Source organism: Indicator indicator, chromosome 11, assembly GCF_027791375.1.
Source record: "Indicator indicator isolate 239-I01 chromosome 11, UM_Iind_1.1, whole genome shotgun sequence".
In the NCBI taxonomy this organism is placed as follows: domain Eukaryota; kingdom Metazoa; phylum Chordata; class Aves; order Piciformes; family Indicatoridae; genus Indicator; species Indicator indicator.
The window spans coordinates 25,510,854-25,574,341 of NC_072020.1; the positions used below are offsets into that span (position 1 = coordinate 25,510,854).

Consider the following 63,488-nt stretch of genomic DNA (forward strand, 5'->3'; position numbering starts at 1 on the left):
AGGGACTTTTTAGGGTGTCAGGTAATGATAGGACTAGGGGGAATAGAAAAAAATAGAAATTCAGATTGGCTGTTAGGAAGAAATTCTTCCCCATGAGGGTGATGAGACACTGGAAGAGGTTGCCCAGGGAGGTGGTAGAAGCCTCATCCCTGGAGGTTTTCAAGGCCAGGCTGGATGAGGCTCTGAGCAACCTGATTCAGTGTGAGGTGTCCCTGCCCATGGCAGCGGGTTGGAACTAGATGATCCTTGAGGTCCCTTCCAACCCTAACAATTCTGTGATTCTATATATGTGCCCAGCTCTGGAAATGCTCTATTATATCCTAGGAAGAAAGTTATGTTAAAATCTCTGTAGAAAATACTTGTTTTGTTCATGCTGTGATGTGACTTTCATGATTGCATTTGCAGTGTTTTGTACCTATACAATTGCAGTCACTTTGAAGATTGATTTGACTTAAATGTCAATCCAAATTTTGTGAAAAGAGTTTGTGTCTGCTGATCTACCATTGACTAAATGTTCTACTGAGGTTGTTTGTTTTTTTTTTTTTTAACAGAATTTTGTTACTCTTGTTTGGATCTCCTTTCTTGGCAGAAAATATTCAAAGCCATTACTGTGTAGAAAATATTGTACTTGTGCTGGTGTGTGACAGGCGATGGCTGAAGGTTGGCATACTGCTCACTGTGCAAATAGATGACACAAGGTTGTGGCACCTGCTCACACCAGCCAGACACACAGCACCCTTTGTAATATATAAGCAGTCTTTGCATTTGTTTTTATTGATGCTGTGCCATAGAAGCAGGAAGATGAACTTTATATTGCTTCACTGCCAGGCTCCAAAATATTACTTCAGGAGCAGTAGTGTTGTTGTATGGGACAGTCCAGCACCTCTCCTTGATGACAAGAGGTCAGGAAATTATACCTGCTAGATAAGGGATCTTATTCAGTGAATGAGATCTGAACCTAATACTCTCACCCAGCAAGTAATAGATGTGTAACAAAACAATTAGTACGTTGCCTTAAAAAAATGATTCTTGCTATTTCAGTCACCAGACCTGCTCTCTCCTCTGGTCACAATCGGTTTGCTATAAATATGTGCATCAGCTTAGTTTGGTTTTTTTTAGGATTTACTGCTAAGCTATATGAAAATATGGAAAAGTGAGCTATATTTAAGAAAATGATTGCAAGAACTAACTGCTACTTCATTAAAGATTGTTCGAAACTAAGTTTATGGTATGTAATGAAGGCAGACATTTACCCCTAAGCCACAGACTCTTTGCTACAGCAGTGAATAGTCTGTTGGTGTCTGCTGTACATGCAAATGAAACTATGCTAATGAAGAAATGTTCTGTGCCTTCTTCATATAATTGTGGTATGTCCAGTCATCCTCATTTTGGTTTTGAGCTGGCTGCATCTGAAGTTTACTTTATATCCATTTCCTGTGCTGCCATATAATGCAGTGCCCATCTTGTGCAATTTAAGATATTTATGTTGGTTTGGTTTGGGTTTTAATTCATTGAGATCCATATTATGGTGCATTTAATTCCCTCTCAGATATATCAAGGTTGAAGACAAAGAATGTGAATCCAACAAGAATCTTCATCTCATCCTTCACACTAAATTGGCTAGCACTCACTACAAGCCAGAACTGCAGGCTCAGACCACCCACATTAATTTCATTGTCACCAAGGATGGTCTGGAAGCCCAGCTGCTGGCTGGGGTTGTTAGTGCCAAAAGGCCAGAGTGAGAAGAACATAAGGTAAAGACTATCTTTTGATCCGTCCATTGCCCCTTCTGAGATCTTAAGGCTAGCATTAATATGCCTGTTGAATCTGCTGTACAGTAATTGTTAGTAACTCACATATCAGAAAGATTTTGCGAAGTGTAGAAAGTGCAGCTACTGATTTGCTCAAATCCATACTCCCAGAGGGCTTGACCTAAAGCTCTGCTAGAAATTAAATTTATTGTGATTCTATTCCCACACCTCTCTAGTGCTTGGTTTACTCAAGGCATTGCATTTAATTTACAGTGCAGGATTAAAGCCCTCTGCAGTGCTTCATCCATCAGTGATCTTGAGCCAATAAGAGTGAATAAAATTTCATGCCAGTCCATAAGATGATATGATAGCACTGTTAGGTCTTGGGGCACTTGGTTAATAAATCATAATTTATTCCTGCAAAGATGCAGTTCTGTGGCTGCTGCAGTCATACCAATCTGTAGCAACTTACAAAAAGAAATAGTTTTATAGCTGGCTATGGAAGACTTAGAGCAGACTGTGATCTTTAAAAAAGGGAAAAAATACATAGGGGTGTGAAATGAATAATATGAACTTTTTTTTTTTTCCTCTAGTATGTCTTTCCCATTGCCTCAGGTAATTTATTAACCTCATCTGCAAAGATTTGCTACACTTATTTGAGGTACCTCAGCTTCATACAGGGGCAAGCTGGGTCAGAGGGCTTAATTACCTCTTAAGGAGTGAAAGCCATATACTTGGGAACATGCTCTGAAAACAGCTGGCCATTTTCCACTGCATCTGCATATTGTTCCATGTGGGGCTGTGTGCTTATGACCCCTGTGCCTAGGACCTTTTGGTGTGATGGTCAGATGCTGGTGGAGAGCTTCACACACTGCAAAACTACTAGCTTGCTTTACGGAGAGGTTTTTCCTGTTGAGACAGATAGAGAGGCAGAAGAGTACTGCTACTGGCAGCCCTCATCTTTGGTTTGTTGAAAGTTTCCTCAAAAGCCTCTTCGCTGAAGTACCTCGGATTTTTACACTGCTTAGGCCAGCTCTTCTTAGAATTCTTTTCTTAGAAGTCTACACATATCCAATCTTTCTTTTCACAAGACTTTTTAAAAAGGGTAAGCTCATTCTTTTGGCTTAAAACAGCTTTTCAGATGAGGAGAATTTTCAGGTCAGTGATGCTGTTGTGCACTGGTTTGCTGTTTCTTTGCTAGAAGGCAATGCCTCTGTCCAAACCTGGTGGCTGTGCAGTTTCTCACACAGTGTGACTGCTGCTTCAGTATCAATAATTGCAGAAATTCCAAAGGTGCTTTTATGTAATTCTTCTAGTTTAAAATTCTGCAATGACTTCATGTAGCTATGCTGAGGATAAATAACATGAGTTAACTGCTTGTGGTTGGATCATTAGGATTGAAATTAATGTTGCATCTAGAGTAAGAATTCAGTAAATAATCCATATCTCATTTAGACTGTTATTTTTTCCTTTTTAACTTCAGTATCTCTATGCCCTAGAAAATATCAGGGCTTAGTTGTACTGGGTGGCAGGTTTTGACCTGAAGAGCTTGCTCCAAAAGAGCTGGTCAGTAGCAGCTCATGGAGGTTGTCAGTAACAGAGCTGGGAATTAAACTAGAAAAAAGGAGAGAAAAAAGGAGGGAAGAAAAACTGGTGATGACTCTCTGCATCATGGTGCAGGCAGATTTATACACATGACCTAAGTTTGTAGCACTGTTGCTTAACTTTTGCCTTTTTTTTTGTAGTGGTGGTACTGGGATGGATCATCAACAATAGAAATGTGTACAGCAAGTGAAACATAAGCTCAATCACAATTACAGAGTAGACAGAACCAAAATAAAGGGCACAATAAACTGATTAATTAAATAGATTTTTAGATGGAAAGAGAAAGGACTTTTAACAGAGAGAGAGAGAGATGTATTTATATCAGAAAGGAGAGGTGATATATGGTGTAATGGCAAAGGTGTTTCTTTTTCCCATTATATATGGTTAAAGTCACTTAAAAAAAAAATAAGAAAACCTCTCATGGAACCTAAGGGATTTTCTTCAGTACACATGCAGCTCATGTGCCAGAATTGATTCAGTGTAAAACAACCTTCTCAAAACATCAAAAAAAACCAAACCAAAAAAACCCCCACCCCAATCTGCTCAGGATCTGTAAATCTCAAAAAGCTTTATGACAACTTGTGGTCTAAAGAGGTCTTGGAATGATGATGGAAACAGCTGTGCACTATTGTTGTTTTTTTTTTCTTCTCTCTGTCTTACAAGATATAAATTAGATGGAATTCAGAAATCTCCACCTTTGTGGTCAAGTTTATCTAAGGGTAATTTTTGCATGCAAGACATAATGTTATGTTTGTGTATGTTCCCACAAGCTAAAGAAGAGTAACTGCTCTTGTTGGTTAGGTCATCTTAAAATTTGGGTGAATTTGACCTTCAGTATGTAAATGTCTTTATGTATAAAATGCAGTTGTTTTATGTGAAAGGTTTTGACTAATGGGCTATGTTTGGTTTTCATGGTGTCTTTTTGAACAGATAAAGGAAAGTTCATCTCTTGTGTGTAGGAATGGTTTGGAAAACTGTCACATCCTCTAGTGAGTGATATCTAAGAATATCTTGCCATTTGCAATAGATTTCAAATAAGTATTTTAAGATAGCTTTAAAACAAGGTGTATTTTTGGAAATTTTGATAAAAGAATTTACAGCTGTAGGAATTCTTGGCAGTTTGAGCTTCCTACTCAGTAATACCTTGAGCAGTGAACACTGCAGAAGTAGCTCTACAGCAAGTGTGATGAGTTTTTTTCTATTTTGTATGCTACCAAGATTCTTCTGAGAAGTAAAGAGAGAGAACTCCTTGAATTGGATTTCCTTCATTGATTCAAAGTTGAACATACTTACAAGAGTCATGTTGACTTCTTAACTGCTCAGTTGTGGAGTGCCATTAGAGGAGGTTGGGAAAATTGCTTTTCAGTTCGAAGTCTATTTTGATGTTATTTCTGGAGGCATGCTACAACTAAACAATTTCAGATAAAGTCATGCATTCCACTGTAATTTTCAGGAGAAAAAGTGATGCTTTCAAAGAGGAGTTGCCTTTGCTTTTTGAGCGTATTTTTCTTTAGTCATTACGTGTTGTACTTTGTAAGGAAATTCTGTTTCACCATAGTTTGTCTTTTCCCTTAGAAATACATTTTTGTCTCCCTACTTGTATCTTGATGTTTAACAATAAGCAGACAGAATGACAATTCTGACCTGAGTGAACTCTTATCCGTACTATTATCTTCATATGTGTGTGTATATATACACACATATATATGTAGTTTAGTATTTTAAGGTAAATCTTGAATTCCTTGTATTTGGTGAAACTATGGGGTTTTTTTTCACATACCCCTCAAAGTCTTAGCATTTGTTTTCCTGTTTCAGCCTTCATGCAGAAGGTACATCATCCGTGTGTATGTCTTTGTCATGCTTCCATGCTATGGCAGTGTGTTCAGGGAGTTTGATAAAGATATTTAAATATCCATCGAGAGGTGAAAGAAGTAGATGGATTCAGTGGATGGAAAGAACAAAAGGCTTCCCCAGGAATGGATGAACAAAAGCTTTCTTCAGAAGCTAATCACACTAAATGTTCTGTCTGGACAGAATGAGGTATGCTCTTGGGTATGAAATCTGAAAGCAAGTCTTTCAGGGCAAGCGTGTCTGAGGGTGGTTTGTATGTGTCGGTGTGGAGAAAATTCAGACCTTAAGAGGAAAGCAAATAACTTATCAAACTGGCTGATCAACCAGAAACTGAAACCAGTGACTGTGGTCCTTCCCAGCCTCTTCTGCTGGTGAAAAGTTTCTGAAGAGGTAATGTGGTGAGACCTGAGTTCTGGCACACTTGGAGAGCTAAGCTATGACTGCATATAGGTATGCTGAGGAGCTGTTAATACTTGCAAGTATATTTCTCAGAATTGGTATTAGAGGTGGTAGCTAACCCAGAAGATGGCAATTTTTCAGGTCTACCTTCTTTATAGTTCTGTGATGTCAAGAAAGATTCTGTTGTGGACACTTACGATCTTGTCTCAGCTGTTTTCCTGTTGTACTGTGTCTGTCTTTTGATTCCAAATGATGGTCTCTTAGCCCTGATATTCTATGCCCCACCATAACATCTTTCACTTGTTTATGTGCCTTCTGAGAATGCAGGTTTTTCGGTCCAGCTGCCCTGGCTTTAAGTGACAGTATTGCCTGCATATAATGACTTCTTGAATTCAGTTATTGAAGAGGTTTTTTTATTCAGAATTTGCTGCTTTCTGTCATCTGCCTCCTATCCCACAGAGAAACAGAGATAATCATCTTCTGTCTTTCATTCCCACCTGCCTCCCTTTCTTCCCTTCAGCTCAATTCTCTGTCAATGACTGTCAGACCATCGCTGTCAACCACTCAATTCTGAGAATGGTGCAGACTTGAAGCTTGTATCAGGGAATATTTTGGGTATTTAGAGAATGGGGGGCGGGGGGGGGGGGTTATATGTAAAGAAACTTTGTGAAGAAAAATCTTGGTCCTAGATACGTGGAAAGCACAAGCATGGACTTACCAAAATTTTATGGAGAGAGCAGTCCAATCACTCCTCTGTTTTTATTCTGTCTCCAGGAGTAGATGCACTTGAAGATACTGAGACACTATGTAATCTATTATTTGCTTGAACTGTCTTCTCATTAAATAAAAAAAGAAACTGAGCTCAAGGTGCAACAGAGTATGCAGGGCTAGAAGGGTAGGTAAATAGGTAATATGGTTAGATGTTGGGGTGTATGTCCCCATACACACAAGTGTTTGGGTGTAGTTTTACTGAACAGAACAAAGCCTTCTAGAATTACCTGCCACTATGATGGAATATTCATTACTATGGGAAAGTTGGGCACAGGGTTTTTTTCAGCAGAAAATACAAGTTCTAAAGTTTCTTCCACCCCCACCATATTCATGGTAAATGGGGTGGATGAAAAGTGTAAGGCCATAAGCACTACAGTATGAAGAAATTTTTAGACTGAGCATTCCTCTGCTTGGCATAATGCAGGTTTCCTTTGTACTGTTTTCTACCTTTTGACTAGATGAGGGCCAGAGGGCAATTTTCTCCATGCTCATGTAATTTTGTGCCCCCTGTGACTAAATAATGGTCATTATACAAACTGTATTCAATTGTATAGGACTCTGTGGCTTTATACTTAGGATTACTATTCCCCACAGACAATAGTGGGAATACCAGGTTAATACAGCTGTGACCTCACGGTGCTCAATTTAAACTCAGGCTTCACAAGGTGAGAGGCTTGTGCATTTACCCACTGAACCAATCAGTTAAAAAACTGATGTGATATCTACCACATGTTGCTCCCTTTTTCAAAAGGGAATTGCTCTGTACCCCCCTATAAGAGTTTCTAAAGCTCAGTAACAATACTGAGCATCTATCAAAATGTCAAAAGGTTCATTATCTTAAAACCAAGGGAACAGATTTCTGCAGGCTTTCTCTAATACCAGCAATAAGGCTACTGTTGAGAGCTCGCAATTTTGCTTGTTGAAATTGTGAGGGTTTAGTGAAGTGCTTCAGAAGAAGTAATATGCATTGCACAAGTGATAGTGAAATTAATGGGGGCATTATCATTCTTTTTCCTTTCTACTCTGCTAATTTTCTTACCTCCTCCCCCCCCCTGTTGTTCACCCTTCCCCAGTTATTTCTTTTACAGGCAAAAAAAGCTTGGGTTCACTGTTGACTCTGGAAGACTTCATAGCATCTCTAGAACAAAAGCAGGAGATGGTTGCAGAAGAGGCACTCCAGACAGTTGCTAGATGTGGCCAGGGGGCTCTTTTCCCGCAAGAGCCCCTCTGATGGTGACTGTCTCCTCGGTTAGAAGGATAATCCCAGAACACAAGCAAAAATATGCAGGGGATTACAGCAGAAGTTTTAAACAGCTAATAATATTGTTCTTTTTTGCTTTTAATTTGAAAAGGATAAGTATTGTATTAACAGTGTATGTCATGTTTTGCTGAACACTGTCCTTAGCTTCTCAGGAGGAACTCTGGTGGGTAGGTAAGACTGCCCTCAACATGTGCTTCCCCTGCGTACTTAAGAGCTCCTGTTCTGTTCAGTGGACCATAATGGAGACTTTAATGAAATGGGTCTGATGAAATGGGTCTGACTGCCCCTGGGGAAGTTGTATAATTAGCCCTGGAGTGCTGCTCTTCTGAGATAGCAGCCACAGCTTTGGCCAGTGATGTAAGGCCTGAGAACCCCCTCTGCAGCAGACAGAAAGATCTGTGCAGTTGCCTGGCAAGCTGCAGTTCCCAGCACAATAAGGAAGCAGACAGGAGCAATCATTAATGCTACTGAAAGAAGGTCTTCTCCTCCCACTGTTTCATAATAAATAGCCAGTGGATTTCTGTAACAACCCTTTTGCCCTGAAGCCAAATGAGGAATGCATATTCCAGACCTTGATATTAAGAAGGCCACGGGGATGGGGTGATTCCCTCCTCTTTTAATTTTTATCCTTAGCAACGTTTTTCTGTCAACCAGGTTGCTTACAACAAATGAGGAGATGGGCTAGACCCAGTGCTGGCTGCTGGCTGAACTGAAATCACCATGGGATTAGCTGAAGGGCCTCGGTATGGTAGATGCTGTGCAAACACACACACGCTGAACCCTTCACCACAGTGAAACTGGAAGGAAGTCTTTAACCAAATTTCACAGAAGTGTGAAAATACCCGTCCTTTTCTGCTAGTGTGGTGGGATGAAATTCCCCCCAACATAAAAGTGCCAGACCAGCTCAGCTGAAAGCAAATGAAGCTGTATTTACAAGCAAAACTACAATCTAGAAATATGGAATGCAATTAATGTGTACAAAATATGCAATATTTACTGGTATTTGCAATTTATGAACAACACAAGAACCTACCTGGTCAAAACCAGGGGGTTACCAACAGCTTCCCCTCTGTACACAGGAGAAGAGGAGGAAAAAATAAAAGAGAGAAAAGCAGAGCTTAGGCTATTAGTACTTCACCACAACAAGAGTGCATCAAGGTCAGCAAACCAGCAGAAGCACCATCTAGAGCGAAGAAGCTGAAAAAAGAGAAAGTTAAATTTACATAACTAACTTTGTTAGCTACCAGGCCAATGGGATTATTTAGACTTTATTCTCATTCTCCCTTTTATATCCAGTGGTGATTTGTTTGCATTCTATCACTTTCTGTTCAAGATCTGTGGAAAATTTTCTGGGCACAATCTAAAATTACCACTGCTAGTCAGTATAGAAATGTTGTTGTGAAGGAAAAAGCTGAGTTGGTTTTCAGGGGAATTTCTGAGCTCTCAGCTGCTCTGGGGACAGGGTGAGATAATGGAGATGGCAGAGGCCCTGAATCTGCATTATTGTGTCTCTGAAGTGATGAGAATAAACAGAGAACATTCAGCAGGCTTTTGGTGTTACAGACGTGCTCCATTTTCACCCCATAATGCCTGGTTTCTGAGGGAGATGGTGATTTTGCTGTGATGATTTTTGATAGTGAAGGATTGAGGAAAGTTCAAAAGGAGACTTCACAGTTGGATGAAATCCAAACTGGTGCTAAACTATCTGGGGCTAGTGGGGTTTGGATGGGCTCAGCGGTTATCAAGCTTCAGTCTTCTGGGTTTCATCCTCAAAGCCCTTGTAGGTTTGTTTAAAAAAAAAAAAAAATCCTGCAGCAAAAAGGTTAAGTATTTTACCATGTAATTTTGTTGGAGGCTAGGGGATGTAAAAATAGATACTAAAAACTGATATTCTGACTGAATTGAGAAATACTTCAAAAATTGCTTTGACTTCAGATCAGCACGGCAATTAATAAACTGACAGAAGAAAAACTGACTTTAAACTCTTTGGTAACAAGTTTAACTTCTCTCTCAATCAATTCTCAAACCAGGCATCTGATATATCAAATGGTTATTTTGTTATTATTCTAAGGCTTGAATGTTTCCAGTGTGTGGATGTAACCTGTAAAAAGTGCAGGCGCTGTCAGGCTGCTATCATGTAATGTGATAAAGTCTCCCTCTCTTTCCATTCCCCTATTCCCTTTTTTCCCCATCAAGAGAAAATTTGGGAATATTCCCCTCAGCAGGTCACACGATAAAGTGATGCAGCAGCCAAAATGTGACTGACATGTTCTATTCCTTGGCTGGTACGTGGAGCTGAAAATCCTCTTGTGCTGCACAGAGGTGGAAGGCAATCAGTGCAATCAGCCACTTCTGGCACAACAGTGAAGAGCCAGTGGCTGGGCTGCAATCTGAATTGAAATCCTGATCCCGTAACAAAAAAAACCCAAATACAAGCAAACAAACAAACACAAAAACAACAAAAAAGTGGAATGTGGGCTAATGGAGGGGTGAAAACTGCTGCAGCCCAGCCACATTTTAAACCTTTCCATTGATGTTCCTGTATTTCACCAATAGGTGCTTTGGAGGCAGATACTTTTCCATTACAATTCATGTCTCTGACACATCTGTGAGTTTCCACTGCCTTCATATATTAAGAACCTTTAAAACTATAAGCTCTGAAGGGTTGTGAAACATATTTTTCAAGTAGCAGGATAGCTGTAAGCATTTTTTTTTTGTCTAGTATTACTTAAGTCTTGCTCCTGGTATGCATGGGACATGTTTTATATTAGGTCCTAGTTCTACAGAGAATTTAAGCAGTGTCCAGGCGCCTGCTGAGTTGTGCTTATCCTTACATGTGGTAACACCCACACCCCCAGATTAGTTAACCCTGTGTTTATAATATTTTTGCTAGCTTCAAAATCAAGGCCTGAAACTTTAGAAGCTAATGGTGTAACCTCTGCTATTTCAGCGCTTTATCAAGAAAGATAAAATAATCTTCAAGTTTATTCTTTGTCTTGTTGATTTATTTACTAATAAAAGGATGCTTGGATTCAACAACTGTCTTCTATTATCAAACCACAATAACAGTGTCTTAAGATAACAAATTTATTAATTTTATCACAATAACCATATTTGCTGTTTTTTAACAGATTATTCATCCAGTAGGCAAGTGGCTAGAATCCTTGGGAAAACTCCCTAAGCAATACTGTGAACAAAGTCATCCTGATTTCCATGTCTTTAGTGCTGAACCAGCCCCAACCCCAGAAGACATCATTCCTCAAGGGATGCAAGAAAACTCAATTAAAGTTACCAGAGAACCTCCTCCAGGGATGCTGGATAACTTGCATGCTGCTCTCTACAGTTTTGACCAGGTAAAAGCAGGACATGCTGCCTTCATTTTTTTTCTTTTTCTTCTTTTTTTTTTTTAAATGTATTTATTTAGTCCTTCCTCTGTGAGTAGAAGGAGTAGCATTGATGACCATTTTGTAGGAAGCCAGAATTTTGGGATGGTTGTGCTTCTAAATTAACCTGACAGCTGCCCTGTGCTGCCTCCATGTTTCCTGTCAGTGCTGGGCAGGAGGGAGTGACATTAATGCATGTGTTTCTATGATCAAATACAGACATGCATAGGTGTGCCTATACAGATATGAAGAAGTGCATTTATTGCACCAGTCTTACACAGCAGGGCAGTCTTATAAAAAAACCAACCAAACAAAAAACTCCAACCTGTCCATGCCCTAAAGTCAGAGTTCTTTCATTCACTGGTACTCATGAACTTCACTCATTTCTGAATTTGGTTTGACCATCTCCTGTGTAGGGAGGCTCTACAGAGGGACTTAGATAGATTGGATCCATGGGCTGACATTAATGGGATGAGCATCAACAAGGCCAAATGCCAGGTCCTGTGCTTGAGTCACAACAACCCCAAGCAATGCTACAGGCTTGGAGAAGTGTGGCTGGAAAGCTGTCTGGCAGGAAGGGACCTTGGGGGTTCTAATGGACAAGCAGCTGAATATGAGCAAGCAGTGTGCCCAGGTGGCCAAAAAAGCCAATAGCATCCTGGCTTGTATCAGAAATGCTGTGTCCAGCAGGAGCAGGAAGGGGATTTGTCCCCTTGTACTCAGCTCTGGTGAGGACACACCTCGAGTATCGTGTCCAGTTTTGGGCACCTCAGTGCGAGAGATGTGGAGGTGCTGGAGTGAGTGCAGAGGCAATGAAGCTGGGAAAGAGCCTGGAGAACAAATCTTGTGAAGAACAGCTGAAGGATCTGGGGATGTTCAGTTTGAAAAAGAGGAAGCTAAGGGGAGACCTCATTGTTGTCTAGAACTACCTGAAAGGACATTGTGGAGAGGCTGGTACTGGTCTCTTCTCACAGGTAATTAGTGATAGAACAAGAGGGAATGGCCTCAAGCTGCAGCAGGGTAGGTTTACACTACACATTAGGAAACATTTTTTTCATGGAAAGAGTGGTCAGGCATTGGAATGTGCTGCCCAGGGTGATGGTTGAGTCACCAGCCTTGGATGTGTTTAAAGGTTGTTTGGATGTGGTGCTTGGAAATATGGTTTATGTGTGAACCTTGTAGAGTAGGGTTATTGGTCGGACTTGGTGATCCTGAGGGTCTTTTCCAACCTGAACATTTCTGTGATTCTGCCACAGAGTGGATTTATGTACCCAGATGTTCAGTACCCTGTGTTTGAATCTGGTAGTTAGTCATAAAGGAAGGAATTCACGAGCAAGGGTTACGTGCTGTTTTGGTTTCGTGTCCTTCACCCTTTCCCTCTGCGAGGTTCTGTGGAGCTGCTTGGTGAGTGGAAAGAAGTAGCAGGAAAAAAACAGTGAGACTGTGGTGGATAGGGGTGTCACTGAATGTAGTAGTCTCCTTCCCTCCAGGTTCTTGGTTATCTCTCTTACCCTGAGGAACATGTAGACAGATCTTCAAGCTCAGTGCAAGTTGTTTTCCCCGCAGTGGTGAAAGCATTGGAGCTTATTTGTGTCAGCAAAGCAGACCATGATAAAGGCAACCATAACTGTACACCCCAGCCTTCCAGCAGTGTTTTAGCCTGTATTTGTTTGAGCACAGGAAACATGAAGGCAGAGCTTGGATGTGAAAAGGGCAAGAGTTACTTTTAAAAGGAACTCAGTTAACCAGTGCCTAGGAAAAAAATAGCCATGCACTGAAAAAGCCATGACAAAGCTATCTTGGCTACAAATGGATTGATTTTGATGGTATAAGGTGATTTGGAAAGATCCTTGTGACAATGGAAGAATGGTTGTGGGTTTGTAGCTAAACAGACAGGTATTAATGAAGCATATTTTTTTTATATAATGTTTATCTTGTAGCTCTTTATAATAGTATTTCTTGTGGTAAGCTGAAAAAACTTCAGGCAATTCATAGGTGACTTTACCATAGTGTTTTAAATTGAAAGCTGAACAAAACTAGACAAAGTTTTTAATAAAGGCAATTCATATGCATTGTTGTCTCACTTCAGGCTATGTTCAGTTAAAAAAATATGTATGTATGTGTTTTAATAAGCTAATTTCTAAGAGTGATACTTCAGAAAATTCTCTTTCCTCCACAGGTGCACACATTCTCATTAATATGTTTCTGGTTAAGGTATTGTAATTAAAAAAAAAAAAAAGAAAAAAAAGAAAATCAAACTATGCCTAATCCAGGAGGAACAAATCTCATGTGGTTTTCTTCAGGATAGAAGCTTGTGTTGTATTTTTTATGGTTAAACTCCCTGCTTACTGCAAAGGGGCTTGGACTACATGACCTTCAGAGGTCCCTCCCAACCTAGACTATTCTGTGATTCCAAGATGCTGACCTGAGGGAGTTTTGTCAGTCACAAAATCCTTTACCTTTGCTCGTACTTTGCTATCTATTGCTCAGTTTGGGACGACTTATTTCTGTTTTTGACAGCCAAGAGTTTACCCTTCTGAAGTTCATTCTCCATATCTACATTTCCATGAGTATCAAAAGTTTTTTTCTTTATATACCAGCTGCTTCTTCAACTACAAGGTAGAATATAGAGAACTAGAGAGAGAGAGAGAAAAGAGAGGAGGCTGAGGAGGAGACCTCATTGCTCTTTACAACTGCCTGAAAGGGAGGTTGGAGTGAGGAGGGGGCAGCCTCTTCTCCTTGGTGACAAGTAACAGGACTGGAGGAAATGGTTACAAGCTGTGCCAGGGGAGGTTCAAGCTGGATGTTAGGAAATGCTCCTTCACTGAAAGGGTTATCAAACACAGCAATGCTCTGCCCAGGGCAGTGGTGGAGTCACCGTCCCTGGGGGTGTTCAAGCAGTGTGTGGACCTGGCACTTAGGGACATGGTTTAGTGTTGACCCTTCAGTGCTGGGTTGAGGGTTGGACTGGATGATCTTTGAGCTCTCTTCCAACTGTGGATGTATTCTGTGATTCTCAGTAATTTATAAAACCAGCTGAAACCCTATGCAGAATCTCATCTTGCCAAGATTCTCTAATAAAACTATTTTTAAAAAGGTAAAAATATATTATTAACCTCCAGTTTCAAACATGACTCTTGAGTGATTATCTGAGTCATGTTTATAGAGTTCTAGTCTCTATTTTTATTAGTTTCAGTAGCACAACAGTTCCCCTTTCCTAAGGGATACGCTAGCATCTGGGAATTACTGCAAAACATACTGCCACTGATCAGTAAGAAACCTTCTTCTCGCTCTCTCTCCAGCTCCAAGCTTGTGAGTGCTCCCTTCCGGCAGCTGGGGCAGGCACAGCCATTGATAACGCTGCTGGTTTGTTAACTGAATGAATATATTCCTTTTTCCTTTGACAGGATATCCTTGAAGTCTGTACCAGAGAAGGGGGATTTAAAAGCATCCTTTTTTTCTCTGTGCTATTTTCACAGTTGTGTTGCTGGGAGACTGAAGTTTGGCCCTCGGGGCTGGAATGGAAGATACCCATTCAGTGCTAGAGATTTCACTGCCTGCACCACTGCCCTCTGCAACTATTTAGAGATCTATATGAAGGTGAGGAGTAGCGGTCAGGTAACCACACATCAAGGTCATTTCAACCCAATCAGCTGTTTCTACTGAATAGGGGGAACACCATTCTTTCTCTGAAGCTGTTATTTAAGTAGCTGGAATTATATGATGCTGTTGCTGAGCATGAAAATAAATGAGATCAAAGCTGAGGGGGTTGTGGGGTTTTTTCACAGGCAGTGGATGCTTGAACTTTGTAATATAGGTTAAACCAGTTCCACATCAGTAGCTAAGGGGGAAAAAAATGCCCTTCATTATGTTAACAAAAACAGTGGTTTACATGTGCATATATGCCAAATTCATTAGGCAGGTAATGAAGCATTTGCACAAATGTAATTACATACAGCAATTCTGACAGTTCATAACACTGCATTAATAATCACTACAATTAGTTCTGATGATGGAAGCAATTTACAGCACGTCACATGTATAAATAATGGTGCATTTCCTGCATGTGTCATTATTATGTATTAAAGATGCCACCTTGTTGTGACTTTCTCAGTAATGTTCCCCTTGAGTCAAAGTTAAGGGTAGATGAGTGATTTTATTTCAGAGCTACAGCATATTTCACACTTGTATAGTTTAAATACTCAGTTGAGGTCATTTGTGTAAGTTCTGTATATGAAAAGCCTAACTAAAAGTAGTAATTATTATTTACTGACCCATATAGGATATTACTGAATAGATCCTCCCCTTTTAGTAATCTAAAGAAATTTAAGAGATATTTATAAAGAGAAAGAAGGAAATGTCACCCCTTGAGACCACGATTTTCTCCATATCTTGTTCTTACTATTAGAAATTAATTTTCCCTTTTTATTTTTACCCATACTGACCTTTATTTAGCTCATAGGACATGAAACTGTTTTTCCTTTCTGTGGTACTTGGTGTCATAGTTGAAATAATTGCTTAATTTTATAGTGATGATTTAATAATGCTTCCCATTTAGAAAACAAGTCTATAAAATCAGCTTATTCCAACCCTTAGTTTTCTTTGCTAATAAATCTTGCCACGTTAAGCTCAGTTCTTTTCAAACCACAATTCATAAGCTGGATAATTAATTTTTCTAATTAATGAGAGGGAGGACTAGAAAGGTCTATAAGAGCAAGAATCATTCCTTCTCTCCTCTTGGTAATATTGCTTATTGGCCCTTCTCATTCTATTAGTGATTCATTACCCTGTGGCTTTATAAGTATTTTTTAAACATAGATACTGAAGAGAGACAAGAGATAATAGTTTTTAAAACAGGAGCTAGGTATATAAATTTCTATGTGAGTTTCTCTCTCTGTGTGTATATATATATACATATATACACATATATATATGTATACATACTTATATATATGTATGCATATACAAAAAAATCTCTCAGTTGACTATTTGGGGGACAACTTGAAGACAATCAAGGATTAATCAGAAAGCATGAACTGAGAAGCTTGAGCTGGCCCATCAGTTAGTGCAAATTGCCTTAACTCCATCATCACTTGCACCAGTATATGGTGCTTCCCTCTCGATATTTAATCTTCTTGCATTTCTGTTTGACTTAACCCAATTTTCCTGTTGCCAAGACAAACTCCACCATGCTAATCTCTGGTAATTAGCCTCCTTAGATGAAGTGCAGGATGCCTGATCCTATTTGATTGTCCTGTGCTTCCCGTCCATCTTCTTATGTGCATAGGCATGTTCATGGAATTGTTGTATGGAGTTCTGGGGAGATGTGGATTCCATCCTCACTATATCCATTCATTGAGCAGTGGTTCAGTCTTTTTTTTTTTAGTGCAAAAGACCAGTTTTCTATAGAGTACAATGGCAATTATGCAAACCTGACAGCTCAAAATATTTCTAATGCAAACCTCTCAGTTTTCTCACAGGAGCAAAAAAATGTCCCTTTTATATCCCAAGCTTTGATTATCCCAGTGCAATCGATGTCGTGGAAGTGTGCAGCTGAATGAGCTTGTACTGAGTTAGAATATTGATACACTCTTCTAAAAGACAAAGGGAAAAGCCCTTTCTTGAGATAAATATATATGAAATTAGAAAAACAGGAAAGTGCATTTCTGTTGCCAACAAAGAGAAAAGCAGGTTTATTCTAACTGCAAGAATGTTTCATTCTAAATCCAAGTTGTTGACATTTTTCACAGGGACTCTGTTCGGGATTCTCATCACCAGCATGCAGCATTGCATATTATGTTCCATTGGCCTTTTTCTCTCTCTTTTTTTTTTTTTTTTTTTTTTTGTGGTATTTTTTCCTCTCTTTTTTTCCTCCTTTTTTGTTTCTTGTTTTGTTTTGTTTTCATTCTCTTCAAACTAATTTGAGAGAGGTAGATTAGAATTTCACGTATTAAAATTGAAATAAACTGGTACCAAGCAGGCTGGCATAGCTGCAGCTGTTTCCCTTACTCTGTTCTATCACATCATGCAATATTTAAAGCTTATAATCAAGTTTTTGCTTGAACTGTTGGGAGGCAAATATCAGGTGACAGAAGTTCCCATCCGGAAAGGCTTCAACACAAACTGGCATATTTTGCAAACTAAAAGGTAGCAGAAAGAAGCTTCAAACTCTGTGAAAGCAAATAAAAGAGAGAGACAGTAGTTCCTTGAATAAAATGTGCTGCCACTGTAATTGCATGCTATAATAGTGGCATTTTGAGTAGAGATCTACAATAAACACAATGCTTACATGAGGTGGTGGTAATGGGATTAATATTAATTCAATTTTTACTGAAGTTCTTGAATACATCCCAAATTCAAATCATGTAGAATTTCAGTTATGGAATGCTTCCTAGTGAGGAGATATAAAAGACTGCAATCAGATACAAGTTTTTTTTATTTCTCCTTCATGAAAGGCACAGTAGGTTAGCTTTCTGTCACTCATGAGGATTATGTTTTTAAAGGCTGGTATGGGAAAATACGTGTGCTTGTTAATGAGTTATGTTCTCTTACATCATGCAGTGTTTTGAAAATGCACTTTTCTCTTAGAAGCATTTTATAAAGGATAAGGGATAACGCATGATGTAAGGCTCAGAGCATACACTGTAGACCGTTACTGAATTTTAGGCACAAACTCAATATTTTTACTCAGATATTTATAGATACCTCTCACTTGATTAAAAAAAAAATAAATTTGTGTTTCAATGTAATTATTTGCTAAACAAACAAAAACAGCAATGCAAATATATAACCAATATTTTCTGAAAGGAAGTGTTTGAATTTCTTTTGTTTCTCTTAATAGCATGTATTTTGAGGGGCATTGTTTTGCCCTTTAGAAAGTTGACTTGTTTTATTCAGTGATGCATTCTATTTCCCCCATGGTTCCATGGGAACACTTGCATTACCTCTTTGGTGAGATCATGCACAGGTGGCCACACCACTGATGTCTGGGACTGTAGGCTCTGCTGCATATATCTGCAAGAATTCATCAGCCCACTTGAGGTAAGAACTTCCATATATGCCTAAAACTCTTGAACATGTGTGTAGTATGTTCAAGCTAGGAGAAAGCCATCTTTCTGAACTGGGACCTTGTGGGGAACACACCAAGTATTCTCATCTATGCAGCCTCATCCATACCAAGGTCTTGTCTGGTTCTGGGAGAATATATTCTCTAAGTTCTAATGAGTGCAGTGATTCATGATGAGCAGATCTTTGTCTGCAAGGGTTTGTGGCTTGGAATATTGCTTGTTTAATTACTTTTGCAAGCACACTTACTTGGCAACTTGAATTCAGTGTTTTGTAATGCTGCTTGTAGAGCCAGCTTAATGACATTGGAGGATAGTACATTGAGGTTTCCATTGGTCTGATAAAACCATTCTCTTTTAAGGTGCCTCCACTTAGAAAGGTCTGGGTGGGCACAGCAAAGTGTCTTTTATGGAACTGCACTTTAACCAGCAGAAGTGATAGACTCTCCATTTGCAGCAGTCCACAATGGCACTGCCTTCAAAACATATTTTTACTGTTTTCATGTTTTCTTCTCTGGAAAAATAATAGAATGCAAATGTTATACACTTCCTTGTGTTTTCCTGTTTCTAAAATAGGGGAAACACTTTTTATGACTGTCATTTTCCACCACCCTCTCACACATCTGTTTCTGCAAGTTTATCAGATTATTAATAGTTGATATATACTGAATTATTCACATTCAATTGTTGGGTTTTGGTCCTGGACAGCAGTGATGCATCCAAGGTGCAAGCTTGCCTAAGTGGCTTCTAATCAGAAACAAATTTAGAATTTCTGAGGATAGAAAAAGAAAGGAAAGTAATGCTTTTAGTTCCAGAAAGCCTTGCATGGAAACTGCTTTCATCTATTTTCATGTACATATATATCTATTTTCATATACATATATTTGTACAAAATATTTAGGTATATATAGGGGGTGTGTGTGTGTGTATATATACACACACACATATTTAAAAAAAAACAAACCAAATGGAAGTTTCTCCTAAGCTGCTGTCCTAGTCACTTTAGAGAACTGATTGCATACAATTTGCTAAGAAGAGCCAAGAGAATTTTCAAGTGCCCTTTCCCAGACTTGTTATTTTTCATTGTCCAAATGAAATACAACATAAAATTGGGAGAAAAGGTAAAATACAATTAGCATGTTATGTGCAAGCAGGCTATTTGCCAAGCCTGGCTAACTTGTGGAAGGTGCACTTTTTCCCCTTGGCGATGCCTTTTGGTTGTGAGTGAGATGAGCTTGCTGGTGTCTCTGCAGTCCCTAAGGAGTGGGTTCTCATATGTCAAAGAGCCACAGTCAGATGAAGGCAATTGGAAGTAACTGCTCAGAAGAAGATGCCCAAGACTAAGTTGCCATGGAGATGGAAAGGCTAACCACCACTGTACTCCTGACCTCGGTGCAGGCTGATTTCTCCAAATGACAGCTGAGGTCACAGAGGCATGGTGGGAAGCTCATCCTGCCAGCTCCAGCTCTGCATCTAGCCTATAGGTAAGTAAAGAATTACTTCTTCCAGTTTAGGCAGTCCATTAACCTTCACACGCCTGAACTTTCATTCAAATAATTGTAAAATAAGTATAGGTGGTGAAACCTGAGCAGAATCACTGCTATTTGTCTGGCCTTTGCAAAGTTTAGGGACCCAACCCCGAGTGTGGATCCACTGCTATTTACTGTAAGCTTCTTGCCATAATTGGAAAATTCTAGAGCCCCAAATTACCCGCAGAAACAGAAAATCATTTGTTGACTGGCAGCCAAATGAAGACAAACAGAATGGCAATGCCTTTCCTCAGTGCTGGTGCTTTGTGTTTGATAGGGAGGTTACCTTCTTTGTTACCTATTGTCATTACTTATGGGATCTTCTAGCTGTAAACTTGTTCCATGAGGTGCATTAGAATAAAACACTACCCCTCAGCTTTGCTACACCTCACATGGGATCTGTCATAAGGACAGAGGGGCAGTGAGTTCCTGCTTTGAACCACGGTAACTCACAGCCTCCCCTGTGTGCATGACTCCCAGGAATACAGTAAAGCCCAATTTAATTGCCAGCAGGGAGAGACTGGTCAGCACAGATTGTCTGGCATAATTGATCTTCTGCTGGAGGTGAGCAACGAGGCTCTTCTCAACACCTCAGCACTGCTTCGAAGTGGCATCTTAAGACACAGCTTACTGGGGGTGAGGTTAATGGTGCAGGTTCAGGCACAGCTAAATGTCTGATTGCAGAACCAAGATTACTCCAGAAGTATGTGCTTACTACTGTTATTTTGAGCAGCAGCTTGTTATGGACTGTTCTAAATGCCAAAGGCCCCTAAATTTTTATTGTGATGTTTGTGGAGTGGGCCCTGCATTAGGAAGAAATAGCTCCTGTGAAAAGTACCACTTACAGCCTGGAATATTTTTCTGCAAAACCAACTTGCATGTCTGGTTTAAATCCCAAACACCTCCATGGCAGTGAGTTCAGAGAAACTTTGAGTCCAGATAAGTCTTTACAGTGCAGGAGCTCAGGGAGCCTGGAAAATATTTTTTTTTTAATTCTGTCAGCAGTAGCAGGCAGTCCACCAAGAATACATCTCACCAAAGTTCTTAGTCTCATCTTTAATAACCTGACAGATTCCATAGGAACAGCACAGTTAACAGTATCTGGTTCAATACTGAGCTCATTGAGAACTCAATTTTTTTTCTGGTGTGAAAATTATCTCCAGTGACTGTCTCAATGAGGCCAAAGCAGCAGTACAAAACCCTGGGCAAGACTTCTGCATTTGCTGATGTGTAGCCAAGTAGCTTGTTTTAATTTTCTGTTCCAGGAGTTCCAGCTCCCAGACAATAACAGCCAGGGAGAGGAGAAAGGGAGGAACATTACGTAGAGAAATGCCCTAACTGCAACTATTCCTGTGGAAAGTGGAGTGGGATCAGTGTTTCTGACAAGCTAGAATTGCTCATATACTGTTACTTGCTATCCCATTCCCACACTTCACTCACCTATCTTATCTGTCTCCCCCTGTGACCTTTAAGGTTATGAGTGCAGACTGTGCATACCTCCTAATTAACAATGCACTAAATAGAATGAATGTGGTGGCTTGTGTGTAAGGATAGAGAAGTTTAGATGAGTTGAGACTCTAGTCCTGCCTCTCCCATAGGTGTCCTGTGTGACTCTGTCCTGTGTCTCAGACTTCTACCTGCAGAATGGTATCATAATCCCTGCTTGTCTGCTGAGGGGATGCAGAAATGCAGTACTTCAAATACGCTTGCCTTGGCAGTGACAGTCCATAAAATAAACTCGGAGCACTCTCATGAAGGAAGCAGCAACAGTATTTCAATACTGCAGAAAATGGGAACCTCAGAGAAGTGTTCAGACATTAACTGTGCTAGAAGTAGTGTGGCCCCCACTGTATCAGAGAGATGTCATGGTCTTAGACTCCAGACACATTTCTGAAAATTTGCAAATGCAGAAGAACGTTTTGAGAAGGGGCCACAGCTTCATCAGTAACAATGATTCTTTTACTAAAGCTTGAAGGGCAACTGTCTGTGACACAAGGTTTCTTGGACCCACCAAATCTGGATTATACTGGCAACCATAAATACATAGATGAAATGCTTCCATTTGAAAGCCCAAGGCTGAGGTGGAATACTTGATGAGGTCAGAGCAGCTCTTCAAAACTCTTTAGGAAATGAAACCCACAAATTCATTCATAGGAGAGGGATTACACTAGTCTGCAGAGGAAAAAGGTCAAGTTCTTCCTCTGGTGCATTCTCAGTGCTCGTGAATGACAGTGAAACACATTAGTGTGCTATATCTGCAAAAGACTTCACTTCTAGGAAGAAAAAGATGCATCAAATTAGTAAAGATCAGCTGAGTGTTAATAGTAGTGAGGATAATGCACCATCCTGTGCAATGTACTGTACTAGGGACAAATTTGGACCAGAGGAATTTGCACCAGAGGAACACCTAACCTGTTTTGCAGATCATTTTGTTTTCATTTTGAATGTAACATGGATTAGAAAACAAGGTATGAATCTGTCTTGCTTTTTTTTGGTGTGGTTTTATAAACAAGTACCAGCAACACTGACTTACTAAGAAAAGCTATGGCTGGTTGAGTTGGTGAGTCATCTTTACCTCTGGGCTTTGTTCCCCCTCCTGCATAAATCTGCTTTGGGTAGCTTCCCTGCTCCTTCCTGCTTGTGTTGAGCGTAAGAAGTCCCTCCCAGCCCATAGCCCTGGCTTCTTTCTGCCACATTGACAGCACAGTCCAGCAGTGATGTGTAGAGTCCACAAGCGGAAGAGCAGCCCAACCACAGTGCTCGACCACTTCCCTTCCTTGGGCCCTTGATCTGAGCAGGAGCCTTGGGGCTGCACGAAGAGACTTCCCCTGCAAGCAGCAGTTGAGGAGGCTTTCAACTTTTTTAGTTTTCTGGTAGCCTGAAGAGGTGGTATCTGGGCAAGGAGGCTCTCTGACCATCTCAGCACCTTTCTTGTACCAAATCTGGAGTTTGGCAGAACAATAACATTAACACCTGTAAGACAGCAGATGCTGGGTTGAAGGGACCAATGCTAATACACGGTTGAGATTGTCACAATATGGAGTTAACCGGGGCACTGTAATTCTGCCCAAAGTACAGATTTATCTCAAACACTCAGATGTCTTAGTGCCACCAAACTAATTCCAGAAAAATGTAAAAGACTATACTTAACCATGAAGCAGCACTGCTGCTGTGCTTAATAGATTAAATGAATAAAGGATGAGCTGTAAAGGAAAATGTAATCAAGAAATCTCAGCGACTTATGAGTCTCTGTCTGTGCTGTCTTCTGCACATTCTCTTCTGTGTAGACCTGAGAAACTATGTCCAGATGCCCCCTAAACTGGCATATCATGAGACTGAGCCTTCAGCTTCTCATCTTTACCATGTGTGCCACTCCTGTTCTGGAGCTCCCCATCCTTTTCTTTGCTCCCTCCTTTTCCTCTGGACACTCTTTTGGTTTTGTGGGGTTTTTTTGTCAGTTTGGTTTGTTGTGATTTTTTTTTTTTTTTCTTATCACTGTCAGATGATGGAGGTTTTGCAGGAGGGAGTATGACAGCTCTGCACAAAAGTAGCCAAACATTTCACCTCCCAGGGTTAGGTTGCGCTTTTCACATTTCGTTCTGTCCGCTCCAGGGAGTGTGGATGACTTTATGTGGCATTCATCATTTAATTCTGCCCAAGCCAGGGCTGAAATGGAGACTGAGCTGCATTCATGTTGTGATTTCAGTTCCTGATCATCAATAGTTACAAACTGTTCTTCATTTTGCCACATCAGGCTTGCAGAGAGGCTCTTTTAGAGATGAGATGTGTGTGCGTGTGTGCCTGTGCTGTGTTTTGCCCAATGCCCGAAACAGTAAGGACTGTGTGTGGTCAAAGGGGTGATGGAAGCAGTTGGGTACAATACAAACTTCTAGCCATGCTCGATTAAAAGCTATCAGTCTCAGGGTACATCCTTTAACAGCAATTATCCCAAGCCCAGGGCCAAGGTGCTGATTGATGGGCTTTGGGGGGGTCAATGTTACTTGAAAATGTAAAGTTAAATAGAAGCTGCTAAGTGTTAACTGGTTTGTAGTCATTTCTCTCAGTACTGTCACCAAAGAGACAGCAACAGTGGGGGGGGGTTTATTTTCCTAAGAAACTGGGATGCTTATGTTCTACTTTCAAGTCTGATTTCTTCTCCAGGAGAAGACTTCTAATCACTCTGTATTGGCCTGCATAGGTTAAGAATGGCATGGATGATATTCTGAAGATGCCTCTTCTGCATGACAGAAATCATGCAGAAGACTACCACTACCTGGAGTCCCTGTGCCCTTGTTTGCCTTCAAGAATGTGAGTGGATGAACTTTCTCCTGTCAGGAGGACCTCAGCCTGAAGGCAAGTGACTTAAAGAATCACAGAATCCAACCATTGTCTAACTCTACTAAGTCTGGTACTAAACTATGTCCCTCAACACCACATCTCTGCCTCTTTGAAACACCTCCAGGGATAGGGATTCAAACACCTCCCCAGGAAGCCTATTCCAGTGTTTGAGAACCCTATCAGTGAAGAAGTTTAATACACAGTCTAAACCTCCTCTGGTGCAACTTAAGGCTGTTTCCTCTTGTCCTATCATTTGTTAGGGAGAAGAGACTGACACCCACCTTGCTACAACCTCCTTTCAAGGAGTTGTAGAACCTATTAACAGTACTGTTGCTCTTTTATATATTTTGGGGCATTTTGTTGCCCTTTTTTTATTTTTTGAAAGAATAATATGTTCTTCATGATGCCAGTATGCTTTTTATTGTTCTCCATACAATGAGGGTGTTGATGTTTTCTCCTCAGATGGAAGTGCTGCAGTCTGTGCTCTTCTATGATGTTGTGCCAGACACATGGACTAAACTTGCATACCCATCCACACAGCCTTCCCTGCTGGTAAGTACCCTGAAGTGACAGAATTTAGCTACTAGGCACAGAGCTGTCCCAGTGATCTAAACCCAAGGGCTTTGTTCTATTTATTTTTTTTTGTCCAGAATTTGTCATAAAGTCAATTTCACTTTGAAGTGAGCATTGCAGAAATGCTAACCAGTTTGCTAAAGCAAAGGCTCCATCACCTCCTTTTGTCACTAGCACTAAGGGTGCTCAGCATCTTGCAGGATTCCTTTTCCCCTACCCTGCCAGCAGCCATATCCACTTGGAAGTGGTTAGATGGATAAAACAGTCTGAGTTTTTGGAAATTCCTCTGATACTCCATGGTAGCATATGCTGTAGTAAAGCCATTATTGATCTCTGTCAGTGCTCCTGATTTGTACTTTGTTCCAGCACATTGGAAGTTTAAATGCATCACTCAAGCTAGTATGAGACAATCTGCATTTAAGAACTACTACAGTTACCACCTTTTGGCAATTTCTGAACATGGCTAATGGTGATGCTCAGGTTTCTCCCCAAGCCAAAAGGGTTTTACAGGATTGAGCGTAATCACATTCTTTGCTGCCAGCAGCCTGTGTAATGCTGATTGCCTCCTTCAACTGATTACAGACATACCTACTTAAGTCCACTAAAACTCTAGCCTCGTGCTTACATAAGCATATGCTTTCTGGTTACTTCAGCTACCAACTTCCGCTGTAAACAAAATGATTGTTGAAGTCTGCAATTTGTTTTGTGTAAATTTTTTTTTTATATATACAGGTTAAGGCAAAACCTACTGCTGCTTCTCTTGTCAGGTTACTGATCTTCTCAGCAGGAAGATCAGTGGTGCAGGAAACTTGTATCTGGATACAGGACCTTATACTGCCAGCAGTAGTGTGCTTTTCTGGCTTGTTCAGTCTTATCTGAGGATTGACAAGCAGTCAATTATTGCAGTAGTTGTAATATGGTTGTAGGACATCCCTAAATGGACTGTATTCATCTTTTGAGCCTCAACTCCTCTTTCAACCACTTTCAGAGGACAAACAATGTACCTTGCTCTTTTGGGATTGTTATTTGCCTGAAACTGAAGCAGCTAGTTTAGGAATGACAGTTCAGGCCCACAGTCAAAACGAGACTTTAGTTTTAACTTAGAAAGGATGACAACTAAGTTACAACTAATTAGAGGAAAGGTGAGTGACTCCAACAGGCAATTAGAGAAACATGCTGAGCAAGTCCTTTGACTGATGTTTTTTCAAATGGCAACCTGAACTTTTCAGAGGATTTTTTTTTTTTAATGTCAGTCATTTTTGCAAGGGCTCTTCCTGTGGATCAAAGGGAAGCTAAGAACATTTATGAATGTCCAGTATATAAACCCAAAAGCCAGAGGGCAAACACCTTTGGATTTCAATCTGAAAAGCAATGAGAATCCAGCAAAATGGAGTCTGGCAAGAGTAGCTTTACTTGTGGCAGTTCAGTACTAAGTTTTCAGTGGTATGTGCTGCTTTCTTAATCTGTTTTGTAGTTAAAGCAGAAGGTGATAAATACTTTTCACAGTCAGATCTGCTCACAAAACCAGACTCCTTTAGTACTCATGTGCTCTATGTTTATATTTCCTCATCCATCAGTGTTGTGTCCATGTGCTTCTCCACACAGTGATTAGTGATCTGCAAGCATTCCTTCATAACACAAGCTACAGGAAAGTAAATGGGAACCATAAGCATCTGGGTATAGTTTGACTCACAAGATATTCCTTGATTATTCTTTATTCTCTCTACATTAAAATGAAATGTGTATCTTACAAGAATTTTAACAAACATACTGGCATCCAAGCACTGCATTTAAACAAAGTTGTTTGAAAGCTTTGCTGTACATATGAAAAAAAAATCTAAATAGGAACCGTATGTAAAAAAAACTAAAACCTGAACTTTGTGATTGAAACCATTTAACCAGTCAAGATAGCCAACTTAAGAGAGTTGGGTCAGGCAGCAAGTGCATCACAATCTGCTATAGTGAGCAATTCTTTTTCTTCACTGGGATGATATTTAATATTTTATTTTTATAAAACACTCTTCCACTTCCATGTTTCAGTGACTAATTGCACTTTGAAATAAACAATCATTCTCCCACTAGTAGGTTGCATCAGCTTTGGCTGGAACATAATGACATTCAGAGGAACATGCCCCTCCCTTTTTTGCATAAACCAGAGATGAAGGTATAGATTCAGAAAGCAAGGGCTGGGAAACTGAATCTTTGTGGTCCAGTGGTTACACATGGAAGTTTGTGGTCCTTTAAAGGCAGGGTATGCTTTACAGGTAGTTGCCAAGCACTCTTTCTGCAAGCTTGCATAATTAAACACAAATATTACTCAAACTGACTGAGTTCTCAATCATGTGGCTGTGTAGCTCCATTAAAATTAGCCACTGAAGGTTCAAGAGTGCCATTTCAACTTAACATATCGGTCTGTGCACGTAGATTTCTCTACCAAAACATTTTCCTGAGAGATCTTTTGCATAAGACCACAGCAGAACGCATATACTATATTCTACAACTCTCTCTTACATAAAAAACATGGTAAATAACCTTTTGAAGTCAACCTTTATCAACACACAAACCAGTTGCAGGCACAGCTGGAGTTCTGTGTTCTCAATTGTCATCCACCAGTTGTTTTTGTAAACTAGAAGATAGGTGAGAAAACAGCATTAGTGCTTTTTAGGACACAGCTTTCCTAGAAACAGACAGTTTGGTCAACTTCCAAATCCAGCACTGACCTATGCTTCAAGCAATCAATATGGATTCCAAAATAGGCAAAACCATTTCAGCTTCTTAAACAAAGGAATTTTGGGGTTTTTTTGTTAGTTTTTGGGGGGGGTTGTTTTTTTTTTGTGGTTTTTTTTGTTTTTTGTTTTTTTACACAGACAGTATGATTCAGCAGGTCCAACCGATAACCCTACTATACAAGGTTCACCCCTAACCCATATGCCCAAACCATATCCTGGACTTTTGCATAGTCCAGGATGTACCCCAGGCCACAGAAGTACTACATAAAGGGCTACAAGTCTAAAAAGGAATGAGCACAGGGCACAGCCCTTACCTTTCCAGGTACTCCTTAACATTGTCATAGCCGTAGAACTTGGCCAAGTGGATGAGCATGCCTGTGGCACAGCGCCCGTCCCGCCGGCGGCAGTAGCTGCAGTTGCACACCCCACGGCAAGGAGGACAGATCCAGGCCTGCAAAGATAAAACATTGCAGGGGGGAAGGGATGGGGAATGTAAAGGCAAACCATGAGTAAGATGGTATTTACCTTCCCCTTGCTCAGACACACACAAGTGTGAACACACGCCAACAGTGTGCTCAGGTGGCCAAGAAGGCCAATGGCATCCTGGCCTGCACCAGAAATAGTGTGGGCAGCAGGAGCAGGGAAGTCATTCTGCCTCTGTACTCAGCTCTGGTTAGGCCACACCTTGAGTACTGTGTCCAGTTCTGGGCTCCTCAATTTAAGAAAGATACTGATACACTTGAACGTGTCCATAGAAAGGCAACAAGGCTGGTGAGAGGTCTGGAGCACAAGCCCTGTGAGGGGAGGCTGAGGGAGCTGGGGTTGTTTAGAAGAGGAGAGGAGGCTCAGAGGTGACTTTATTGCTGTCTACAACTCCCTGCAAGGACGTTGTAGACAGGTGGGGGTTGGTCTCTTCTCCCAGGCAACCAGCACCAGAACAAGAGGACACAGTCTCAAGCAGCACCACGGTAAGTTTAGGCTCGAGGTGAGGAGAAAGTTCTTCACAGAAAGAGTGATCTGCCATTGGAATGTGGTGCCCAGGGAGGCGGTGGAGTCACCATCCCTGGAGGTGTTCAAAAAAGGATTGGACGTGGCACTTGAAGCCATGGTTTAGTCAGGCATGAGGTGCTGGGTGAGAGGTTGGACTTGATGATCTCTGAGGTCTTTTCCAACTTTGTGGTTGATTCCAAGTAATAGCTTCTCTACTGCCCGATTGTTCACCACTGCAAGGTTTGAAAATCTTGTATCAGCTAGCCAACCAACCTTGTAAACACCTTCATTTAGCACAAAGGTGGATGGATTGTAACCCAAACCCAGCATTTTCCCCTCGAATTCCAACAAAATCAGTGTCTGACATAAGAATACTACAGAGCTTCTCATGGCAAGAAGCTTTTTACACCACACTACCACTACTCATCACAGCTTACTAACAAAACCATTTTCTTTCCATACACTTTCTTTCCAAGCCCATGCAATCATACTCACCGGATCAAGCAGTGCTGATTTCACATCTTCTCCGTATCGATTTCGAAGACATGGGCCACAGAACTGCCCCCTTACTCCTCCACAGCCCTGCTTGCGACAGATTGTCTTTGTATCGATTGTCTTTTGTCGGCACTGGTGGCAAGTACTACCCTAAAGTTGGAAAGAGGAGAAACAGGTACATAGGAAGAACCTCTTAAAGGTTCATTGATGAACTTTCCTAACGAAGCTGCTGATGATAGCAAAGCACAAACTTCAAACCAAAGTCAAATGAAAAGCAATGAAGATCTCAGTGAGAATTGTAATTTCTGTTATTATGATGCATCATGTAGTCAGCTAGAGATGCTAGGGATTTTAAAGACAGTGCCCAGCCTCAGTTGCACTGGGAGTCTCAAACTGCATGAATCTCATGCTGCAGTTCTGCTCCTTTCCTCTGTCTAAAGAAAAAGCTAAAACTATTGAGAGAATGACCTTATGACTCATCCTTGCAAATAAAATGAAGCATGAAATATATAGTAAAGATCATATAAGATCATAATATATAGTAAAGATCATATAAGATCTTTATGACAATTAGTAACAGCCAAATCCAGCAAAGGAAAAAATGGAGGAGCTCCATCAAGAGCTCATGAAAACTACCCACCCCTTACAGACATGTCATTTCCAGGGCTTACAAGGAGCAGCAGGCATCACTTATTTAATGGTACAACCAATACATTTATATTAAGTGAGGATGAACGATTAAAGGGATGTCAGCTCTTTGCAGTGATGAGTCATAGCTACAGCAAATTCCACCTACTATCTCTATGGCAAGAAAGCACTTCTCTGTAAAGACAAAAGGTGGTGAGGCCTTCCAACCAGCACAGGCAAGCCTACAGAAGCCTGGCAATACTTTCAAAGTCATGCTTGAGTAATATAATATAGCTGAGCTCCAGCCCCTCAGGAAAGCAATAGCTTCTAGCAAACACCAGTGAACTACTAAGAGACTTTCAATTTCACATCCTAAAGAATGCAGCAGTCACTTACCAGAACTTTGTCGTAGATTTTGTCTTTAACAGTGATTGCAATGTTGTCCAAGTCCTCCTCAGTAATATCCTCTACTGGACGCTGAGTTGAATACTTTGATGATCTCCTTTTGCGCACTCCACAATTCTCCTGCTAAAAAACTCATCTCAACATGTTTTGTCTGGTGTCATCAAGACTCTGTCACCACACTTACTGACAACTTATTTCACTTATAATATGTATGCAGTCCAGAGGGGGCAGACTATAGGCTCACGAACCACTGAAAGAACAATAGTTTCCCCATCATCATTGTCCTCTTTCTCTCCCTCTCCTCCTTAATCTTTTGGTTATGCCATTGATTCTCTTTAGATGTTCTTCCTTCCCATCATTGTTCTTCATTCCCACGCTCTTCTGCTACCTGCTCTTTGCACTCCCTGCCCACCTCCACTGCAACTCTTCAAACTCCTTTCTTTCTCTCAAAATAAGGAACTATGACCATCTGCCTTCCCATACTTTGCTCCCTTTATCTCCCAACATACTCTCCAATTCCTTTCCCCTGTAACAATCTCTAATGTCCTGCAAAAAACTTTTGCTGAAGTTTTAGGTTATCCCTACTTATCCCTTTCTTATTATCCTGTTTGTTATTTGGAACAGTCCTAAACTCACTACTAAGTGCTCTTTCGTTCCATGACCCCTAGTCATGTACAGGTCTCATCTCATCCTTAGCCTTCCCCCAACCCCACTCTTAGCACCTGATTTGTCCTTCAGCTCTATTCTCTTGAAAATATCAGGTTCTCATTCAGTGCTGCTCCACTTTTTTAACAGCCATGTTCTCTCTGTAAGACTTCAACTATGCCCAGCACTCATTACTACAAGCAGAACTGGGATCCAGCCTGTGCAGAGTCTTAAAAGAGTCTTTGTATTGAAGGCCACACAGTAAATATAACCAAGGCAAGTGACCACTGTAAGCTTAGGGAAAAAAAAGAAAAAAATTTTTAAAAAAAGGGGGGGAAAAATAAAACCTGCAGCTTTTGAATGGCTACCCAATATGCCAGCAGTTCATTGGTGTGGATTCCTTTCACTCATTCTCAGTTCAGCTGCATAACTCCCATCTTATCTCTGCTATTTCCAGAAGGCATTTTGCTAATCTCTTCTGAGTTCAAAAGATAGAGATCTGCTTTGTCACAACCACCAGCCCCACTGCCTTGCTGCTTGAAAGCTTTCTACATTGTAGGCTCTAATCATTTTCAGATAATGAATACATAATAGACCTTCAGTAAACTGCCTAATGTTTGGACAACACAGGTCACAAATAGAGCCTACTTAATGAGTCAAAGATGAGGCAGGAAGGCATAAAAAGATAACTTTTTCTGTAGCTAATCCCAGCCAAAGGCTGCCATTAACTTTCTGTGGGATGCGATGTCTGCTCTAAGTGGTGGCCAGAAATTTAAATGTTTCCTAAACCCTGACTAACTGGAGATAGCAAAGTCTGGCAAATACCACACTGAGTCTCTTCAAGAGGTTTTGTTGTCTATAGCTCTGCAGGTGCTCTGCAAATTTGGCAGCTGACACAGTAAATTTTTCCAAGGCAAAGTTTTCTGGTGGGCGAGCATTTCTGGTTGGGTTCATGCGACGTGTTATCTGGCCTTCAGAAAACGTCCTCCTTGGGATTTTCTTCTGTTTCTGAAAGAGAAGATTACAGAAACCATCCTTTCAGTTATGTTTGCATATTGAACACCAGCAATGATCTCAAAACGTCTGTACCACACTTGTACTATCATAAACTACTGTTCTTCTCTCACTCCGTATCTGTTAAGCAAAATCTTACCAATTTTTGCCATAAGCGTTCTCCCCACCCTTTGTTTCTTTTAAAACACCACACCTTCAATCAGGTTTTATTCCAAGGAACATTACAGAACTATAACAAAATTGTACATGTGGCATATTAAAGCAGAAGGTAGCTCTCATGTTTCTTTAGTAGCTAAATGTACAGATTTTCCCCCAGTTTGAATACACTCTCAAAGAATAATCCAAATTCTAAGTTAATTTATTTTATATTTTTTAAACTGAAAGGATAGTCAAGCTGCACCAGGGAAAGTTTAGGCTGGATGTTAGGATTATCAAACATTGCAATTCTCTGCCCAGGGCAGTGGTAGACACTGTCCCTGGAGGTGGCGCTTGGAGACATGGTTTAGTGCTGACCCTTCAGTGCTGGGTTGAGGGTTGGACTGGATGATCTTTGAGATCTCTTCCAACCAGATGTATTCTGTGTGATTAATAAGCTGCTTCTCCCTATTTCCAGATTCCTAAAACCTGGAAATTACTAGGAGATTGAAGACACCCTCTTCATATTGTCACACCTGTCAATTACTGTGTGACAGAATTCTTGCAGAAGAAGTCCTGCATGGACACCTACCATAAAGGCAGTCACTAAATCTGACAATACAGGCAAGATGTAGGAAGCAAGTCTGCTTGCTACCATACACTTGAGCTATTCCCTCTGAAAGAAGCTAAAGGCACATTACAAGGAGGCAGAAGTCAAAACCCAAGCAGATAATGTCTAGAGTACTCCTAATTTCCTCCCCCCTTCCTCAAGTACAGATACTAAACATAAGTAGCAGGCTTACGCAGGTACTCAAAGGATGTTTAAGCTTCTGTAGCACTTAACTAGAACTACTTTCAAATAGTGTATAATTTGGCTTCACCTTTTCACCTCACAACCACCACACCAGCATTTCTACCTGGGCCTTCCAAAGGCTGCCCTTAAATTTTCCCTCAAATCTCTTCAGTTTATAATACATGTGGAAAAACATCACCCTACAGAGAACCTGGAGGGGTTGACAGTTCTTTGCTTGCAGACAAGAAAAGTCAGTTGAAATAACTACAGTTCATGTTGAAGTGGCTGAATTTCACCAGCAGAGCTCTACTGGGAAAGTATGGATGTTAAAAGAAAAGCCTGCAAGAGGAAAGCAACTCCTCTGCCTTACTCCCACATACACAGACCTTTGTTGATCATCTCAACTATTTTCTGAGGTAAAAAGAGCAATAAAAAGGCTCACATAACCCCCTCAGTACTTATTGACCAATAGCAAATCTATACAAATAAAGTGACCAAAACCAAAGAAAACCAGAATAAACTTGGTGAAAGCATTTCATCAGGGAACACATTCAATCCCAAGTCTAGCAAAAACCACTGTCACCTCTAGCCAGTATCAGAGACTTACCGAAGGAGTTGCGGTTGGCGTTTTCACTGGGAATAGGTCAGGTATGGAATTCAGTTCTGCCAGCAGCTGGGCAAGCTGAAATCAACAGTGATGCCACAATGAAAACTCACTGCAGATTTGCAAACAAGTAACAGCTATCACTCACTCTTCACAGGCACTCCAAATTATATCTAAACGCATGACTTTCAGTGCATGAAACCTGTCTGGAGGCACTTTACTGAAGTGGGGCCCATAAAAGGGGTTTGTTTACCAGTGAATGAGCAAAGCTTGCAGGCAGTACTAACTTCACAGATCCCATTAATTCTTACTGGGAAATGAAATTAGCTAGATCTAGTCTTGTCAAAACAGCACCAAAGGAGTGCATTATAGCATGGGTAGGTATCTGTGTCCAACAATGAGAAATTCACTGAGAAAAAAAAGAGGACAGGGTGCCCTTGCCACGGTAAGATATTCCCTGTGAGCTCTTCTATTGAATGACTGCTGATACACCTGTGCTTTTCGCCAGGGAACTCAAAATGTCCCCTTTAAGCAGTGACACTGCAGCAGGTACACTTTGCTCAAACATTTTTCAGTAACCAAAAAAAATTCCCAAACAACTGACCTGCTCTAGAAGGTCAGGAAGAAGCTATCTTCTGAAAAGCCAGCAATAGTGAAGACAAGTCAGGATGCCAGCTGTCCCTGAGACTGCCATAGCAATCAGGAGATGAGAGGCTTGAGACAACATTTCTCAGTGAATACTTCAGTGTGGCATTTATTAAGAACTATTTAATGCCACTGTAGTACCACTACTAGGATGTTGATGAGTTTTGCAATTATTGAACTAGAAGGAAGAGTGGAAGGTTGAGAAAGGTGGATGAGCAGCAAGACCAGCACAAAGAGCAGTGAGGATACAGCAGATTAGAAACAGATCCAAAACTAAAGCAAGTCTTTATGTGGAAGCTGCAGGCCCACACACCCAAGCACTTGAGCCCCAAGACTGCTTGGAAGCTGCAACAGGAGGAATCACTGAAGAGCCAGCATCAACTCAGATTTGCATGGCAGTATGATAATTAAAAGTTTGATGGCATTTTGGACAATAGAGGGGAAAAGTGTTAGAGGACAATCAGTGCCTCTTTTCCACACCTACATACACACACTCTTTCAGCAGTTACACAGCAAAGTGTAACTGTAAACATCACAGCCCACACAACCAAAAAACCTGTATCTATCATTCTCAGTAGTTTTCAGGTGGCTTAGCAATCAGTAACTGCAGCAGATCTATCAGAGACAAATGAAAAACAGAAACCCTATCGGGCAAATGACAAGAACCACCTGAAGAGATCAGCTGGTTTTCTGACATGTTCTGAATACAAGACAGCAAGCTGGGCATCTCTAACTCTGTTCACAACCACATACAAAATGCTTGGTTCAACTCTGGTTTAAATGTGACCAGGATAGTCCTACTTGAGGCTATTTTAGAGTGCGGATGGTCCCCTAGAGTTTTTCACCAGTAGAAAATAAAAACAATCACAAACCACCACGTGATTTTTCCAAAGTCCTAGCAGGGCACCAGCACAGACCCCCCAATTCAGGTGTGCTGAAGACAGCTATTCAGATGTAAATGTCAGAGAACAAAGCTTGCTCTTAAGTCTTACCATGGCTTTGTTTTCTTGAATGTTCATAGCTCTCTTAAGCAGAGCACTGGAGTTTTCATCCTGTGTTTCGTTAATGTCTTCTTCAGACTCTGAAGCAGAGCCCTCTAATTTGTCCCACGGCTTGCAGCTTACTTCTTTTGAACAAGGTGTGAGAGGTTCACTGTCCTTTAAAGGTAAGTCAGAAAAAGCCTTTTCAGGCACTTTTTTTTCAGACGACTTTCTGGTAGGAAACTGCAACGCAACACGAAGGCCAAAGCTTCTTCTCTTAGGGGAAACTTTCATCTTTGCCTCTTCCTCCTCTTCTTCCTCACTACCCAATAAGTTACTGTGTTCTTCATCATTCAAGTCTGACTCCACCACCTAGGGGCAGAAGAATCCAATCTTATATTATTGGCTGTGATACAAGGAAGGTCATTTTTAAATCACTAATTCTAGGCAGCAGTCTCACCGCAGGAAGGCACTGTCTTAAATTCACCTGAAGATTCTTAACAGTTCACAGTACAACTTCTTGTGCAGAGACCAACACAAAACCTACATACTAATATTGTCTGGGGTATAGACATGACTGTCTTCACACGAGCAACCCTGCACAGCACAGTCAGTCTACAAGAGAGGAAGTTCTCATTTCTAGTATGTGATGTTAGGTTACATAAAACATATTTTTCCTCTTTGAAGATAAAACACATTTTTATTCAGCATGAAGAAAATACATCAAAATGTACCAGAAAACGTCCTACTAGAACATGAGGTTTACACAGAAGAGACAGCAAAAAAGAAGTCAACATATACATGCATGCATAGGTGACTGCCTTTACCAGAACTCCTTTCTTGCTCACATCCACCTCACTTGAAGTGAAGCCTTCAAACACTTCTGTTTCAGAGTCAGTGTCTTCAGTGAAAATCTTCTGCAGTTCTTCAGTGAAGTATCTGGGTTGCAATCGAACCCCCTGTAAAAATACCAGCCAGTAGCTGTAAAACATTCTGATACAGAGGAGCCAGAGTGTCAGCTTCTGTGGTTCAAGCAGCTACCAACTCAATGGCATACCCTGTGAAAGCATTCTGCAGGCAAAGCCTGACCAAAGGAGAAAGCAGAAGGCATTCAGAGTTTTGCATTGACTGATTTTAACTTAGCAGGATATTTTTTCCCCTCATTTTGAGCACAGGACTTTAACTGGGTTGCTTCTTGTGGGGGAAAGCTTTCTTCTTTGCCTCTTCCTCCTCTTTTTTACTATTACCCAATAAAAATAAACTATCACTTTTGTTATATATAAATTATCATGTTTCGTGTGTTTTCCTCTGGATGTAAAAATCCAGGCCTTGAGCAGAAGAAAATACAAACCCCATCTCCAGTAAGAAAAAATCTCCTTTCTTCACTTGTCAGTAGAAGCAGCACTCCCCTCTGGGACGGCTGCTGCAAGTACTCAAGGCTCCTAGAGATGGAGCCTGCTCCTCCTCTCACTGTTACACCATCACTGAAGTGACAGATACCAACACAAAACCACAGAGCTCTGAAAAGCCTAACATCCCTCCACCTTCCAACTGCTCAACTCTCTCTGTTATAATGGTGCAGTTCATCACTCAAATATGTTCTACGGTCAGGTCCTAAGCTTCTGCCTGCAGACTAGGAAGTAAAAAGCCTATGAAAAGGTCTCATTAAAGCACTCTTCACAATGTGCACACTACATACCAATTAAACACAATGCATTTACTAAATTAGAAATACAGTCCCATGCTTTCAGACACAATTAGTAGAAGATCAGTCAATTTGTTCATGGCAGCCCATGTTCACATTACATTCGCCTCTTGAACGTCAGCCATGATCCCTTAAGTTTATTTTTCCAGTTTTCCTCTGCTATTTCTTCCCCACATACCCACACAAGATACAAAAAATGACCTTTTATATGATGTACTTGCTAAGCATCTTTATTCTTCCTTTCAAGTCCCTCCTTTCCCTGACTTTAATTACACACTTCCTTACATTAATACCTGGTAAAAACCAGATACAATAGAGGAGTGCAAAAACTTAGAGGGGAATGAGGGGGGAGCCACTGCATATGCTATTTCTTTATACTTAAACATCTCCTACAAATTATTATGGGTAATTGGAATGAGTTTTCTCCGAGCAAAATTACTTTATTCTTTTGTTGATAGCTGCAGCGCAGCTGCTTGAGAAAGGAACAAGCACAATAGGGAAGTTACTTTAAAATTAAATTGCACTTCTTGGAGGAAAACTGAAGTTTTTATGCATTCTGTGTTTTCACGAAATTCTACAATGAAGGTTAGGGGAGGAAAAATAAGCTGTTTGTTAGCTGAAGTGACCAAAAATAACAGCCTTAGAGTTATGCTGTTATGCCTCTGAAGAATGGTCTACACAAGGTAAAAAATACACATCAGAGAAACCCACAGGAGAAAGGCCTGAAACTCAGCAGGAGCGCAGATTGTGGCAGTGGGAGTGCTGAAAGACCCAAGGAGCAGACGACACACAGAGGTCACTACTTGTTAATATATTTGCATATCAGCGTCCAAGGGAACACCTGATGCACCAACATCCCATTCACCACCCTGGGGAGCTACCTTGCCTCCTCTCCCAAGAGCTGCACAATGTTTCTGAACTTCCCATTGTTTTGCTCTTCACACCAAAACCTTTTTGTTTCCTGCAGAACAAGTACCTATGGTCTTTCTCAGAGACCATGGTGTTTGGCATCATAAATGGATGGAAGTCAGGATTAAAAAAAATTGAGGGTTATTGTATCATTTAGTGGTAAGGGAGTTAATACGGATGAAGATTTAAAATAAATTTCAGGGAATAATTAAAATAATTTCAGGGAAACAGGAACGGTGAGGATGGCTGCAGTGCCAGATATAAATTTGGAACAAGATCCACTGGGATTCCCACTGATGTGTATATTTTGTTATATTTTAGTCACTCTCTTTCTTCATAGCACAGACTGTGGCTCTAACCCCAAACAGCTTCTGCACTCTCCTGAGGCCATTTTGCCTTCAAAGGCTCAGAAATGTATGATATTAATAGACGCAAACAGACATTCTGTCAGTTTCCTTCCTTAACACTTGTCATCCTTCCCATAACAGAATCATAGAATTGTTTTGGTTGGAAAAGACCTCTAAGAACATCAAGTCCAATCACTGTGATGTCATTGTGTTTTCAGCACCTTTAAACCAGGTATTGACCTGGTTTGACTAGGAAGAGAAAAATAAAATGAAAAAAAGGGGGCATTTCCAGTTTTGTTATTAATGAAACAGAGGGACCTTTGTGAGAACAGAGCTGGCAAAGGTGTCATTTAGTACATGCTAGTCCATATCTAAGACTAAACCATAAATTTTCTAGCAGCCAATACAGCACACCAGTTCTCTTCCTTTCTTGTGAATTCAGCTGGCACTTTCAGCTACCAAATCAGAGAACGAAAAATATCAAATTATGCCGATCCCAGATACTTCAGAATAAGAAAGCAGAAAATCAGCAAATCTCAGAATTGCAGCAGGTTTGCAGATGTTTTCTGTGGGTCAGCACCACTAAAACATGATTTCAGTGCAGAAAGAGCATTGAGATAAATACCTTGAAGGCTGCATCCTCATAAACGCCCAACTATTATCATGTACTTCCACTGTCTTATGTATCCAGAGTACACCAGCCCAAGATGGCTAATTCCTTCCTGTTTGCTGCACTTATTTACTTAAACCCACCATGTAAGGAAATCCATTTTCCTTTTCGTATTATAAAAGTTTTTAGAAGCAATCATCAAACCCTGAAAAAACAGTAAATTTCTTTACATTTATTTTTAATAGGAAGTCTGCAGATTATGAGTTTTGCTGCAAGTTATGGCTCACACAGCCCTGACACAGGCTCAGAGTACTACTGCACCACCTAAAGTGTGCAACTGGGCCATAGCAATCCATTCCTACCTTTTTTTCTGACTCCAAGGAATCAAAATTAGCACAGCTGTCCTCTGGCAATAACCTTTGTTTGGAAGCATCATCTTGGAAGCCCAGAAAATCTTCATTGTCACTGGGAGCATTAAAAACATCAGCCACATCCTTGGAAATCTGTTTCTGATTCAAAAGAAGACAGAAGATAGAAATCAGACACACCAACTTAATAGGAAAATTCAAACTGGGAACAGAACAACCAGCACCAGAACAAGAGGACACAGTCTCAAGCTGCGCCAGGGGAGGGTTAGGCTGGAGGTGAGGAGAAAGTTCTTCACAGAGAGAGTGGTTGGCCATTGGAATGGGCTGCCCAGGGAGGTGGTGGAGTCACCATCCCTGGAGGTGTTCAAGAGGGGACTGGACGTGGCACTTGGTGCCATGGTTTAGATAGTCATGAGGTTTAGGGTGACAGGTTGGACTCGATCTTTGAGGTCTCTTCCAGCCTTCTTGATTCTATTCTATTAAAACTTATTTTTATACTCCTGTGCAAGTACAAAACACACTACGTGCAAAGTGTACCTCATTCAGCTGAACTCCAGGAAAATTCAGTACAGACTGTTTTAATCCCCAAATACAGACTCCAGGTTTGGGGCCAGGGAGGGAACGTGACATGCAGGATGTTTAACTTCACAGAACAGTACTTTTCAGACACAAAAATATGCATGTGCCTCATCTTCGCAAGCACACGCTCAAGGCGCCCTTTATCCACAGTGAAACCAACCCACCACCACTCCTCCTCTTACAGAGCAACCACAGCTCGGAGGTGAGGAACACGCCTTCACATGTAACACAGTGCTACACAATGACAAAGAAACCTTACCACTCGTTGTAGGTTAAGGGAAATTAAGAGTTAATTGGTATAACCATAAAGAAAAGTCCTCCAACAGACAGAAAGCCTCATGGGGATGGGCAGTTCGTCCCAGGAGATGATAATCTGTTATTCTATTCCGTTTCCCTGTATCTCACTATTTAAGGGAGGTGTACAGCCAGTCTCTTTTCCCCCCTTCTCATGAAGGGCACAGGCCTGACCTCACAGTCTGTGGGGGAGAGCTCTTCTCTTGGCCTACACTGGCACCGAATTTCCAGCTACACCACAGGGCCCATAGAAGCCTGCGGTAGGCCTGAGTCTGGAGGGGTGGGGGGGGAGTTTGGCCTGCTCTTGGGCCTGCTGAGGCTGAGGGGGGTAGAGGTTTCTGGTGAAGAACTGAGCCTAATTTGTGCATGTATTCCTTCTACCTCAATGCCTTTTGTATGTATTTGTAAATGGAATTTCCATTTAAACATCCCATCGGTGGGGAGCATTTCTATCTTACTCCATGGGAAGGAGTGAAGTATCTTTTCTGTCCTTTTGCCCTGGGCAGCTGGTGGCTCAAAACTTGGACACCACTATATGTTAACAGCACTATGTCACCTATGTTAGCAGGCACTTAGCTAACTCCAGAAATAAACCAATGCAACTCACTCTCCATCAGTACTGCAACAGTTTTTTTCCATGGCATTTGGCAAGAAAGCGAAAGCCCACTTTAACAGAGAACATTTCTTGTTTGCTAGAAGCCCACAATGTACCTCTCACCAGGTGCTGCCAAAAGCAGGCAGCAGCACTTTGTGGTGACCAAAGTCACAACTTGAGAGTTCATTAAGGCCAGTTTCAGCATGGAAGGAGACTCATACCACCACATCCAACCATTTCTCCTAGATATGAACTTCATCAATCCCTTCAGATAAGCCTCTCCATGTGAACAGGCCAATAAGGAAGCCTTCAGACAGTTCCTACCGAGGCTGTTTCAGGATTGATGTGTCGAAGGATGAGATGAACAGACATAGCCTTGAAGACCAAGGCAGAAGGCATTTGACAAGTTTCAGAAGAGGGTTTTATGAATCTCAGAATCATCTGTAAAGCCATTCTGCCATTCACAGAAATGCTTGAGAAGTGTCCATAACACTCACCAGCACTTGGACATTCATTGTCTACTTCCCAAGGACCACAGGTGCACCTTGGATATGCTGCTCCTCCTTGAAGCAAGCTTCTCTGCTGTTTGCTGTGTGCTAAAGCCACTCCTCTATTTATCTCTCACTCCCCTAACTCTCAGGAACCTGAGATCAACAGCTCTCTGGTGATGGGTAAACCCAGTTCCTCATCTAAAGGTCTCACTAGCCCTGAATATTCAAGAGAACATCTCCAAGACGAACTCTAGAACCGAGAACGGCCTGCCCTTGCCCACTATCATAGACAACCAAGACTGCTCAGAGTGTGCCTTATACAATGACTTTGTAGATATATCTTTTTGCATTTGTTTATTTGCACCAAGGCAAGTAGTCCAAAGGAGACTCATTCTCCAAAAATAATGTTGCTGACAAAATTCAACTTCCACTAAAAGAGCATGCAGCACCTTGACCTTCACTCTCTGAAATAAGCTACAGTGACTGACAAACATGGGCTTCATTTTATTCTTGCTCTGCTTTTTAAAGCTGACATAGATTGATGCAAAACTGATTTACAGTTGCTTGAGCAAGAGCACAATTCACTTCTGAACTAAGCCTCGCAGGCACATAATGGTGTGTCCCAATGCACTGCTGCATAAGTCCTGCAGTCCACACTTGAACCCCTCGGAGTATTTCCTCACCTCTTACAACAGTCAGAACCCGCCTCTGCTGCTGTGACAGCATTCACTCAGCACAGAGCACTGTTAAAAATGAAGGAGCATTATGCATTTTAATGGGGAAACACACAAGGAGCTGTGAAGCCTTGCTGCTGTGAATAAACTGCTTCCAGGAGCCGCTGCATTAGTTCTTGTGCTATTGTACAGCTGAGTTAGCCACTGCTGTGATTACTGTAGGCCTAACTAGCTTCTTCATCTATTACTTCTGCATCTGCACCAGAAAAGCCATTATGGGAGCGTAATTACTGATTTTGAACAAAATTAAAAAATACAAATGCTTTCCCAGTAGATCTTTTTGGATCTTTATGCATTCCCAAATACTAATGCACTGGTTTAATTAATTTACTGAAGAACTCCTAAGATTTTTAGTCTGTGACTTGCTCCACACAGCCTGACTATGATGAAGCCTATTTGGTTATTGACAAGCCCTCATTTCACTGAAAGGGCTTAGATGGGAACAGACAACACCTGACATGCACAAGGTGGGCATACTCCATGAGTTTAAAAAAAAAAAAAGCAACCTCACAACTAAGCTTGCTTATCACCAGGATTTCTGCACCTGAAATCCCAAATTTGTACACCTGAAATCACAAGGAAGGTTTATTCCCCACAGAAGTCCATTGCCATAATTCAGATATATCAAAGATGAGCTTGCTCCAAACACCTCTGCCATGGTGGGTTGGTTTGCTGTTATTTATTGTGCTGTCCTGGAAGCCATAGACATTTCCAATTTTAACTTTCAATTAAAAAGCATTCAGACACTGATTATACAAATCAGCATCAGAGCTTTGCATTTTAGCTGTCAACAACATAGCATATGGCAAGAAAAACAATACACAGTGGTCCTAACACAAATATCAAAGGATTAATCTATTCTAAACACTTGAAAGATGCAGGCACTTCAAAATAGGAGTTTTCTGACACTAGACCCGACCCTAAAAAAGGCACTAAGGCACAGAGGTGATGTGATGAACGTTCCAAATTTGCTCAGAGGATATATTTCAGCATGTAAAACCACAGGTTCAAACACAACGGTCTGTTGAGATGCTGCAGATGTGAGACACTGTCTTTTAAAGATACCAAAATATAAAGATACAAAAACCTAAGTACCAAAAATCTAGTAGAAGCTAGAAATAATTCACAACTGCTAAAAAGCCAACAGTCTTATTTCTAGTAGGAAATTTTATACCTATTGAGCTCAGTTATTTTTGCACAGAAAATACACTTTTTTAGAACACCCACAAGGTAATTTTCAAAAGCAGCAGAAAACATTCCCCAGCACGAACAGCACACAATTCAATAAATGCCAGAATAACCAACCCTAACCAGTTTTCGAGCAAAAGGTCAAAGTTCAAGGCATCCCCACCTCTAAATTTGAGAAAATACCACCAGTATACCCAGGACTGCTCCTGGACTTGTAGGGCTGCATGGAGAAGAGCTACCCTTCCCCCAGAAATGAGAACAGGTATCTCGTGTGTGCCTGTGGGGTCTGACAGATCTGTCACCAAGGGCACCTGTGACAGGCAGAAAAGGAGGCCAGGAGGCATGTCAGATCTGTTTTGGCAATGCTCCAGCACTCATCACACAAGCAATGGAATAAGTAAGGTACCTGAGGTCCCCACCAGTCAAAACATCATTTTTCCAGGCACTATCCCCTAGAATTCCACCTGCCAAATTAGGCAAGCAGAAAAAGAAAAGCCTGGGGTAAGATGTTTTACTTTATACAGCAACAGGAAAAATTCTCATGTCTCAAGTGAAAAAGAGCAGCTTTTTCCTGGTACCAAAGCTAAACCTGATGCAGCTTACCTTTCTGCAAGGCAGTTCCCTGGCAGGCTGTAAGGACAGAATGCTTGCTCGTTGCATCAGTGGGGCACATCGTTATTTTCATGCCACTGTCAGCCATATTTAGTTTTTTGGAGAATTGTACCAATCACTTCCACTGCCAGTTGTGACACTAGTGCATTCTTCTCTGACAACAATATATCAAGAGAACATACTGTGTGAGAAAACAGAGCTAGATGCAATTCTCTACTTATGCTCCTACCACAACAAAAAAAGATGTGTTGGGCTGTGTTCCCCTCATTCAAGAACATCCCTGCTTGGAAGCAGAGGACAGATAATTTTGGTAACATTCAAACTCGTTGCTTATTCGTTTCAGTCAAACAGTTTAATCTCCAATGCATAGTCACACAAACCAAAATCATGCAAAGTCACATCTTCAACTCATGCTGGAAAATCTCTTGGCTTCTCCTGGATTCATTATACAAGGCAAGCCCAAGGCACACCAGCCAGGGACTAAAGGCACTTCATCTGGCTCACAGCCACAAAATAACCCAACAAGGAAGTGCTCCAAGGCTGACAATTATGGGCAGCGCTACAAGAATAGAGGCACCCAACCAGAAAACAATAGGTGCCAAACCAAAAACCCAAAGCTATTTACAAATCGAGGTCCTGGTCTTTCCACTGGAATCATGGCAAAAAGCATTGCAGGAAAGCTAAATTTTTAACATCATACAAAATGTGTGAAAGACATGGAAGGCAGAGAGAGACAAAGCTATGTATGACAGTGTGAAATAATCACACAAGGAGACAGACTATCATCAGGATAGTCAACACCACCCAACCAGCTTGAAGCTCAAGGGTAACAATGAAATCTACAAAAGCAAGGAAGACCCCAGAAAAATCGCTGCAATTTTTCAACAGCAAGACAGTACAAAACCCCAAGACCTTCTGGATGGCACAAGTGGCAGCAATGTGAAAGGCAAATGAGAGTTTGGAGAAAAGAAGGAACAAGTGATAAAATGAGCAGTCAACACAGTTTTAACAATCTGTGCAGAGACACTGATTCCACCAAAGGTGAATATGAATTGAGCCTGTAAATCTGTCACAACAACAACTCCTGGGACTTTTAGGGTGGTTCCTCCAGGCCCCGGAGAAGAGTTACGGTAATTTTCACCCCAGTCAACCTACTGCCAAAACCAAGTACCTCGTGAAATTTTAGTAAATTCAGCTACTTTCAGAAGAGTGCGGTTGTTACACTGCTTTATTTAAACTGATAATTAAATAAGCCAAACCCCATCAAGCTATTTTATCCTAAAATAAAAAATGTCCAACTGTCATAATTATATGGCAAATAATTTAAAATGATACCTTCCATAGGCAACATCTACCTAGAAACTATCCTCTAATTGTCAAAAACACTAATAATGTGAGTATCAGCACATTGGCATAGGAATGCAGTCCAAACGTGCTGTACACTGTTACTATCTCTTCTTTTGTCATCTCACTGATCCAAACAGTAGGAATAGCTATTTCTGAACTAATTCTGCATAAGTCAAGAGCACCCCTTTCATCTCTGCTGGTGTCTAGTAACTTTCCAGGCCTTGATGTTCCAAGGAAAACATTTTTGTACAACACCTCAGGCATGCAACGTGACACCTCTTCACGTCTGGACTGCCAGCATCCAGGCTTTTGGGTGCTAAAGCTTGGTCAGCCAGCACCCTTCTAACAAGCTCTGTGTATTGAAACTGCTGTGCAAGGACTTGTTAAATTAGAGCCTGGGCTGGGAAATGGAACTGCAGGTCTTGCTGACTTGCCTGTCAACTGCATTCAATGGGAGCAAATATTCACAAGCTCATTTGCCAGTGAACCCACTGCTCACTAGAATGTCACAAAGATGACCACGAACCAGCAGAAGGCCTTGCTCTGCCAAAACCAAGCTCTCATGAGAACAGGAGAACACTGAGAACAGACTGTATATCCCCCTCCCCTTTGCTAAGCCTTTAAAAAACCACAACGGGCAACCTTTCAGCTGTGCAATAGAAAGGTGATTAGCAGATAGTTAAGAGCTTCTCCTTATAGCACTAGAGGTGAGAAGTGCCACTCACTTCTACTGAACTGTGTCAATCAGGTTTCTCTTAAATTGTTTTACAGTGGCCTTATCCCTTCCTGGAGGGCCTGAGGCCATGTAGAAGTGGAAGGCTTACCGAGTCTCCTGCTGTAGCAGGAGGGTTAGACTAGCTGATCTTCAGAGGTCTAGAGGTGCTTTCCAAACCCTACCATTCTGTGACTCCTGAGGACAGAGGCTCCAGCAAACATTGTGATGTTCCTCCTGTTCCATAACAACCCATGTAACTTTCTAACGTTCCACTGGCAACAGCTGACCGAGATACCGACTTTCTCCAACCTATTACCACCTAGAAGACTCGCCATACCACCTCTCAAGCCTTGACTCACACAAGCAGACCCATGCATCCAAGCAAATGTCCGTCTTGGACGTGCGCCGACCAAAGCACACCTGTGTTTGTCCCTAAACCTCCAGCCTTATAAATACCCACATACATTCGGGCGTCTCAAGTACCTGTTAGTGAAATTTCAAGAGAAGACAGAACCGAAAAGAAATAAATGAGCTGTTTCAAAAGTGACATCCCCAAACCTACAAAGACCAATTCATTAACAAAGCTCCTCCCCAGTAAGATCCACGCAGCCCCGTCAGCCTTTACTGGAGACGCCGCAGGACCCAGCACCGCTGAAGTTTCCCCGAGTTCCTCAGGGCAGCCCCAAAAGCTGTTTCCAATCCTCCCCCGGTGCACTGAAACCCCGGAGCCGCCGCGCCACGTGGAGGGCGCCCGGTAGGGCCACGGGCCGCCGCGCTGGGACCGTTTGTACCGGAGGTGGGGGCGACGGGGTTTCGGGAGAGTTGCCTGCCGCTGTTGGCGGCGCCGGGATCGGCAGGCAGCTCTTCCGACCCCAGTCATGTTGCTGCGGTCCCCGCGGGGAGCGGACAAAGGCCACTGGGAAGGCGGAAAGCAGGCGAGTCGGTGCCTTTCCCTCACCGCCCGGCCTGCCTTGCGTGCCCGCCCGCTCCGCGCAGCCAGGGAGCTGCCTCACCTTGACTCGGCTCGCCGCCGCCACCGGGCCTGCCGCTGGTGGTGGTGGTGCTGCTGCTGCTGCCGCCGCTGCTGCCACCCCCCGTCGTCGTCGCCGCCGCCGCCGGCCGCGCCACACCATGGCGCAAGTTGCCGCCCGCGTTTCTGAGGGAGGAGGAGGACGTAGGAGGAGCCGGGGGCGGTGACGGGGTGGAGCCTGCGACGGCGGGAAAGGCGGGATAGGGCGCGGACACCCTGCGTGTGGCCTGCGTGGGGATGGGTAACGACGATTCGGGAACGTCGGCAGAGTTCTGGGTCCTCGGGCGGGTGAAACGGGTGCTCCCCCTTAGGCGCTTCTCACACAGCAGCGGCTATTAGTTTGGGTGGAGCTGGCCCGCCTGGGGAGTCATGGAATCATAGACTCGTTTCCTTGGAAAGGATTTCTACGATCATCGAGCCCAACCATTACCTAACTCTTCCAAGTCTGCTGCTAAACCATGCACCTTAGATCCAGTTTAAACTTGCTGTCCCTCAGCTTAAAATGATTCCCATTTGTCCTGTTTATAGATACCCTTATTAAAAGTCCCTCTCCAGCCTTCCTGTAGGATCCTTTTGGGTATTGAAAGGCAGCTCTAAGGTCTCCCCAGAGTCTTCTGTAGGCTGAACAACCCCAGCTCCCTCAGCGTATCCCCAGAGCAGAGGTGTTCCGATCACCTTTGTGGCACTCCTCTGGACTCACTACAGCAGCTCTGTGTCCTTCTTGTGATGGAGACACCAGAACTGGGCACAGTATTTGAAGTGAGATCTCACAAGAGCAGAGTAAATGGGAAGAATCACCGCTCTTGACCTACTGGCTACACTCTTCTTGATGCAGCCCAGGATACAACTTGCCTTCTGGGCTGCATGAGCACACTGCTGGCTCATGTTGAGCCTCTCATCAATCAATACACCTAGGACTCTTTCTTTAGGGCTACTCTCAACCCACTCTGCACCCAGACTTTATTTGTGCCTGGGATTGGCTGAACCCAGATGCAGGACCTTGCACTTTTAACTTGTTGAACCTCATGCAGTCGGCACTGGCCCATTTCTCAAGCCTGTCAAGATCCTTCTGGATGGTATCCCTTCCCTCAAGCGAGTACACCACACCACACATCTTGGTGTCACCAGCAAATTTGCTGAGGGTGCGCTCAGTGCCACTGCCCATGACGCTGACGAAGAGGTCAAACACGTGTCCTTTTATTAATCAAGCAGGGTGGTGCTAATTTTAGCAATTACTGAGTAATTCAGTGAGAAAAGCAGACACCCTCATGTCAGGTAGACTGGAGGTCCTTGTACAACCTCTGGTCCCACTGACACTGTGATTCTTCACTTGTCCAATGCAGTGTGAAGCAGGTCTGGCAGAAATATGTTGAGATGGTATTTTCCTCCTGCAGCTTTGGTAAGGGAAGGGTGCACTTTCCACTTTGGCTGTAATTAAGTTAATTCTTGTAATTAAAGCATGTTTTATAAAGTTCCCTTCCCTTTTCTTATTTTTGCATCTGAGCATTTCTCCCTGGATGGACCTGAGAAGCATCCTTGGTTGTGGCAGTATTGCAGGCATGTACCTCCTCTGATGGGGCTGTTGCCAACTGTTCATCACCCATCTCAGCAGGATGGCCTCTGTAGATGGCTCCCAGGTAAAAAGTCCTCTCTGGTTTGGCAGATACTAGGAAGAAATTCTTTACTGTGAAGGTGACGAGGCACTGGAACTGGTTTCCCAAAGAGGTTGCAGATGCCCAGTCTATAGAAGAAGCATTCAAGGCTGAGTTAGATGGGGCTCTGAGCAATCTGATCTAGCACAAGGTGTCCCTGCCTGTAATAAGTGCCTTGCAGCTTTTATATTGATAAAAGCAAATCATATGAACCAGCTATGTTCTTCTGTACCTTGCCTTCAAACCCAGCTGTGAATTACCATGCTAAAAATAAACTCAGATTGTTTTGACTATTTTAATACTTTCTGGATGCCATCAAGTTAAATGTTTTATGTACATTTTAATGCAGGGGAGAAGTCCAAAATGCAGTCTGCCTACTGCAATGAGTTGCCAAGCTTGAGTGGGTATTTTAAATCCTGTACTGTAAGTATTGACTTAAAAACAAAGTTAAAAGCAACATTTCTGTAGGAACATGAAGGGCAGATGAGAAATGGGCATCTTCTGCCCCCCTCTGAACAGCCACCCTAAAACATGGAAAAGCCTCTCTGTGCACCATGGTATCTGATCCTCAGTGTAGCACGTAGTGAACTACCCATTTAAGTACTTCCAAGCCTCTATATTCCAGCCATATGGAGAGTATTTGTAAGGGAGGAATGTGAGGAAAGTAGTTGCACACAAACAAAGAACCATTTAGCCAAAGCAAGCCATTTAAACACCGGTTTGCATTGCAACATCCACTGTAGAGGCACCTGCGGTTGTCAGTCAGGATGCAGAAACAAGAAGCTTTGTGGATGAGGTGGGGAGGAGGCAATTCAGAAGACAAAATGCTGGAATTATGTATAATATCAGCAAAATTGAAATGCTGGCTTCTGAAAACATGAAAGAATAAAGATCTCTTGTGCAGTAAGTTCCTGAAAGAACATTTTTGTGGTCCACTGCTGACCCTGCATTTGGTTCTTTCACTTGTTGCCAACAGTTTACATTATGAAACACTTGTTTTGTTAAAAGCTGTTAAGATGCTATCTTGGACTGTGGACAAAGATTTGAAATAACTGTGCTGATTCTCCTGTACTAAATTAGACTGAATAAAATTGCCTACTGTTACAGCAGAGATGTGCAGCTATTATGCTGTTACAAATACATTATGAACCACCTGATGATATCTTTTGCTATTTTATGCAATTTGTTGCTTTGTTTCTCTTTTTTTCTATTAACTCTCACTTCATTTTGTACTTTCACATTCTCCTTCTGAGTGCTTTCACACCCTTCATGTCAACTATTGCTCTTTATGTTGCTCTATTTGAAGTGGGTGTTTGCAATTTCTTTAGTTTAATTTGCCAGCAGCTGTGCCTCAGATACTTCTCAGTGTGGATTTTCCATCACTGAATTCCTGCCCATTTTCTTTACCTCTTTTCATATTGCATCAAAGTTTGTTCTACTAACCCCCAATAGCCTTCATGTTACTGACTTGTCAGTAGGATCTCACCAGCTGCTCAGATGAGGTTCAGCTGAATTTCAAGTACTCTTCAACTTCCACTTTCTGTATTAAGCCTGAATTATTTTGCAACAGCTGCATACAGAATAGTTTCTGACCTTGCCCATCATCCAATGAGAGCATTGCTGATAGTGTCTGAGTTCAGGACTTCTGACTTCTAAACTATATGATGAAATTCATAACAATAAGTTCTGTCTCAGGCTCAGCATGACCATTTTAATCAGACTATAACTTTCTGAACAGAAAAATGTGTACTGAAGGAATTATGAGCTGCTCAGAATATGCATCAAGTATAGAAGATCCATCAGTTTATGGGGACCACCTTGTTGATGCACAGTGAAATCACTGGACAGGATCATCATCTCTCTAAAGCAGTCTTGTAAATGCAAAGTTTATTTGACATTAGTTTTGAGTGAACAAATGGCACTGTAGATTGTAATTCTGGATTCTAATGCTGTGAATTTATGGAGCTGGATAAACATTAAAATCAGTCCTGAGCTATTTCACTGCTCCTTCCAACAGTCTCTAATTTGGGGGCCATTGTAATCACGACCAGGGGCTTTGCTCCCATCTTCCTGCCACCACGTTTCTGAGACCTGTCAAGCATTTTAAGTAGCACGCACTTTCCCACACTTCTCAATGAATGCTGACATACCTAACGTAAAAGGATTACTTTCTGCTGAGAGGAATTGTAATCCTCTTTTCCTGCTCTGCAAATCCTCTAGTAAGTGAAAAAGAAAGGCCAAGATCTGTTCTGCTGCGCAGGGCAAATCACCATCTCAGAAGGTATAGAAGAAAACAACGAAGCTGAGATTTACTTGTGGTCACGCTTGTCCAGAAGCTGTGTCCCTGACTATTAACTCATTGGCATCTTCCATCACTATTTTTGGTGCTTTGATATTTTCTGTTTTAGTTTCTAATAGATGTGCGAACACAACACACAATTGCTACGTGAATGGCGTTCAGGACAAAACACTTCTCTCGAAGGTAGCTGCAAAGAGCTATAGATTCCAAATTGCCTTAACTTCCACCCAGTTTTCAATATTACCTATTCTGTTAACAGGAATAACAGAAACATACTTTTAATTTACAGGCAAAAACTAGTGGTTTTTCAAACCACCTAAGGTCAGTTTGGACTGTTTTCAAAAGCCAGCACCAGAGACGCTGGTTGTGGTGGTGAAGGTTTGCACTCTGAGGGTGGAGTGTCAGTGGTACCCAGCACAATATCAAAAGAACAAATGTTCCTGCTACCTTGATTTCTACCCACCCATCTCAGACACGGTGGTTGTTCCATTACACTTAGACAGCAAGTACTTACAGGATGGAGGAACTCCATCTTCCAGCTACCTCACAGGAAGTATTTTCCTTTCCAGTACTGCTGCAGCAAAAAATCTACACTGAGTTTCTGAGAAGATCCTTGGCATCCTTTTTTGATCTAATTCTACAAGTCTCAGGTCAAAGTAAACAGCCATGTCCTTTGTTATTTCATCCTAAAATGTCTTGCTGATATTTGAAGTTGTCACGACTTTTTATTAATTCTTAGCTGTATTTCAGCCCACTCTGATCAGTGGCTGCTTCCAAACTGTCCGTAAAGGGGCTGTGTTAGTTTTTAGCTTATTCATCCTTGGGTAAATTCTGCAGCATTAGCAGAGGTATACCATTTCAGTTGGATATAGGAAATGCTCATTACTCCCCTACCTTCCCAACCGTTCATCTGGGCAAAATTAATCTTATTTTTTCAGAGAAATGAGCTTTGGATTTTCCCTTCAGGTGAAGTATTGTTTTGTTTCCTGTGAGCTAGGATCATCTGACCTTTCTCCCTCTGCTTTCCAAGGATCAGGGAAAAAAAAAGAAAGAAAGAAAAAAAAAAAGGCTAGGAACACATGATAATGTCCTAACTAATCCATCTTCTCTAAGTGTTTCATTTCCCAATTCTTTATCCTATGTCATTCTTTTAATTTCTTTCTGAGGCTGATTTGTCAGTTCTGTAAATCCTGCTGAAGGCTGTCATCATAGCAAATTCCAGACCCTTCAAAGTTTGCCTAGCATAAATCTCCTCAAATGTTCTGCTATGACTTTTCATACCCAACTTTGCCTGTCCACTTTGGCATCTGAAGCTGGGAGAACAGTCTGCTCTGACTTTTCATACCCAACAAATTCTTTGCTTCCAAGCTCTTGCCTGAAGGTCATCTTTCATGGCTTCTTGAGGTGCTTCAGGCTGTTATTTTCACTACTTTTGGCAACTTCACCTTCCATTTCAAATATATTAGTCAATATTTGAGTTTTGCAAGTACTTCTACCTGACTAAGAGTTTCTACAGTTCAGTCACATCCTGACTAATGGGTTTTGCTCCTGGATCTCCTTCAGAAATTACCTACATGATACAAGCAATGAATTGAAAGCACAGAGAATCACAGCCTCTTTCATTTAGAAGAGAATGAAGGGTATGTTCTGGGTATTTGTTTTGTGCATTCCAGTTTAATTACATTATGCCTAATGACCCTTTTCTGCAACGAAACAGGAAAAAAAAGTTTTAAATAGCTTATTTTAGTCTGAACCATTACAGCCTAACCCATCCAGTTGCCTGCCCAAAAGTGGAGTTTCCTTTCTGTCTTTTAGCTTCTCTTCAGGCCATGTGTCCTCGCTGCTTCCTAGTTCTGAAATCACTAGACATTTCAGCGCAGTGTTTGTATTCAAATTCCTGGGAAAGCCTCCCTTCTTTCCTCTGAGATAATTTTTGCACTGGCATTTCATATGGCCAGCGCTTTGGCAGGTGGCTTCCATTGTGTTAGCTGGTTTAATCCATAAAAGGCTTAATCACTTCTTTTGCATAGCATGCCTAGACTCCGGCGAGTGGACTCATCAGCTTCAATCCGTATTAGACACACTTATTAGCAGCTAACGGCGTGTTTCAGCATCACATATGGTGTCACTTGCCATGTGGGTTTGCCTGTGAATATCCCCTCTCTACCCTAGTGAGGAGAATATAGTGAAAGGCGAAAGGAAGAAATATTTTGATGTCCAGGTGATTTAAATTTCAGGTGAAGGAGGCAGCATCTTCATTCTGCAATCTGCCCCTTTCCTTCTCCTGACCCGCTTTGGAAGCTCACAGAGGGAAATTATCTGAAGTAGGCAAGCTGCAATCTAATATTATGCATGGCACTTGCACATTAAATAATACATAATAAACAGGTATATCATTGATGTCCAGAGCCACAAGGGCAGAGGAAGCAAAGACAAAGCATAAAGGCTACGAGATAGAAGCGTTGCATTTGCCTTCATGTGACACAGAGCATGGTGCCACCTGGATTCTCCCCAAAATTCAAATTTTATCATGTCAGTGCTTTCCACAGCTAGTAAACTGAAAGTGGAATTAACTTATTACCAGGAGTTGCTAACAGTGAGCTATTTGCTAGATCTTTGCAGCAGGTGGAAAAGGAGCCAAGACAACATGCCAGAGTGGATTGGACAAAGCGCAAAATGGAGCTGGAAAATCAGGCCACAGCAGCACCGATCTGGAGGTGAAGAGAACCGGAGGATGGAAGCGCAGAAGCAGAGCATAGGCTGCTGCAGCCTTTGCCCCCTCTCCTGTCTACCAGCCAGTGGGATATCTAAAAGGGATTCAATATTAGTCTTGGCCATGCTATCACCTTTCTGTGATAGCTATTGCTATGTCAGCCAGCTGGCAACCCATGCTAGAGGCTGCACTGCCCTGTCTCAGAGGAGACAGTGTGAGGTGAGAGGTTCCCAGGAGCCCCAGCTTCCCCTGCTAGCTGGAGATGAAAAGTAACCAGTGACTGACAATCTGCAGTACTTCACAATGGGCCATGGCACTGTTGTCCCAAATCCCAAATGGCTTAGGTAATGCATTTGCTTTTGCCAGTTTGCCTGAGCTGTATTTTCTGGCAGCTGGGCCATGCCTCAATAGATGTCTCTGTATGAAAGAAAGTCTTTTAGAAAAATTGTTTTATTACTGGCTCACATTTAATTCTAACTGAGACTAAGATAACTGTACTCAGCTTTTCCTAGACCTCCTCAATTAACTTCCACACAACGCAAAAGTGGAACTTACGCTAAGGTTCCTTCTACCTGTAGCCCAGTCTTGTGGGAACAGCTTTGTTTCCTCACTTCTCCTGGATGTAGTCTAAATTCATGAGGTGCATTCACAGCTTGTTGGCACTGATCTAGAAAAGTAGCATTGCTAATGCCTTCCCCTAGGCTAGGCAGGATTGTTGAGTGACATTCTGCCAGCATCACACATTTGCTCGAGGCATTATAAAACCTTCACCTGGATGTCTGCAATCAACAAATTCAAGCTGCCCATTATGCTTGAAAGAATTAGATGGTAGAAGAATACCAGCATGCAGAGGATCTGTGTCTCAGGTGTTATTTCTTGGCACTTGGAAGGTGCTGGTGAGTGAGTGTCCATAGGCTTCTCTACTAACATCTGTACAGCATCTGAGCCAAGTTCTTTCCCACTGGCATACTCCAAAGTGAAGCAGGCTCCCATGTGCCCCCAGTGGCCCTTCTGCAGCTCATTGAAAACCAGCAATTATTTTGGGAACACTGTGCTTCTTTTGCCACTTGTAAATGAACCAATGCGATAACTCTTTCCAGCAAGCATCTGTAACTACGGGTTTAGTGGGTGACTCACCACTTACAAACCAGTTAGCCAGGGACCTATGACAACCTGGCCATCTTCTAACTTGAGACTGTTAGAACTATGTGGGGCAAAATAAGCTCCAAGAAGTACCATCTACTCATACAAAATGTCTAGGATCATTGCTGGGCATCCTATGTCTTGCTGAGGGTGCAATCTGTGAGTGAAGTGTGATTGTCTTTCTCATCAGTGAGGAGAGTTGCCTATGTCTCCAACTCATCAAGGAATCACACACCCTCACTCAGGAAGAGTTATCTTGAGCTATAGCCCTATTACTGAAGAGAATGGGACTCATGCCAGTGCTCAGCATTTGGTAAATAAGGCTGCTTGTGCTGGACCTACTTTTGTCACTGACTGGAGCACAGATTGCAATCACTGGGCTAGAAAGTGCCCCAGTGCAATTAGCTTATTTGAATGAACTTTTTTCCTGGTGTCTATCTGCCCTTCAGCTTCTAAAGGAGCAGATAAATCTCACAAGATATAAAAAAATGCAGGTTTGGGGAAGAAGGTGTCTAATTCCCTGCTTTTATAATCAACTGTGTCATATTCTCTCTTCTAATATGCTGATTGAACTCCTCCATAAATGGATTTTCAACATGGAATAGTTTCAAAATATCTCATATCTTTCATGGGAACAAATACCTGCCCCCCAGGAACATGCCAGAGAATTTTATCCTTTGCATTTAAAAGTTTCACAGATCAAGAGAATCTATGGTTGACCACAGGAAACCTGGAAAATGTTGTCTACTATGCAAGTTAATTTAAATCCGGCTTAAATCCTGCCCATAGAGCTGTAGCTGCCCCCAGTGATCACTTAAATCACTTTAAAGTGAAATCAAAATATTCTTACAAAACATTATTCTAACAGTCTTTCAGGAATATGTTTTGAAAGGCAGAGTGCAAGAAGTCCAAACCCCTGCAAGAGCCCCCAGGGTAACTAGTTAGTAGCTGTTACTGAGCAATAGGTCTTGCTTCTGTCCCTCAGTCTAAGGGTGGGATAGATGTGGGAATGAGAGGATGAGTCACAGATTCAAGAAATGTCTTGATTGTATTTGTGGCCCCAAACCAGCATGATTTCCTTTTTGGGGCAAGGAGAGGATGCGTGGGGCAAGGGGAAATTCTTGATACACCTGTCTCATTGCATGTGACTCTCTTTTGATCCTGAACACTGGGCACCTGTCCTGGAGCAGCTGCTCTTCTCCCTGCTGACTTTACTGGTGCTTTTTTTTTTGCCAAAACAAGTTGAAAAGATTGGTGAGGGAAATCCATGCCCCCCACAAGCAGAGAAAAGTTTATAGACACCACAGGCAAACAAACCCTTGGTTCCAGAGCTTTCTGTACTGTTGTAGCATCCTCTCTTTGTTGTGTCATCTGTTGAGCAGTTGTCAGCCACAGTTTGAAAAACTAGCACATCCTACTCTCCAGAGGAGATGCAATAAAGCATGCAGTAAGAACAAGGAAACTCTGCAGATTCAAGGCATGTGATGTCACATATTCTCTCAAACCACCAACTTTCCCTTCATAGGAACTGGGAATGGATCCTTAGGACAGAGGAAGCCTTTTAATACTGCCAGTCTTTTTCCAGCATTAATAAGACTCAATTCTCCTCAGTGACCCCTCTGCCATATGCACACATATCACACTGAATGTAGTTTCGAGCAACGCATAAGGCAGCAGGTGCTAGCTGAGTCTAGCACAGAGAGGCACAGACAGGAAGGAGAACAGCTTAAGGGATATTAAAACACAAGCAGAAATTCAAAGAGAATGGTTATATACCCTTGATAGTTGGCTCATGCTTTGTCTAAATGTTAAAGTATTACATACATATGTTAGCGAGAGAGCTCCTTGCAGCAAGGACAATACTTCCTACTTGTTTAAACAGAGCCTACCAAGATAATGCCTCAAGGCAATTGACAACACAGTTAAAAACCATATATGCAGGTTGATTGACAGTCCATGGAGAGACAGATCACTGTGTTTAGATTTCTTCAGGGAATCTCTTGTTACAAAAGTGCCAAATCAGTCACCAAATCCACTAAATCACTCAGGGGAGAAGATGAGCCCTTTGCTAACATGCCACAGCAAAATGCAATGAGAGCCTGAAATTTTTCCATAGGGAAGCATGCCATGAAGAAGCTTGGCTGATATTCAGGACAGGCTCTGCACCTACTCTGCTCGAAGAAAGCAAGGATCCAGGTGATGGCTGAACAACAAACACTTCTGCCGCCTTTGTGGAATCCAAACATTTGACTCACATCAAATATTTATTCTCAAATATTACCTTCCTTGGAAACAGGCAGAAACACAAAGAAGTGATACAGAGAATATAAGAATGGGGGCAGGTTTGCATGAGCATTAGCTTTCTGCCCTTTCCTCATGCACCTTTGGTCCAGTTCCAGCCTGGCTTGCCTTGCTCTGTGTGGCTGGCAGGGCACTAGCTCTCTGTCTTGGCAGGATGTGAAGAAAGTGGGGTCTGGCCTAGCCTAGCTGTTTTTTCCTTCCCATATACACTGGTAACCACCTCCTCTGCAATAATTCATCAGCCCAATGCCCCTTTTCCTACATCTCTCTTACTTTTCTTGGTGGCATTTCTTTCATCATCAGGAGAGTAACCAATACAGCTGAACTGGGAAAGTGGGACTTTGGCAGGCCGAGAAGCTGAGTTTTCACAGCCCAGCAAAGTGGAGGTGGTGACAGCCACAGCAGGAGTAATACATCTCTTAAAAATGGCTTGGTACCAGCAAAACCGTGATTTGAGGAAACTCGCCTTTGTCAGATTTGTCTGCTGGGTTGTCCTCACTTACAGGAGAGCCCATCAGGAGGGAAGATTCCTTCAAGGCAACTGAAAGCTGTGGCAACCATCAGTAGTGCAAATATTTTCCCTCTCACCCTTGCAGTGCTAAGGTGCACTTACAGCAGAGCTTGTTAAGCAGCAAGGGCACAAGGCGATCCTTAGTGGCAAAGCTATATCATGGCTGCCCACGACATTTGGCACAGCCCAGAGAAACATGAGTACCAGCTCTGCTGGAGCAGAAGAACCAGGTTGTGTGTGTCCAGTTTGCTGAACACACTTGCAAAAGGTGTGTTTAGCAGGATATTGAATAGATCAGGAAGTATGAAGATTTACACTGGCCTAAACATAAACATGTTGCTAAAAGTAATGTTCCACTAGTATTTTGACAGAGATCCTCCAAGAATGACTGGCCATCTCTTGGATTCTCATACTCTAGCCACCATTTCCATCTTCAGCCTCCTGTCTATTTTTGAGTGAGTTTCACTAGCTTGTTGAAGAGCACTGCTTCTTTTCAGGAAGCATCATATTTTGTGTGCTGTGCTTTTGATAACCCAGAAGAAGGGATGGCACAGTACAGTCCCCACCACCAGTTGTTACATCTCCCAAGAGATGACCGTTCTGCCAGCTTCTCCCAGATAGATAGATAGAGGACTACCTTCAAGGCTCTTGCTAGCATTCTGTATCTCTATCATTATTCCCACACAAACCTTTTCCTGTGATAAAACATACCAGTCACCCCAAATCCAGTTCTGTACCTGTACTGGGTTATAGAGAAGTGTAAGCAAAATGTATTTGCTTGCTCAGTCTAGCAGGGAACTACCTTGATCCAAACAAATCACATTTTGTGAAAAGCTTTTTGCTTCCTGCATTGTTTGCCATCATTGTTTGGCAAACAGGAAAGAGCTTATCTCTCCTTCCCAGAAACTAGTGCAGCTATAGAGCTCCAGAAACTTGTCAGTCTTTACTAAGAAAAAAATATTGGTTTAACAGCCCTTGCCAATAAATTATCTGAACCATCAGAAAGAGAGAAATAGTAAAAAATTAGTTCACTGGGCTATGCCATTCTTTCCTGATTTTTAGTGTTCAGTTCCAATTAAAGGATCTTATCAGGTGCATTTTCAAAGGCAAACTACAGTAACCTTTAGCATTAGAGCATTCCAATATTAGATACTTTCTTGGTTAGCTGCAAAATTAGCATTTAGTCCACCAGTGAAAGGGGTACGATATTTTTGTTTGATTAATTGATAATTAAAATTTAAGCAAGTATGTCTGGTTTCTAGCAGATAGCAGCAAAGCCATAGCTTTGACCCTAGTTAGAGTTTTGTTTAACCCCCTCCAGAGAAACATAGTTACTGTGCATTAATATACAGCCTTTCACCACCAGACCTGTTAGCGTACATTACGGACTAATAATAATAATTAGACTGTCAAACAATTCAAACTGCAGAACAATACAAGCTCCCCTGAAATGCAAAGCACTATAGGTAACGAAACCTACTTTTCTTTATACAGGCAGCTCAAACCTCCTTTTGAGCAATCTGATGTTAAATAAATAATAGACCTGATTGCCCCCCTCCTCCAGAAGAAACCATAGGAGGGAGCAGAGTGGGAAGAAATTCAGGAAGTTTTGCCTTGTGTAAACTGTGTCTAAGCTTTTGCCTGAGAGTGAAGTTCTCATTTCATAGACTGGCTTCTCTTGCCATACACGTGAATGAGGGTGTAAAAAGACCCTTCACTTGAAGGAGGTTTTGGTGAGGGTCCCAGGCAGGCCAGTCTAGGATAAATGAGCTGCTCTTAGCATGGCTCTGAGGTGACCTTATTGTGGCCTTCCAGTATCTGAAGGGGGCCTACAAGAAAGCTGGGGAGGGACTTTTTAGGATATCACGTAGTGACAGGACTAGGGGGAATGGAATAAAGCTGGAAGTGGGGAGATTCAGGCTGGATGTGAGGAAGAAGTTCTTCCCCATGAGAGTGGTGAGAGCCTGAAATGGGTTGTCCAGGGAGGTGGTTGAGGCCCCATCCCTGGAGGTGTTTAAGGCCAGGCTGGATGAGGCTCTGGCCAGCCTGATGTAGTGTGAGGTGTCCCTGCCCATGGCAGGGGGGTTGGAACTAGATGATCCTTGGTGGTCCCTTCCAACCCTGAATGATTCTGTGATTCTATGATTCTATGGCCCTTGTGCTTGTGGTTCACTGGACATGCAGAAAGGACAAGCTTGAAGCAGAGCATCACTTCTGTAGCACTATCTTTATGGGGGCTAAGGGGTTTAATGGCCACACAGTGCATCCTTGTGGCTCCAGGGCTGTGGCCCAAGCTCTATGGTAGGACAAGGAACCGGGTTTGACTTTACTGTTAGCAACCTGCCCATTTCTAGAGCACAGTGTTGCAGTTCTCTGTGCCACAGACCAACTCAGTTTATCTACATGACTTGTTCTCACTAGCACGTATTGCTGTTTTCGACCCTCGTTAGTTAGAGCTGTGAGAGCTGTTGAAACTCAAAGCCAGGTTCAGTTTCAGTGTGGTAGAAGCTGAAGGAATCTGGTAAATAATTTCTTAATTCTGAGTGTATGCTTGTGCAGAGTTAGTCCTATAAGCAGAAGACATAGGATGCAGTGTGGCACTGGTTCACAGGTGAGTGCTTTGAGAAGCTTTTTTGGTAGCTCTACACTTCCCACCTCTGGTCCAGAAGTTGTTTCCTCACAGGTGAGACCCTGCAGTATCTACAGTCCATGCCAGTTTCCCTAAGCTGCTGCACCCTATAGGATGTCTCTGCCCTGGGCCTGGGCAAGAGCACGTGCAAGCTCTACAAAGGTGGTTGTGAGGATGGCAGCCTCCAGCAGCAGTGCAGCAATAAGCAGGCAGAGACAGTAATGTCTTCAGCTGATTCTTCTGCCTTGGACACAACTATGTGAGGGAGGACACCAGAGAGAGCAGCAGCAGGCAGAGAAAACTGAGGATATCATGGGACAGGAGATAAGAATCATAGAATGCATTGGGTTGGAAGGGACCCTCGATGGTCATCTTACACAACCCCCAGCAGTGACCAGGGACATCTAGACCAGGTTGCTTAGGGCCCCATCAAATCTGACTTTGAATGTCTTCAATGCAAACCTGATCTCCTAGGTTGATGCCACACGTGGGAGGAATGGCATAAATCCCAATTTTTCCACAGACATTCCTTTACCTTTTCCCTATGAAACCTCCCTCTCTGGTACACGCAGGTAAACTTGCCCTCACCACACAGGGCAAAATTTCCTGGCGCCTGCTTTCAGATTTTGCTTCACCGCTTCGAGCTTCAGTCTCACCTGAAAAAAAGCCTCCCAGGGAGGAGGAAGAAAACCAGGCGGAATTACCGGGGAGTCTCCCGCTGCTTGCTGTACCCCGCAGAGCCCCCGGCCCCGCTCCCAGCGGGCTGCGGGCGGTTGGATGCTACAACGATGCCATCTCCTGGAAGACACCTGAAGAGCAGGGTCTGAGTCTGTCCCGTGCTCTGCAGGTGCGTGGTGGGCTGGTGGCTCTCCTCGCCGCCACCGCACTCCACCTGTGGAGAACCGGCCTGTGGCAGACCGGGATTGAGGGGGTTCGGTGGGTAGAAACGGCAGCGAGCACGGGGGGAAACGGAAAACGTCCTGGAGTTAAGATGGCTGGGTTCATCAGCCTTAAGCTGTACTGAAACTCCTGTCAGGAAGCCTTGGATCTGAGATGCTCAGCTGGAAGTGCTGCACAGCTAAGCTCCTCTGTTCTCCTCTACAACTACTTGGGTTTGGCTAGAATGGATCCTGTGAAGCTGAAGCAAGCTAGGTCCAGAGCAGGCTGCCACAGGCTAATTTGTCACACCAGAAATCTGGCTAAGCCATCCCAGCTGAGACTGAGAGCTTTGGTTAAGGAGAGAGGAAATCACCTGGCCTCTGGTCCATGAGTTACTGCTCCCCCTCTCTGAATTACCTGTGTTGCCATGGCAATACTGCTACCAGTCCTTAAGGAACTTCCAAAGCAGGCAAGATTTCACTCTGTCCTTCTTAGCTCTAAGTAACAATGATTACTATTAAGGCAAGAAAATAACTGGGATCTAAAACATTCCTAAAAAAAAAATAAACCCCCTAGAAAACTGAAGAGACCTCTTACTTCATTTGTCTGCCCCCACAGAACTCAGAGAAATGGTGAGCAACAATTTGTCCTTTAGCACACTTTACAGTACCCTGTGGGTCCAAATTCTCCTCCTACTTGTATTGGTATAAATCAAGAAGCCAGTGGAGTTGCACAGGTATAAAACTAGCATTATCAGTTCCTGGGTTTCTAAATATTACTCAACTCTACTGCTGATTCTTCTTTGTTTGCCTGTTAGAAACAACTGTTAAAATGGCACATGCATTTTCCATGGTGCACTGTATCATGAAATGCCATGCTTTTATTGCCTTTGATCTTTCTTTTTACTTTTATTATTTCCTTGAAGAAATGCAGGATTATTACCTTAATCCAGCCAGCTGGCCTGCTGGGGTTCCCTTTGCTACATCAGGGGTTTCTCTTCTTTCTAATCCTCTCTTTATGGATAATCCTTCTCTACCTTCTAATGACACTTGGCTAAGGAGTGTATTTTGTTATTACTACCTGTTGTTTAGAAATTCATTTTATTTGGTGTAGGTGTTGCTAATTGTTTGCTAATGAAATCCTAACTGCAATCAATGCAGGTCAGGATTATGCTGGTCTTTATGGCAATTAACCCTATCTGTTCTGATTCTCCATGCACTTTTCAGTTTTTAAATATCAAACCTAATTCTGTTTTTGAAGGCACAAGGTAATAGCTTTCTGTGCACTTCCAGGTAGCATAGGGAACCTTTACCTCCCATGAGTGATTTGAAAAAGGCAGAAGTTAGCATTTTGTAATCTGCAAAATATTTGTGATATCTGGAACAAACTGTGTGGTACAAATCTGCAGTTTAGGACAAGAAATGGAGATCATTCTGTTTAACAGAGATGTTGGTAATCTCAAGGCAGGAAAGACTACATAACTGTATACTCTTAAAGACTTGGTATTCTTTTGTATTACACATGCTATTTAGATGCAATATGTATCCCCTTTACACATAGAGAATGAATAATAAGCCCTGCTTTGAAGAATTTACAGTTTAAAAAGACAAAGGCAGATCAATAGTACTAGAAGGACAAAGAGCAACAGCTGTGCAACATAATAAAAATAAAAAGCTTGCTGGTTACTACTCCCTCCTCCTGCTTTGTTTCACTCCCTTAAACTGACCTTATATCTCACCAGCTGCCTTACAGGCACCTTAAGAAGAGGAATAATGGGTTCAGGCAGGTGATGCTCCAGCCTACACACTGCCCAAATGATATATTTTCTGACTATCAAGGTGTGTGCTGAGACTGGGGCCTTTAGGAGGAAAGTGTGATGCAGGACGCATCTCCTTGGTCAGAGATGCTCAAGAATTAGCCCTCCCTGTCCTTTCTCTGCCCATGCTTTGAAGACTGGAGTTCTGCCTCCACTTCCAAACTTGGAAAAAAGGCTGAAGTACCAGCAGCATACAGAGGAACCTGCCTGTGCCACCATCCCTTTCTTTCTTAGGAAGGGAGAAGGAGAGGCAGATGAAAGTTAACATGGGTCAGGGTGCACAGCAGTACCAGAAAGCAACAGCAGAAGCCCTGGCTCTTCAGCCTGGAAAACCCAAGGGAGTCTTGCTGATGAAGGGATTCATGAATCTGACTTCTGATTCTGCTGAGGGCAATTGCAGCTCATCTGAGGCTACACATCATCCCACTCCAAGGATCCAGAGTGCCTTTTTGAATTAATTTCACCTTAAATGAGATTTGTTTTTGAAAACCTGAGCCTGAATATTTTCATGTGCTGAAGTATCTCTGGTTGGAATACCACAGCTCAGAACAGTCCTTAACTTTATGCTTCAAGCAAGGAAGAAATTAATGATGAAAAAAGAAAGGAAGGAAAGGGTCATATCTTAAAGGTCCACATAGCTTTTGTTTGCTTGCTTTAATATCAATGCTGAATACTAATGTGATTTTATTCTGTTTCATCAGAGTCTAGACCTTTCTGAGTTTCTGTGACAGCCAAGGCATTATGGTGCATCACCAGGATATTATTCAGCTGATGTCCCCATAATAAAAATATAAATGTCTTTATTATTTTTTTCCAGTCACCATTGCCAATTCTGCAGGATGCCAGACAACCATGCTACTGTGTGTGACTGATGGCACCTGGCCAGTCCTGTGGAACCATATTATTCATTTGTTCATTTAGGCTCAAAGCAAAACCAGGTTGGCATAAGATTTTCAAAGCTGGCTTCAGCAAAGACTCCTTTCTTTGAGCAACCAGTGAACAGAAGAGGAGGGGGAAAAGAAGGGTAGGAGGACTGGGGCAAACCAAAAATAAAACTGAGCAGCCCAGAGAGCATCTCATCATGCTCAGGTTAATTTTCTGGTACCTCTCTAGGAAAGTAAGGGAGTGTGAAAAATCAGGTAACCTCGATAATACAACAGAGCTGAGCCAGTGCTGTGGCAGGTTGGGTGAGGCTCTTTATTCTCTTCTATACAGCTCATGGTTTTTTTGCTCAGGTAGAAGTAGAGCATCAGCACAGGTCCAGGACCAGTCGAGCTGCATGCCCTCTAACTGTCCCCAGGCTAAAGGCTATCCTCAGAAGCAGGACTACAGAGTGGTGACAGCCACATGGCTCCAGCCCAGCCACTGCTGAGGCTGTTCTGAGCCACCCTGCCAGGCTCAAGCACTGGCAAAGCTTCTTACCTTGGGCTTGAT

General features: G+C 42.1%; 1 protein-coding gene across 1 annotated transcript; it reads right to left on the minus strand.

The window, feature by feature from the left end:
* Positions 1-27,120: 27,120 nt before the first annotated feature.
* On the minus strand, positions 27,121-60,667 carry CDCA7L (cell division cycle associated 7 like). Its single transcript, XM_054384828.1, has 15 exons — positions 60,656-60,667; positions 60,064-60,266; positions 46,095-46,390; positions 45,873-45,997; positions 40,319-40,369; positions 38,521-38,667; positions 36,510-36,512; positions 35,415-35,546; positions 34,600-34,959; positions 32,966-33,040; positions 31,247-31,418; positions 29,763-29,878; positions 28,740-28,889; positions 27,569-27,705; positions 27,121-27,151 (listed from the first exon to the last, which is right to left on the minus strand). The coding sequence occupies exons 1-15, from the start codon at positions 60,665-60,667 to the stop codon at positions 27,121-27,123; spliced, it is 2,010 nt and encodes a 669-aa protein (XP_054240803.1).
* Between the last annotated feature and the right edge of the window lie 2,821 nt (positions 60,668-63,488).

Coding starts and splice junctions, on each gene's coding strand:
- CDCA7L (XM_054384828.1), bottom strand. Junction 45,998..46,094: donor CGGCGGCGAGCCGAGTCAAG/GTGAGGCAGCTC, acceptor CCGCCTTCCCAG/TGGCCTTTGTCCGCTCCCCG. Junction 28,890..29,762: donor AAATCTACGACAAAGTTCTG/GTAAGTGACTGC, acceptor TTCCAACTTTAG/GGTAGTACTTGCCACCAGTG.